Source organism: Sapajus apella, unplaced genomic scaffold, assembly GCF_009761245.1.
Source record: "Sapajus apella isolate SASKATOON/1434 unplaced genomic scaffold, GSC_monkey_1.0 scaffold40, whole genome shotgun sequence".
Taxonomy (NCBI): Eukaryota; Metazoa; Chordata; class Mammalia; order Primates; family Cebidae; genus Sapajus; species Sapajus apella.
This window is the reverse complement of record NW_022436980.1, coordinates 5,882,035-5,954,123: the sequence shown is the minus strand read 5'-3', so window position 1 is coordinate 5,954,123 and position 72,089 is coordinate 5,882,035. Positions and strand designations below refer to the sequence as shown.

Genomic DNA, 72,089 nt, shown 5'->3' with positions numbered 1-72,089 from the left:
TTGATAAAAATCACAACTGAAACTAGGCATGGTGGCATCTACCTATGGTCCCAGCAACTGGGAGGCTGAGGCAGGAGGGAGAATCACTTGAGCCCAAGAGTTCAAGTACAGCCTAGGCAATAAAAGGAGATCTCATCTCAAAAAACAAAAAGGAAACCCAGAACTGAAAATGATTTAGGTACTTGGTTTTTCAGATACGTTCCTAAAAACTAATCGTAACCAAGAATTAACATATATTCTCACTTCTGTTTTACTACACTTTGCTAACAAGATAATACTATGTAGAAAATTTACAGTAAATTTCAAGACACATTTTTTAATATAAAGCAACATTTTATTTATTTCAAAGACATCACTAAAATTATGAAAAAAATAAAATCCCTGTCTGTTAAAATTACCTACCAAAATATATGGAGAAAGTTTCATGACAATAATAAAAGGAACAAATAAGAAATAAACTAAGATCTTCCTTTCCTATCACTGCCAACTGGTAAACACCTTCCTCCTCCTCAAACTTCTGTAAGCTCTTTCAAATTGCAGTTCCTAAAACAAGAAAGCAGCTAAGTTTTAAAGTTTCATTCAAAAATCTCCTCTCCTAACAATCTAAAATGCAAAAAGTGTGTGTGACATTAGAACGTAAGCTCCACAAGGGCAGACAATTTTCTTTCTTGTTCATTATTGTACTCCAAGTGTCTAGAACAATTTGATAAATTTAATCATCCATTTCAGAAAAATATGATTATTTCAGAGACTAAAGCAAAGCCCATCAAGCTCTACTTCCATATTCCAAATGTTTTAAAGATGTCTCTGTTTGCCACTAACTCTCTGAAGGTATTCAGAATAATCGGTAATTATTTTATAAATGACAGATCCTTTACAGTAGCTTATGTATAGCTTTTATTGCTCTTCTAAGATGACCTAATTATTCAGAGTAGCTTTTTGTAGATAGTTCAATTTGTCTGAAAAGTCTTCTGAAGGCTTTCAACAATGAAACAAAAATAATTCACTTAAAATATTTTTTCCCTTAGATTTTCTTTCTATATCAAGTAGTCAAATTCTTAATAGGACAATAAGAGGCGTTAGATATTTGCAGGTCTCAAAAACTTTCTGACCCCACTATATAGGAAACTGGCATCACATCAGCTGGTAGTTCTAAACACCCTCTTCCCCAATTACAGCCCTTACAAGAAAGTTTCTCTTTCCTCTAGTATTCCAGGTAATCTCACATTTTCTTTTAGTGGCTAATCAATGTTAATTCTAATGTCACATATGACCTATATGTGTATTTTCTTGGTATGGTAATAATCTTAAAACATGGGCCCAGATGGGTAAGCATAAAGACTTCTTCCTGGAAATAGATAAAATTTGACAATTGTTAATCTGACACTTTCTTTAGCTTGTTAAAATTAGAACCTCACCATGAAACGGCACATTGCTGTGAAGGCTGGTAGCCAGCAATCTTGTCACCTGATCTTCACAGGCACAAGGCCTGTATTCTACTGATCTATAAGATCTGAAACCATGAAACTAAAAACATCCAATTGCCCAACTCACTGAGCAGCTAATATAGTTCTAGAAATCTCACTTTTCTTCTCACCTGTTTATTTCAACACCATGTGTTGTTCTCAAACCTAAGGCCCTCCAAAATTGAGCTCCATAAAAATCACAACCCTAATCTTGAAAATTAACCCTTGAGCACTTAACAGTTACATCAGCAATTTATCAAAGGCAATTCCAAAAGCTTTCCAGGGAGACTATTGGAAAGATGGCACAGGGACATCACCATGCACTATGTGTGCAACAACTTTGATATATTCTAAGAATCACAAAAAACAAAGGCATGAAAATCAATGTGAATTTTTTTTCTTTCACTAGAAAAAGAGAGATTCTTTGTTTTAAAAGCCAAAAAGCAGAAAGTAACCACATCTTGACTGGGCAAACTTACAGCTGACCCTCAGTATCCACGGAAGATTAGTTCTAGGACCTCCCTAGGAAACCAAAATCCAGATGCTCAAGTCCCTTACATAAAATAGTGTAGTATTTGCATATCAACTAAACACATCCTCCCATATACTTTAAATCATCTCTAGGTTACTTACAATACCTAATATAAGTAAATGCTATGTATTAATAAATCGTTGTTATACTGTATTGTTTAGGGAATTGTGGCAAGAAAAAGGTCTATATATATCTATATATATTCTATTCCATCTATTCCCCCCACACACACCCAAAATATTTTTGATCTGCAGTTGGTTAAATCTACAGATGCAGAACCCAGGGACAGGAAGGCCTGTCTGTATGTGACTGGGGCTGCAAGGGGATCTATATAAATATTTCCATAAGATAGCAAAAGGTACTTGAGATTAGGAGCAGGAACAGAAATGAAAAACCATTACAAATTTAAGGATGACTGGTTATCACTTAAATTTCGTGTCTTCAGCTATATGATTTATAAAATGGTGTGTTTCAAAACTTTCAATGGCAACAAGTTACAACAGTAACTTCAGAATACCGTTCACTTGAAAACACTGGATGAAATGGCCTCTATAATTTTGTTTAGCTGAAATTTATACATGGTCATGCGGTGAGGAAACTTGGCTTTAGTAACATTTTGGTATTTTTAATAGAAAAAATAGTGGAGAAGATTTTCACATGTCTAGAAAGGTAACATGTTCAACTTAACTTGGGACAATGCTGATTCTGAGGACAGAACTACACCCGCAAGCTTCCAAACTACTTCCTGATTCATTCTGATCTTTATTGGAGAGCTGTCATCCTGCTACTGACCTCATTCAACCCGGTTCGGAGTAAAAGATCAGCGGATTACCGCTCTAGGTAGCGTAGCTGTACGCCATATTGTGCCTTTCGCTAATGTTTATAGTTTGTGTGTGCGCCTGGCATATGTTTGTGCAAGTGTGTTTATCAATAGAACTTTTGGAAAATCCCTGCCTCCTGCCTCTTCAGCATCCTTAAAAAGGATAACAGCTGGGGGCGGAGGGGGTGTGTGGGAAGGACCCAAAAGCCACACAGGAATGCATTAAACAACGTACGAGAGAAGGCATTTGTTTTAAACTTTCAAGAGCCTTTCAACCATCTTTATCTCAGGTATCAAAAAGAGTTGACATGCTTTAACGTTTCCAAAGTGACCCAAAGGAGAAGAGAAAGAAGGAAGGTGTGTTTTCCCTTTCCAAGCCCCCTCCTCCCTAGTCGTAGAAGCGAAGCAGGCGAGGGCCGGGAACTCCAGCGTCTGGAAAGGCGTCCAGCGGCTGTGGGGCCGGGACACCTCCGCCCCCCCAGTTCTCTGAAGACGCTCCAGAGACCGCGAAAGCCACGGCAAGCAGGGGAGGGCAAGGAGGGAGGGGGCAGAAGATAAGCGGGCGCCTCTAGCAGATCCTGAGCCCCGACTAGTGCCCCTCAGCTCCTCTTCTTGGAAGCAGCGGCTCCAGGCGCACGGAGTAGAGAGAAGAAGGCAGAAGATACGTTTCCAGCTGCGGGACGTCCGGCCCGCCCCGCCATCCGCCGACCCTCTCGCGCCTCCCTCTAGCCTAGCCGCCGGGTCGGGCGAGGCCGCCGGCGGGCGCGAGGAGGGGCGTCGAGAGAGGGGGCGCGGGCGGGGCGGGGCGCAGGGCGTGCGCGCTCGCCCGGCTCAGGGCCCGCTGGCTCGCCGCTCTGTAACTCGCTCCCTCAACCCCACCCGGCACCTCTCCTTTCCAGTCCCGCCGCCCCCAACTCCAGGCGCCTCGGAGACGCCTCATCCCCCTCGCACGCACACACTCCTCCCTCCTCCCGCCCGCCCCACAACAAATTAGAGTTTTTGGCGTTACCTCCTCGCGCTCTTTAATCTTCTTTCCTCAACTCCTAAACTTCCCCCCGCCCCTACTTCTTCGGCAGAAGGCCCACATTGGGCGCCTCACTCCGCGAACCCTCTACCTCTCCCCACTATAGGATTGCGCTCACGCCACTCTTGGCTTCAGTGAGCCAATGAGAATGGGACGCCCCTCGTGAGGTTGCCGCCCATAAACAAAACACACTCTTCCTTCTCCTCTCCGCCCCCCGTCCCCACCCCCTTCTTCCTCTTCCTTCATCTCTACCACCTTCGATTGGGCTAAAAGAGGCCCAATCCGCTATCTCAAACATCCATTGGGGCGCGGAAGCTTCGCTCAGAGCAGTATTAACAAGCGATTGGTCAACGATCCATCCACTTCACCGCCCACCCCCGCCTCCGCCGCACCTTCACCACTCTGAAGAGGTCAATCGTATCTCGTTGTTCAGTGATCCGAGAGGTGGAAAGCTATTGGTTCAGAGAGCCCGTAAGACCGGCCTGGAGTGAGCTGTGATTGGTCGACACAGACGCAATCAAGTTCGGTTGCTTACTCTTCCGCTCCTCCCTCCTTTTCCTCCACGCCTCCGTCCCGCCCTCGCACTGCTTTTACTTTCTACGCATTTCTATTTCCTCTTTTATTTATTTATTTGTGATAAACTTAAATGACCCGGCGAAGGAGGCGGTACTCTAGGAGAAGGCTGAGGATGACGAAGCGGCGGCCTGGGGCCAATTGTCGAGAGGCCTGCGGGGTGAGGAGCAGCGGCGGTGGCCAGTGAGAGGCAGGTGTCTGGAGCGCGCCGGGCCTATGGAGCTGGGATGCCCCAGCGGAGGTGGCGGTTACTGGTTGTCTGAGGCGGCGAGCCGCGCTGTGGGGAGTAGCGGGAGCGGAGAGGGGGTGTCGCTGTCGTGGACGGCTGAGGCAGCGGGATGGAGGCTGGTTCGCGGGCGGAGGGTGGGAAAGCTGAAGGGAGTATCTGGTTGGCGGCGGGGCGCGCAAGGCCGCACCGGGTCACGGTAGATTCTCTCGGAATGGGACGCAGGTTGCCAGACTGGGTCCCCGGGGCCGCCTGAGCAGTGCTAAGGCTCAAGGAAGAATTTGTTCATGCAGAAGATTTAGAAAAATGCTATGTAGGCCGGGCGCGGTGGCTCCCGCCTGTAATTCCAGCACTTTGGGAGGCCAAGGCTTGCGGATCACGAGGTCAGGAGTTCAAGACCAGACTAGCCAACATGGTGAAACCGGGTCTCTACTAAAAAACACAAAAATTAGCTGGGCAGGGTGGATCGTGCCTGTAATCCTAGCTACTTGGGAGGCTGAGGTAGGAGAATTGCTTTAACTCGGACCCGGGAGGCAGAGGTTGCAGTGAGCAGAGATCGTGCCACTGCACTCCAGGCTATGCTACGGAGTGAGACTCCATCTCAAAAAAGAAAAAGAAAAATATTATGTAAAACAGGTTAGATTAAGCCGCCCTTAATATAAATGAGGTTTATTATGCTACCAGAAAAAGCAGATTCTGCTTCTTATGACTGAACCCCCGAAGTACCAACGACCCAACCGGAGCCCACAGAATTCAATATCCTGGGTGGTAGAAGTAACAAATAAAGCAACACGGAAAGTTAAGTGTGGTTCAAATGCTTCAATAAAACCTTCGTCCTCAACCGTTTGTCACTCAGCATAGCACTCCCCAGAGCCAAATTCTTACCGAATATTGATCAGACATTGGGGGAAAAATGAGGCTCAAGTCCAGTAGGAAGCCCAGGATAGATTCCTAAAAAGGATCACTTACAGTGACCAAAATGGGAGGGTGGGGAAATTCGCCTTTCACTATACAAAGAAGAAAAATAATTAGTGCCAAACTAAGTTGCACTTTTTTAGGGAGCTGATATAGCAATAGTTTGTCACAAAATAAGGGGCTTTATCAAAAATACCGTGCATACAAAAAAATATGCTATACTTGAGATTTGAAAATGACGTTGTTTCTAGGACATGGATTTGATGTATAGTTTCCAATAGACTTAAGTCCTCTAGATTTTAACCCAGGCTTCGTTGGAAGACAGAGCATGCTTTCACCTTAAGATGCCTGGTTAGAGGTTTTTACTGAACCTAAGCAAAATAAATTGGACCTGGTAAAAAAAAAAATGTAAGGACCTTGACCTCATTAAAACCATTAAAGCTATCTTGTGAGGATTATATGTACGAAGCTCTGAGAATCCAGAAAATTATCGTATGGGCATCAAATTTGAAGTCTGGTAACTGCTAGTGAGTTTGGAAACCAAAACACTTTTAAACATACATAAACCTTAGCTAAAAAGTTATATTCGCCAGGTGTGGTGCCTCACATCTGTTATCCCAATACTTTAGGAGGCCGAGACAGGCGGATTGCCTGTGGTCAGGAGTTTTAGACTAGCCTGGTCAACGTCGTGAAACCCTTTCTGTATTAAAAAATACAAAAATTAGCTGGGTGTGGTGGTGCACACCTGAAATCCTACCCACTAGGGAGACTGAGGCTTGAAAAATCACTTGAACCTGAGAGGCAGAGGTTGCAGAGAGCAGAGATCCAGCCACTGCATTCCGGCCTGGAGACAGAGCGAGACCTTGTCTCAAAAAATAAATAAATAAATAAAGTGATTTAGTAACTAATAATTATTCCAGGTAGAACAATCAGCAGCACATGAGAAAAATCAGTATTTTTCAGTTTAATGTTGGTGTTCAAATAGTTGATCCTATAATTTCTCCGAAGAGCAATGACCACTTTTTCCAAGTCATTCTTAAAACTCATTGTTTTCAACAAATTTTTAAAGATATTATTCCATATATTGGCATGAGAGTTAAAATTATGATAGGGCACACTAAAAAGTGCAAAATATTTTAATTCAAATAATAATGATAAGATGAAGCCTTAGGTATTACTGCCCATATTTTAAGATGGTGGTTATTTCCTGTTGTTCTGAGATTAGAAACCGGAATTAGAATCTTCTTTCTCTAAGAAATCCCTCAATTTTCATATTTACATTACACATCTACAATACCTTGACCACACCCGCAGATAAAAACACTCCAAAAGAGGTACCAAGAATTCCATTCTTATGTCAAGGGGCAAGAGAGATGTTTTCTTGGTTAGCAATTAGCAGAATTGAGAAAACAAAATAAGCAAGTTGAAGTAAGAAAGGAAGGGAAGATGATGAGAAAGGGAAGATGATGAAGAAAGGAAGATTGATAGAAAATGAAAATAGAAGTGACTGCTTAGAGAAGAATTTTAACACACTTTTATACTTCTTTTAGTCCCTTAGTGTATTGCCTTCACAGATTCTAAATAGTTAACAGTTCCCAAGACTATAAAAGAGGCCAAACTAGTAGCAAATATGATATACCTATGTTACTAATGAGGACACAGACTTCAAATACTTTATCCAGTGTCACAACTAGCAGAACTTGTTTTCAAACTCATCTGTCTGCCTCTTTCTACTATACTATTTACTTATTCAACAAGTACTAAGTGTGTATCTTCATACCAACTATAATTATTGGACATTTAAGATTGCCAGGAACTTAGAAACTAAGCATAAACAAGAATTGGCATTTTTCTCCAAAGAGTTGACTGTGTCTTGGAAGAGAGGAATAAAGGAATAAATTATGCTGTGTACACATATGGCATATACGACACGGGAATACAAAGCAAAGAATGCCTAACTCCTAAGAACTTGAAAATTACACTGAACTCATCACTAGACTAAATTCAAAACTTATTCAAATCAGATCTTGCTCCCCAGGCGCTTAGATTTTAATAAGGGCACTAATTAGACATGTATATATACACGTACACACTAGCCAAATGGGAAGAATAATAGAATAAATAGTACACCTTAAGGAGTACAAAATCAGGGAAGCAGTAACTTTTGAGATAGTTTCTGGAGTATTTGTTAGAGAATTTACCATCCATACACACATACAACCACATATGAAATACATGTCACTTCATGTTTTTAGCTATTTGTCTAAGATAGGTACTACTTTTCCATACATGAGCTCATTAATAACCTGAGCAGGTAACAGCCAATAAAATTAAAGGAAAAAGTTTTCATAATGAAGTAAAATTCAATTAGACATCAAAATTTGTTAGAAAAATGAGCAAAAAATTAAGATTAGACAATTTACATTCAAAGCAACTTAAAAGAGATTTCTATAAACCCTTGTGTAATACAGTTGTGAGACAAGTTATTCTGCACCTGAAACTTACATAAAATTTGCCTTTAACCCCCAAATCCGCAAAATGGTAGAAATCTGAGGCCCTTACTTCACTGGATATGCAGGGGCTTATGTCTTCCTGGTCTCCTGTTTACCCACATTCTCATTTCCCTTCAGTTTTTTCTTCTATACCAAGCCATGGATTTACATGGGAAATTCACATCAGAACCATAATCAGTTTCAAACAAACCCTCACATAATCAGAATATAATGGAATTGACTGAAGAATTAGATGTTATAGAAAGGAGAATACAAGAAAATGTAAAAGAAAAGATGAAATTTATTAATAGTATGGTATACTGATTAGATGAAGTGAACATGGAAACAGAACAGAACCCAGAAATCGGTTCATGCATAAATGTCAATTTGATTATGTTACAGATTGGCAACAGATTACTGGGAGAAAAGAGACTATTCAATATGTGGTATTGGGGAAATAATGGAACAAAAACTTGGATCTCTGGTTTATACAGTACACACAAATCAATTTTAGGTACTTTAGGAACTAGATTGTGTGTTCAATCTGTAAACAGAAGGGAGGAACTGTAATTGGTAATTCTTTTGGAATTACATAAGTAGATTTGGGGAGAGCAATCCCTGGAAGGAGCACAGGATAAATAAAATAAGTGTTCAGCATAACAAAGGCCCAGGGACTTTCTTCAGTCCCTAGACCCAGTTGTGCCTAAAACCAGCTGTAAGCCCTGTCATTCCTAGTACCACAAGCCAATGACCTTTCTTTCAGTTGGTTAAGATTGTTTGAATTGGGTTTGTATCACTTGGAATTTAACATTTGTAAGTCTTAGTTGATATCCATAAATAATTTTACAGTTTTATTTACATAGATGCACAGTGTTTCAAAATCATGTTTTAAGGTTTTTTTACGCAATTGTAAAAAGGCAAATTTTTTATTACATTTTCTCTTATTGCTCCTGTATAAGAAAACTACTTTTTTTTTACAGAATAACTTTGTATCCAGACATCTCCATGAACTTTTATTACTTATCATTTATTAGTTGATTCTCTTGGTTTTGTTATGTTGACATCCATATTGCCTCCTACTAGCGATAATCTTTTTCTCTCTTTTCAGTATTTATCTATTGTTTCTTTTTCTTATTTTGTTGGTGATATGTTTTGGCTCTCTGTCACCACTCAGATCCCTCTGGTAGCTCCTTTAATTCCCATGTGTTATGAGAGGGACCCCGTGGGAGATGATTGAATCATTGGGGTGGGTCTTTCCCATTCTGTTCTCATTATAGTGAATGGGTCTGATGAGATCTGATGGTTTTTAAAACTGGAATTTCTCTGCACAAGCTCTCTCTTTGCCTGCTGCCATCCGTGTAAGATGTGTCTTACCCCTCCTTGCCTTCCACCATGATTGTGAGGCCTCCCAGTCATGTGGAACTTTAAGTCTCATTAAATCTTTTTCTTTTGTAAACTGCACAGTCTTGGGTATGTCTTTATCAGTAGCATGGAAACAGACTAATACAGTTAGCCAGAACTGCCAGCAAAATATTGACTAATATTTATGGGAGTATGCATCTTTGTCTTATTTCTGAATTTTTGATATCACATCTTTAGTTTTTTTGCGAAAATTTCATTGAGAATTTCTATATATTCACAGCTTGTAAAGCATTGTATTTTAAAAATTGCCAATAAACATTAAATTTTATCAAATACTCTTTCTAAATATATTAAATAAACATAATTATTATTTATTCTGTTAATAAATTGAGTTATAATGATTTACTGATGAACCATCCTTTCATTCCTAGATAAAATTCTTTAGTTTTATCACTATTTTAATGAGTATGTGTTTTAATTTACTAATATTTTTATTTTGGAATTTACTGGCTTTATAAGTGAGATTGGTATTCCTAAGTGGGATGGACTTGTGCAATCTTCATCCAGTTTTGGGATTTGTATTAGGCTAGCTTCATAAAATTAGTCAGGAAAATTTTCTCATGTACAATGCTCTGGAGAGCATTGTATAAAGCTTATCTGCAAAACTACCTTTTTTAGAAAAAGATCTTTGTTTTCTCAATTATATAGTTTTTGGTCACTGTAATTTTCAGTCTCTTTCTGAGTCCTTAATCATTTAACTTTTCTTAGAAAATTATTCATCTTTCTAGATTGTCAAATTTATTTTCATAAAATTACATAGTGTTATTTTTAAATCACTTTTTTAAAAAGTGACCATAATTGGTGTCTATCACAGCGCTATATCTCCTTGTGAGCTGATTATTTTATTTTTGTGTTTGTTTATATAATTGTATTTGCAATGATTTTAGGTTGTTTGGTTTTTAATTTTTTAGCTGTATGCGTCTGAATCCTCTTCCTACATTTGGGGAATTTTCAAATTTTATACCTTATCTATTGCCGGACTCTAAACCACTCCAAAACAAAAGTCATTTTATATGTTCCTGATTATCTAAGTTAGTAGTTTGGGCTAGGTCCATCTGATTGGTCCTTCTAGTCTTTCCACTTATATATTTGAGGCTTTGCTCCAGATCACAGAAGCATCAGACGTTTCACTTCTTCCTCTTTATGCTATTAGAGTCCCTCTATTTATGGCAAGCCTTACCCTCAGTCCATGAACAGACTCAACACATACTCCCCCAGGAAAAAAAGTAGTTGAAAAGTTCAGCTTACCGAGGAAAAGTTCTTTGACTGGTATGTTAGTTCATCAGTTTCTTTGACTTTGACCCTCCTGCTTCCCTTTTATGAAGATCCTTATGATTACATTAGGCCCACCTGGATAATCCAGGATATTTTCCCCATTTCAAGATCCTTAACTTATTCACATCTGCACAGTCCCTTTTACTATGTAACACATTCACAGGTTCCAGGGATTCAACCGTTGACATCTTTTGAGGGAGACGGCAATTATTCAGCCTACCACAGAAGGCCTCTTACCATTATTGTTATTATTATTACACTCTCAGAATCCCAAGGAATACAGGGCCATCATTTTTGAAATTGGACTTAATTTTCTAGACACAAGTCCTTAGGTCTTAACAATCCTTGGGTGTATTTTTCTTACATTGCAATTCTATAACCCAAAAACTAAACCACTGAATTTCTATAACTGAAGGATTTCTGTACTGTTTCTTAATGTGTAGATCTTTGAGGGTTGGTGTGGATAAAGCAGGGATGGCAAATAGTATTTGTACATTACAATATGTTTTTAAGAGAACAGGCCACAATTTTTCAAAGTCATGCAACAAGTTGCAGTGTGGGAAGAGCTCCATTTATCAAAGTTTTATTACGTATTTCTTGCACATGAATGGAAAATGCAATAGCATCTGATCAAATATTTCATCCAGGAAGCTAAGGTTAGAGGAAAAGCAATGAACTCCACCAAGGTCCTTCTTTGTCTCCCTGTAAGCCCTTTCTCTAACAAAGAGCTACTTTAATTATTTATTTATTTATTTATTTTTGTCTGTTGGGAATTGGCAGAAAGGAACAAGAAGACCTTTGCTAACTTGTTTTGTATTTAAGAATGTGGATTTACATTATGACAGAGTACACTAACTTTGCAAGCCATGTCAAAAGCAGATCATGCCTCTAGGTAAAAAAAATACTAAACATTATCACCTAGTAGGGGAAAGCATAAAGGAAATTTGAGAGACTAGTTCCTTTTTGCAAATTGTGTACCCAAGATAATTTGTGCAGAAAATTAATCTGCTCTGTATTAAATCTCTAGAGAAGATTTATTTAAAATCTCTTTTAGTGACTCCAGTGTTTTTTCAACATTTTAGAATTTCAGTGTTTTCAGGTTTGTGAAGTGTACCTGAGTGAATGATACTCTGAATGCCAAGGACGCTGAAAGTTTCAAAACAGGATGCCTTCCTGAGATTCAAATTTAAATAACTATCTTCATAAAAATCTTTGGAAAACACTGAAGCTACATGGGAAAATGATAATAAACTTTTAAGTTTGAGGATTGGACATTTTGAGAAAATATATATGATGGCTATTTATAACACCTTTTACCAACAATAAATTTGTTGGTTTACGAATACACAAGTATATTATGTTTAACTTTGTTTTGTTGGCATATTTAGAGAGATCACAAACCCTCCAAAAATGAAAAACAATCTTCCTCCAGTTTTTAAACAAAGTCACCATAAAAAATGTTTTCCTTGCCTTCCAATTTTACTATTTCCTCCAAGCCTTCATAGGTTATACACTTTGCAAATAATATTCAAAATTGTGAGGCTGCAGCACTCTCATTTTGTATGAAAAATATTCGTTGGATTCAAACACATTCATTATTATGGCCAATACTGATAAAATTATAAGGCAGAAGGTGGATTTTGGAGCCCACAGCTTTAAAAGTGTCCAAGGATTTTACTGAAAAACTAATATTACTCAAAGTTTGTAAGAAATAAGCACTTGCAATGGGTGGTTTTGTTACCAGAAAAGAGTCCTGTTACAGACCCAAGAGAGGGCTATTGGATTTTTGCAAAAAAGAATTCAGGTGAGTTCACAGAATACAGTCAAAGCAAGTTTATTAAGAAAATAAAGGAATAAAAGGCCGGGCGCGGTGGCTCAAGCCTGTAATCCCAGCACTTTGGGAGGCCGAGGCGGGTGGATCACGAGGTCAAGAGATTGAGACCATCCTGGTCAACATGGTGAAACCCCGTCTCTACTAAAAATACAAAAAATTAGCTGGGCATGGTGGCGCGTGCCTGTAATCCCAGCTACTCAGGAGGCTGAGGCAGGAGAATTGCCTGAACCCAGGAGGCGGAGGTTGCGGTGAGCCGAGATCGCGCCATTGCACTCCAGCCTGGGTAACATGAGTGAAACTCCGTCTCAAAAAAAAAAAAAAAAAGAAAATAAAGGAATAAAAGAAGGGCTGCTTCACAGAGCACTCCCAGGGGCTACTGGTGGGTATTTTTAGGTTATTTCTTTATTATGCTGAAAAAGGGGTGGATTATTAATGGTTTCTCAGGAACTGGAACTGAGGGTTATACCATATAGAATAACTTTCAGACATTACCATGACATTTGTAAAGTGTCATGGTCCTGGTGAGAGGGTCTTTTAACATGCTAATACATTATAATTAACATAATGAGCAGTGAGGATGACTGGAGGTTACTTTCATTATCATTTAGGATTTGGCGGGTTTTGGCTGGCTTCTTTACTGCATCCCGTTTTCTTTGTGACCTGTATTGTGTGCCTGCCTCGTAACTCATCCTGTGACTAAGAATGCCTAACCTGCTGGGACTGTAGGCCAGCAGGTCTCAGCCTCATTTTACCCAGCTGCCATTCAAGATGGAGCTGCTTTGGTTCAAAAGCGTCTGACAGTTATATTCTAAGGAAATAGGGATGATTTTGATCTGGGGGACAAGCAAAGGAGTGGCTCCTTACAAAAAACAGATTCAGAAGTGTATATATGTATATGTATATGTGTGTATATATATATATATATATATATATATATATATATAATCAGAGCCCTTCCTGTCTCTTCTACTTCTTCTCAGTCCTCAGACATTTTAGTATCCCCCCATCAGTAGCATAAGACAGGTGATAGGGTTTGGCTGTGTCCCCTCCCAAATCTCATCTTAAATTTTAGTTCCTATAAACCCCACAATGCCATGGGGAGGACCCAGTGGGAGGTCACTGGGCCTGTTACTTCCATGCTGTTCTCCTGTTTGTGAGTTCTCATGAGATCTATTGGTTTTATAAGGGACTCTTCTGCCTTTGCTTGGCACTTCACTCTCCTGCTCCTCTTGAAGAGGTGCCTTCTGCCATTATTCTAAGTTTCCTCAGGCCTCCCCAGCCACACAGAACTGTGTGTCAACCTCTTTCCTTTATAAATTACTCAGTCTCAGATATGTATTTGCAGCATGAGAATGAATTAATACAGTAAATCTGTACCAAGGTAATGGGGCATTGCTATAAAGGTACCTGAAAATGTGGAAGCAACTTGGGAACTGGGTAACAGGCAGAGGTTGGAATAGTCTGGAGGGCTCAAAGGAAGACAAGAAAATGTGGGAACATTTTGAACTTCCTACAGACTTAGAGGGTTTAGAAAACAGGAAGATGTCAGAAAGTTTGGAATTTCCTAGAGACTTGTTAAATGGCTTTGACCAAAATGCTGATAGTGATATGAACAATGAAGTCCAGGCTGAGGTGGTCTCAGATGGAGATGAGGAACGTGTTGGGCACTGGAATAAGGTGACTCTTGCTATACTTTAGCAAAGACACTGGTGGCATTTTGCCTCTGCCCTGGATATCTCTGAAACTTGAAACTTGAGAGAGATGATTTAGGGTATCTGACAGAAGAAATTTCTAAGTGGCAAAGCATTCAAGAGGAAGCAAACCATAAAACTTTGGAAAATTTGCAGCTTGATGATGTGATAGAAAAGAAAAACTCATTTTCTGGTGAGAATTCAAGCTGGCTGCCTCAATTTGTATAAATAATGAGGATCCAAATGTTAATCACCAAAATGATGGGGAAAATATGTCCAGGGCAAGTCAGATACCTTCATAGCAGTCCCTCCCATGACAGGCCTGGAAGCCTAGGAGAGAAATATGGTTTCCTGGGCCAGGCCAGAGTTCCCCTGCTCTGTGCAGCCTCCAGACATGGTGCCTTGCATCCCAGCTGCTTCAGCTGCATCCTTAGCTATAAGGGACCAAGATACACCTCAGGTCATTGCTTCAGAGGGTGCAAGCCCCAAGACTTGGCAGCTCGCAGATGGTGTTAGGCCTGCACAGAAGTCATGAATTGAGGTTGGGGAACCTCCACCAAGATTTCAGTATGGAAGCACCTGGATGTCCAGGCAGAGGTGTGCTGCCGGGATGAAGCCTTCATGGAGAACCTCTGCTAGGGCAGTGTAGAACGGAAATGTAGGGTGGGAACTACCACACAGAGTTCCACTGGAGGACTGCCTGGTGGAACTGTGAGAAGAGGGCCATCATCCTCCAGACCCCAGAATGGTAGATCCACCAACAGATTGCACCATGTGCCTGAAAAAGCCACAGACACTCAATGCCAGCCTGTAAAAACAGCCAGGAGAGGGGCTATAAAGCCATGGGGCAGAGCTGCCCAAGGCCATGGAGCCCACCTCTTGCATCAGCATGATCTGGATTGTGAGATATAGTGTCAAAGGAGATGATTTTAAAACTTTAAGGTTTAATGAGTGCCCTATTGGATTTTGGACTTTGGAATTGCATAGGGCTTGTAGCCCCTTTGTTTTGGCCAATTTCTCCCATTCGCAACAGGTGTATTTGCTCAATGCCTGTACTCTCATTTTATATAGGAAGTAACTAACTTGCTTTCAACTTTCCAGGCTTATAGGCAGAAGGGACTTACCTTGTCTCAGTTGAGACTTTGGACTTCAACTTTTGGGTTAATACTAGAATAAGCTAAGACTTTGGGGAGACTGTTGAAAAGGCACGATTGTATTTTGAAATGTGAGGACATGATATTTGGGAGGGGCCGGCGTGGAATGATATGATTTGGCTGTGTCCCACCCAAATCTCATCTAGAATTGTAGTTGCTTTAATCCCTATGTGTCATAGGAGGGATTCAGTGGGAAATAATTGAATCATGGAGAGGGGAGGTTACCCCTATGCTGTTCTCATGATAGTGAATGAGTTTTCACGAGATATGATCATTTTATAATGGACTCTTCCCCCTTCACTTGGCACTTCTCTCTCCTGCCGCCCTGTAAAGAGGTGCCTTTTCTGTGATAATTCTATTATAGTCTAATAAGTGCCATGATGGAGATATGTTTTAATACCTAACATATATTGAATACTCACTCAGTGCCTAGGTTCTATATATACAATTAATTCTTACAATTAGTTTATGAGTTAGATACAATTATTATCTTCATTAATGCAAATGAGAAACTGAGGCTTAGAGAGATTAAAATCATAGAGAATTTGGGTAATGTCAATTTACTGTAACTGATATTTAGATTATGGTAGAGGTATCCTTTATTGTGGGATGGAATTGACTCATGAGATTAGTTTTCATAGGCTGGTTGAAATATCATCTAATACAGCTATTCTCTGTTTCAGTTTCAGTTTTAACCATCAAACTGTGGCCTGCTTGTCTGACTCCCTTGAATGTGCTGTCCATTTGTCGGGGCCTGAGAGTGGCAGCAGCAGAGGCCAAGGAAGGTATGGAGAGGGTAAGAAAAACTTTACGAAAAAAGGAGCTAAAATTCCTGTAGCAATAATAGATACATGGAAAAAAAAGAAAAGCCTAAGGTAGGATCTTCCCATAAAGAAGGGATCCAAAGAGAGATTTCTTGAAACAATAACTTATGAAGCCACAGGGATGCCAAACCCCTTTGCCATATTGGAAGTTTTAGCCTTTAACAGTGGAACCCAGCAATGCTCTTGGCCTTATCTACGTAATTTTTCTTCATTTCATGGTTTTGGTGAAACAAGGAGCCTCAAGCCTCCTTTGAAGCCTGCAATGTAGTACAAATAATAATCATCCTATAGGAACATATAGAATAGGCATTAACCAGGTATTAAGGGTGACAGAATTTATTTAAACCATTTTCAAACTTTCTCTGTATTTTTTAGCCAATACTATCATTTAAAATAGTGAATTGGTGATTTGGACTGAATAATAAATTTAGTTTTTCTGATCAGTGACTATATTATACTCAATTTAGTTCTCAAAGACTAGATTTTATTTTCAAATTTAGCTCTTGTGGTGATCCCCTTTCACTGAAAAAATAGTCAGATAATCATCTCAGAGCCACTAAATTCTACAAACCTGAAACACTACTGAATTACTCAGGACTTCACATTTGCCAGTAGTGAAACCCAACTCAGATTAATTTAAATAAAAAAGGAAACTGCATTAATTTACAATGAAGAAGGGACCTCAGGTGATGTCACTAGCAATCAATGTATCCTGCTTTCTTTCCCAGTGCTGCTTTTCTTCACTTTGACTTTATTCTCTGGTGAGCTTTTGCCATGTAATGGCAAAGATGTTAATGAAAACTTTAGGCATACATTACATGATCTTCAGAACAAACTGCTTTGAATAATAAATGTATTGGCTCACATAACAGCTAAAAATCCAGATGTAGTGAAGCTTTGGATGTGGTTTGATCAGCTGTGGGATTCTCTTAGCTCTTCTATGTGTCACCTAGAGCTGCAATGGTTCTAGTCCTCACAGATGCACACCACATCAGTCAGAGCAAGAGAATAAATCTTTCCCCTCAGTTATTGACAGAAGCTCTGTATTCCATTCTGTGAGGACCAGTTTAGGTCATTGCCCATCCTGGACTCAATATCTAGGGAAAGAGGGAAAAGAACTCTCTTGATTGATTGGCTTCTACTAAACAGGATAAGCCACCTCTGAATTTGGGGGTTGTGTCAGTTCTACTAAAGCCAAATGGCTGCTATATAATGAATCACAAGTGAGATGGATACTGGAAAATGTGATACTCATGATCCCAGAAAGACAGAATGCATGTTTCTCTATTGTTCCAGCAACATTCTGGAAATGCTTCCCATTGGGGAAGTTCCCACTGGTTGATTCAAGCTCAAGCTCATCTAGGTCCAATTGAACTCAAAGTAGAGTGAGTGAGTCTCCATAGGCAAAGAGTAGTTTTGGGAGCAAGCCAGACAATATTTGTGTGTGATAATATGGTTTTAGACCACATCTCCACTTGCCCTATTTTATGTCCTTGATGAAAATTAGTCTTGTCTACTGCCATGGACACAGAGACTAGAAAAATTACATTTCAGAATTCTTGAACAGTAACAGCTGAATTTTTATTTAGAGTATGAAATGATTAGATGATATTTTCTAATGGAAGTGACAATTGGAGATTTCTAGAAATAGCATTTCTTACAGAGAATGAAACAATATCTGTTTTTCTGACAATGAAAGATACAAGAGAATAAATCATGTTTTGAAGGAAATTGGTAGAAAAAGTTTCTCTCAATTGTTTCATAAGATGTAAGATTAAGCATGGCTTTCAAAGGACAGAAATGCAGGGGTGACTAGTGTATGGACTTCAGTCTGATATGAAAGGACATGCAGGAGAGTCTCTGAGATTAGGAAGAATAATTAGGCAAATTTTTTAATAGAAAAAAATAGCAAGATTTTGATCCTGATACATTTTTAAAACATATTGTTGCCTTTCTTTTTGTATTGAATATTTTTAAGTTAAAGTTGAATTTTTAAAAGTTTGTACATGTTTCAGATGCAAGTATAGCTTTCCAGAGAAGGATCAAAGTTGTAAGATGTAATTTAAGAATATTGTTAAATAAAATACTTCCAAGGTAACCTGCCTTTGATTTATCTTTTCTATTAAAGATTAATAGTTTGAAATGTCAAAATAGCACAGAGCCTAGTAGAGTTACTCTGTATACTTACCTATAGCGAACCTCTAGCATGCTGGCAGAATGTGGTGTGCAGATGAAGGTTCAGAGATAATATCCCCCGCTTCTTCAGCTTCAGCTTCCCAGAGTGGGTGTGGCTAGTGGAGAGGAGTTCATACATTTGACAGTATGCTTGCCCAGTATTTTCTGACTCACCCTTATTTCTCACAGTGACTCTGTAGGGCTTTGTTGTTGTTAGTTTCACCTCCAGGTATGATTTTTATTTTTGCAAAGAACTGAGGGATGAAAAGTTTTCCCAGCAGTCATTTGATGTGAACACATAGTAGTGATCTAAAGAAGTTACTGGCCTAGTCTCTGTCTCTAGTGGAGGTAAGCCAAATGCTGGAGAAAATAATAAATTAGATAAACTATTCTGTTCTTTCTGCTGTCCAGGAAGCCATCTTGTAGGACATCACACACTTGAAAGAAAGCATTCAGCTATAATTTTTGAAAATAGCACATAACAAATACATTTTGGTATAATTTTAAAATTGATTTTAGAGAGAATATTGGGATTGCTGTCAATCCAATTTATGTTCTTTCTGAGAATCTCAATGCATTAGAAGTCTGGGTTACCTTCCTGGAGAAGTTACATAGTATCTCTGCCATTAAGGAGCTAATAGTCTCACTAAATAGGAAGACAGGCATACAACAAAAGACACAATAGAGCATGTAATAAATGGCTGTTTTTTTAGTTATTTTAATTTCCAGTTATGGACTTACTGGGGGTTTTTATTAGAATTCACTTAATGATACAAGAGATGGGATATCGTGGAGCTCCAGGGTAAAGGCTCATGCCACACATGAATAGGAAGATAGGAGCTGGAGGCTTGTTCTGGATTTAAGGGAGCTGGAAAGATCCCTGCACCAGTGGTCTGCCACTGACATACTGTGATTACTCTCTGGGGTTATTTTTCTCTCTGTCTTCCTCCCTATTCCCTACCCCCATTCTAGATTTCAATTCAAATTTCTGAGACTAAATCTGTTTGACATAGCTAATTATTCAAACCTCATTTAGGCTGATATTTCTCACCTAGCCATTGGCTAATGGGTAGATTAACTGGTGTTGTGTCAAGTGACTATTCCTGACTTATTTATCTGTGTGCAGGGGGTTTCTCAGAGTTGGATTTGGGGAAGTGTGATCTCTGATGAAGGGCACAACTCCCTTGGGATGCCCCTTCCACAGTATTGTGTTAGTGTGTGTGGCAGGGGCATCATAACAAACACAAAAATTTTAGTAAGCATATAGCTAGTAAATTCCTGAGTGATCAATAATAATTGAGTTTAAAAGAGTAGGGAGGAGAAAATCTAATGTAAAAGTATTGGCCTGCATAATAACTACAAGCAGCCCTTACTTGTCTTTACCCATTTTTTAAAATATCTTTTAAAAATTTGAATGGGAGCCCAAAAACACTCACAGTATTTAATTAGTCTGATTAGGACTAATTTTCTGGTTCTGGAGGTGAGGCCAGGAGCAGTTTTTTCTCACCACTGAGTGGGTCTTTACACAAAGATGTGTCTCAGAGTAGAGATCAATGTAAGCTGACTTTTGGCCACTTCCTGCCTCACAGAAATTAGACAGGAAGATCCCTAGCAAAGAGACAGAGTTAGAAAGTATAGTTTCTTACCACTCCAGGAAAGGTACATATCAATTTCCTTTGCTTTTCCACCTACTGATAGAAACCATATTCACTAGCAGCTTTGCACTTGCATAGTATGGTTATTCTAAGAACCTAGGTGGAACCCAAGTTCTCTTATTGAACAGAACTCTTGTGTTGGGCTACCTCGTAAGTTGATAGCCACAGTAGATGGTTGTTCTTGGCTCAGATGAAGGGAGTGTGATCCTATGGTTCACAGCAAGGAAAAGCTGTGGCAGTGTGGTAATTTGCATTAATGCCCTCAGTTCTTTATTCATTCTGTATCTGTGCCATTTGCCATGGGACTTTGCATTCCTCTTGCTGAAGAGGCAGAATATGTTATCTCATTATTTGATTACATTTTGTGCTTGGTCATGTGACTTACTTTGGCCAAAAGAATGATACGAAGTGGCAACATGCCAGTATAGAGTCTCAGTGAAAAGAACTTGTATGTTTCTTATCTTTGTGCATTTCTGCCATTGCCAAGGGAAAAACAAGCCTGTACCAGCTTTTTAAATCCAGGAAAAGAATGAGAGACATGAAGGGTATACATAAGTATTTCAGCTGGATCACCCACCCTAGATCAGCTAACCCCTAGTGAGCCAACTGATATATGACCTCAATAAATACCACTGAGATTTGGGGGTTCTTTGTCACAAACAAGAGTTAACTGACACAGGCAGATTTCCTCAAAATGAGTCTGTAGATTTGTTAGCTTTAACCAGAATGGGGATGTGGCCATAACAAGCACTCAAACTGCCACAGAATTCACTCCAGCAAAGAGGTGTTTCCTTTAAAGCCCAAGGCAGACTGTAAACAACCCACAAGACTCATCAAACCGAAACCTCTGATGAAGAAGATGGTATCTTCTTATGTAAATACATATACAAAAATTTCAGTCCCTATTGCTCTAGGCTCTGAATACAGCTAATAAATTCAGTGAAATAGAAAGCCAGGAGTTAAAACCACGAGGAAAGGAACCCAGGCATCTAGTAGAAAGACAAGTCTATTTGTTGGTAGCTGAGACCTTCTAATGTGTTTCCATAATGCCAGGCAGCACTCATGGAAAGCTCTGGAAAATGTAGGGCAGCATATCTATTTCACAGAATCAGGAAATAGACACAGAGTATAAGGTTTGCCCTCGGTCAAAACCCAGAATCCAAGATTAGGACTCCTTTTGGGGAAGAATCTTGGCCATATGAGATTGGTTGGAAATGTCAGTGTAGCTGTTACAGTTTCCTGAAGTACGTTTAAACTACACAGAGACTTTCATTCTTTCACAGGAGATGCATGGCCACCATGAATATGCTTAGGACATTTGTAAGGATGATAGGCACTTTTGTGATTTGCCTATCACAAGCTGTTCAATAATTTTGGCTTAATTTTACATAAATAGCACTTTCTTTTGGCACTCTATTGGTCACATGTTTGCCAGTAAAAGGGGAGTACACATAAAACTTTTTGAGATACAGAATGAGATTTTCCCAGGCACAAAGTATAGCTCAAACCTATAAAAGTGTATGATACCTAGAGGTATAAAGAACAGTGTACAACATTTTTTCTGTCTTCCATGTGTTTACCCTGTGGTTGAAGAGACAAATTATTATATAAAAACAAATATAAGTATGGGAAAATATAAGCTGACTGAGGAACTTTACAGCAAATTCTTATCCTATTAAGAATTTTAATATAATATTTAGCGTAATGTAAATAAGGTTCTTACAACAGGGCTTATTTTTTTCCTCTTTCTACATTGGTAAATAAATATATCAGGCAGAGTAAGCAATGTTATAGTCCAGGACAAGCTATACTATTAATTCTTTAAAAAAACTTTTGCTTTATGAGAAGTTTATGGCAATCTTATCAAATAAATGGAGATTCATGTAGGTATGACTCAAATAACCAAACATAATTATTCTTAATCTACTATACTTTATTACCATTAATGTAGTTTTATTTCAAAATATTAAGCTTGTGATAGTACAGGAAGGACTTCATCCTTAAGATGTTGGAGCTAAAAATTTTAGGCCTTAAGGGCTAATCCAGATATTTATGAAATGGATAGATTTTCTTGGTTTTTATGCTGATAATATATGCGGTATGATATACTACTTCAGAAGTGCCTCTACTTTAGACATATAAATAACAACAAATACTACTATAGTAACCACCTTGAAATGCGTTTTTAATTGCTTTGATGACTATAGTAGCAATTCCCAAAATATGCTAGCTCTGTTTACTTTCAATTTTATTCAGCATATGGGCGTAGGAAAGCATTAGCATTTTCCAATTCCAAGGATGAATGTGTTTAATGTTAAAATAACTCAGAACAGTTTTATGTTTTTCATCATGAAGTTCAAGTAAGAAATATAAATACAGAAACTTGGGTCTGCTTCTATTCTGCCTATAAATTTGGTCAGTCTGGTGAGGATGTGACCATAGAGAGCTTATGGATCAACTATTTCGGCTTCCTTTCACTACCAACTCAAACACATGATGCAAGATTATTTCCATCAATAGGACAACTATTTGAAAACATTCATACTGTGTAGACATGTTTTTACCTCAAATTTATCTATCAATTCTGAATATATTTTTCATGGGTGCTGGAGGTTGTAGTGATTGGTGTCATACCTAATAGTGGGGTATCAGAAAGTGACAGGAATTTGGGCTTGATACAGTCAATACAGTCAGCTTTCAAGAAATATAACTATTATCACATTTCTTAATTTTCATTATGAGACCCATTCTGCTGACTGGTAGAAACTCAGTCATTTTGGAGTTACAGTTGTGTTCTCCCAGTGCAGGTCCAGTGACCGACCATAAGACTTGTAAAATGCCAAGATATGGGGGTGGAGGAAGAATTTGGCATAGGTTGTCATGTGTCAGCTCTGGCATCTTCAGAGACAGTTTTTGTCTCATCTGATCTTTAGTTGTCTATCTGCACAAAACACTTCTGAATTTCTATTTTTCCTGACAATTAGATTCTTTCAAGTTTTCTCCATAAACTTATTCCAGTGCCCATCTCAGGTATTGTTTTATTTGTTATTCTTGCATCAGGCACTTTCAGGAAACTTGCCAACTTTAGTTGAACTCTTCATTTTCTTGCTTTGCCTAGGCTTGTATTAGTTCATTTTCACACTTCTGTAAAGTTACTATCCAAGACTCGGTAATTTATAAAGAAAAGAGGTTTAATTGACTCACAATTCCACATGGCTGGGGAGGCCTCAGGAAACTTAAAATCATGGTGGAAGGTGAAGGGGAAGCAGGCTTTCTTTGTATGGTGGCAGGAAAGACAGAGCCAACAAGAGCAGGGAAAACTGCTTTATAAAACCAGCAGATCTCGTGAGAACTCACCCACTATCACTAGAACAGCATGGGGGAAACCATTCCGTGATCCAATCACCTCCCACCTGATTCCTCCTCCAACACATGGGGATTATGAATATTACAATTCAAGATGAGATTTGTGTGGGAACCCAAAGCCTAACTATAGCAGGCATCTTAGAATTAACCTACTGCTCCTATACAATGCTGTTAAGACTTAAGGGATAATTCTGAAAAAGCCTCAGGCCAATCTCTCTTGACATACCATGTGACCATTCTAACCCCAGGTTTTATTTGCATCCCCATCCTCATCCAGTCTAAGCAGGTCTCTTTAACAAACATTGGCAAATACCTGATAGTATGGAATTACACTTCAGTGTGTGATACGAGCCCTAAGAACCCTGAGAAACAGCACCTTTTAGCGTTTAAAGCTTGGACTAAGTCTTAAGGGAGGAGATTTCCTAAGTGAAAGTGACTTTATGGGTAGGGATAACAGGGACAAAGGAATGGAGGCTGAAGCAATGAGACATGGACATGGCAGTTGGTTTAAAAACAGTGAGAACACTGATTTTATTACAAAGTTTGATTCATGTTAGGAAATAGTGGAAAGTAAGATATGAGCCACTTTACAGTGAATTTCTAGAGCCAGAGCTGTGTTTCTTTTATACTGATGAGTTTTTTTCTCTTTCTTTTGACTGAGAACAATTTCAAGGAGGTGGAGAACAAAGAAGGTCCATCCTAAAATAAATGATTATGGACAGAAATTTTTATTTTAGTATACTCAATATTGCTTCTTTTCCACCTTTCCTTCATAATACATTTTACTGAAGATGGTTGGTTTTCAGCTCTATGTTGAACTTGTGGTTCTTGTGAGATAACCTTTCATGGGTCTCTGGAATAAAAGTCTGTAAGGAGAATGCCACAGCCAGCTCATCAATAATCTCCAGCCTGAATCATCCAGACCAGGTGTGCAAGAACCAGTTGTTGTAAACTGTTTTCAAAGCAAAGCAGAGTGGACACTTATAAAGCTTCCCTCTTCTCTCCTCAGTCTTCAGGAAATTTCCTGGAGCAAAGTCTGCTGTAGCCATGGAAGCATATTTGTGGCTTCTTTTTTTTTTTTTTTGGTTTATATTTTTTGAGACGAAGTCTTGGTCTGTCGCCCAGGCTGGAGTGCAGTGGCATGATCTTGGTTCACTGCAACCTCCACCTCCCAGGTTCAAGTTATTCTCCTGCCTCAGCCTCCCTAGTAGCTGGGACTACAGGCATGCACCACCATGCCCTGCAATTTTTTTTTTTTTTTTTTTTTTTTGTATTTTGAATAGATAAGGGGTTTCTCCATGTTGGCCAGGCTGATCTCTTAACTCCTGATCTCAAGTGATCTGCCCACCTTAGCCTCCCAAAGTACTAGGATTACAGACATGAGCCACTGTGTCTGGCCTGTAGCTTCTAATAGAAGTTAAATCATCCCTTTTCCTGTGCTGTTTTGCCTCAACCCAGCAACCATGGTTTAACTCAAGTGGTGCTGTGTACAGAGAGAAGCTGCCACAAAGCTGGAGAGCTGCTTCTTGACCATGCTTTGGAGTGCCACAGTCTAGTGCAGTTTTGCTCCTAGAATAGGGCTTTTACTCTACACTTTTAAAGAGATGCATACAAATGTTTCTGCAAAGTACCTTAACACCTTAGGGAATACAGCGTTTGGCTCTGAGGCCATGTGCCTTGCAACTTTATTTGTGTATGTGTGAATGTAGGGATCGAGGGTAATGAAATAGGGTGAACAGGTAAATATTGAATTGAATATTCTTTAATTGAATATGCTGATATGAATTTTATTAATGTGAAGAGGTTTTTTTAAGAATGTAGAATGACTATCTTTGCCTATTATCATCAACTTGTGTTCTAGAAATAAATATTAAATCAAAGAAAAATATTTCTTAAAAATTAGAAGAAATCACAAAAGTTTATATAGTGCTGTTTGAGACAAAATAAATCTAAAGGGTTCCATCTGCTGGCAGAAATAAAAAATGAATACAAATTAAAATATGAATTGTAAAAATTATCTGGTAAATGAGAAGTGATAGTCACAGAAGTTTAAACTGAAAGATCATCTACTTCCTTTAATTTAAAAACTATCATGGGACGTGAAAATAAATATATAGTTGTTTTAAAATAGATTATAGAAAGCAAACAGTAAACATTTTTTTTTTAACTATAAGCTTTCTGAAGTTAGGGGCCATGTCTATCTTGTTCATTAATATATGCTCAACTCTAGGCAAAGTGCTATGAAAATATATGTAAATAATCTTGTCATATGATTTAGAGTCACATGAAACCTAAAAAGATATAACAGAAAGTTCATATCTTTAACTCAAGGAACCATAAAGTTATGTTATGAAATTATAGAAAATGCACTTATAATAATAATTTTACTTCTTAAATGAAAGTTCTTGATTAACATCAATATGTAATGATACATTTTATTTCTCAGGAAGATAAGTCTATCAGTCAGGGTAGACTATGTTATACTGGGGTAAGAAATGATTCCCAGATCTCAATCTCAGTGACTTACGGCAACAAAGGTTATTTTCTTGTTCACATCCATCGTAAGTTACCTGCACTCTGGTTCTTACATTCTTCATTCTGGCACCCAGGCTGTTGAAACAGCTCCTATCTGGAACATAAGTCATTGTCCTGACACAGAGAAGAGAAGTGTGGCAAACCATACATAGATGTTTTCCTTTTTAAAAATGGTTTTATTGAAGTTTAATTTCCATGCATTTAGTCATTCTTAGTGTACAATTCAATGTTTGTTAGTAAATTTACAGAATTGTGCAACTGACCACCACAGTCCACTTTTAGAACATGTCCATTGCCCCCAAAACATCTCCTGTGCCCATTTGCAGTGAATCTTCATTGCTACACCCAGCCCTAGACAATAAGTCATCTGCTTTTTGTCTAAAAATATGCCTTTTATAGATATTCCATATGAATGAAAACATATAATATGTAATCTTTTATGTCTGACTTCTTTCACTTAGCATGTTTTTGAGGTTCATCTGTGCTGTAGCATGTCAGTAGTTTTTATGACTTTTAAAGAAACTGTTAAACATTGCAAAGTGACAAATCATTTTATATTCCTACTGGCAGCATATGTGGGTTACAGTTTCTCCATATCTTCACCAACACTTACTTTTGTTTGTCTTTTTTATTATAGCCATTTTAGTATGTATGAAGTGATTTCTCATTACAGTTTTAATTTGCATTTTCTAATTCAAATAACTTAATATGATTGAGCCTCTTTTCATGTACTTATCAACCGTGTCTTTGGCAAAATGTCTATTTAAATTCTTTTGTATGTTATCTTCTCCCTAAATTAAAAGAGTTCATATGTTCTGGATTACATTTTCATCAAGTCTGTGATTGGCAGATATGTTCTCCCAGTCTGTGGCTTGTTTTTTCATTTTTCATAAGTGTCTTTTGATGCACAAGAATTTTTAAAATTTTTATGAAATCCAGTTTATCTTTTTTTTCTTTTATGGATGATGCCTTTGATGTTATATCTAAGAACTCTTTGCCTAATCCAACAAATTCCAGGGCCATGAAGATTTTCTATTATGTGCTTCTCTAGAAGTTTTATAGTTTTCATTCTTACCTTTGAATTTATGATCCATTTTGAGTTAATTTTTGTGTTGAATATAAGGAAAGCTGTCACATTCTTCATTTTTTCCCGTTAAATGTATGACTAGTCTGCTAATCTGTTGTTTGCTCTAAGCATCATTACAACCTAAGGTGTCATCCCTCCCCAATTATTTGTCACCAAGATCACTTGTTTTTGACAGTGCCCTGGTCATGGGGACTTCCAACTCTACTCCAAATCAAGGCAGTCCATTTTGGCAATAAAGACGATGGTTTTCCTAGTCCATCCTGTCTTAAGGGTAGTGTGGGCTAAAATGCCATTAAATAATATCATTCTTACCCAAGGTTCAATAGCTTTCTTAAATACAAGTTTTTAAATTATTTGTATGCCTCTGGTTGATTTTGACATTTGGGAGGTTTTTTTGTTTGTTTGTTTCAAGTGCATTATTTTATTTTTGCTTTTTGGGGAGAAGATTTGCCAATCTGTTCACCATTCTAGAAATCTCAACCTTTCTGAGGTAATTTTTATAATATAAGCTTTTGAATGCCTTAAAACATAATAAAATGTGTTATTTTTGTCCAGAGTTCATGAGCTTAAAGCAAGTCACATAGTCATTCCTTTGTTCAACAGATAGAAATACAGAATCCTCCCATAGGAAGGAACATCACAGGGATAATGTGGTAGGCAGTTTATGACATAGCTTCCAATGTCACACCTCTGTGTCATCCCTTTCCCTTGAGTTGGTATGGACTTAATCACCCTCTTCCAGAACAGATAGAATTCAGTAAAAGTGATGGGCTGTCAATTTGGTAATTAAGTTAGGAAAGACTATTACTTGAGTCTTACTAGCTTTTTCTTTCTTGTGGGTACTCTCTCATTGTATTTTGACTTTTTGGGTTCCTCACATCGATGAAGCAAGCTACCGTTTTGAAGAAACTCATATGGCTAGGAACTGAAGGTGGACCCCAACCAATTCCCAGCAAGGAACTGAGCCTCTCCTATTGAGTTCAATAGCCCATGAGGAGCCGAAGCCTGCAAACAACCACAGTGAGCTTGGAAGCAGATTTTTCCTCATTGAAGCATGAAATGACAATAACTCTGGTTGACACCGTGATTGTGGCCTTGTGAGAGATCCTGAAGCTGAGGACCCGCTTAAGCCATGTCCATATTCCTGACCCATGGAAACTGTGAGATAATTAACGCTTAATGCCTTAACCAGTAAATTGTGGGGGTGAATTCTTATGCAGCAATATTTAACAAATACAGAGAGTAACTAAAATATTTAGCGAGGAGTGAAATAATCCACCAGAATAGGTAGAGTTGGACAGGATATTTCTTACCATACACCAACACTTCTAAAGGAATCATATTTTAATCAGGGCGGCTTTCTTTAATCATAACCTGGCATTTGCTCTGAAAGTCTATTATTATTTTATGAAATTTGAAAGTATTAGGGCCCCAAATTTATTATTTCTAAAAATTAATTATAGTAATACTGCTAAGCCACAACAAAGCAAGTATTTTTTTAAAAGCCAGATTGAAAAAACATATTTTCTTGTGCATTACTAATGATAGTACTCTAATTTTTCATTGATATTTTGTAATTGGCAACTGTTTGTTTACTCTTTATAGTTTAGTGTTAATATGTAAATACTAAACTCAATAAGCTTCACTTATATAGAAATATTCAGTTAAAAATGTAAGAGAAAACTCTTCCAAAAGCTAGAGGGTTAGAAAAAGAGACCAAAAAATGTAACTTGACAGTGGAGAAACCTGACAAATATCACCTTAAGCCAGGTGATTGAGGTTAACATCAATAGTGATGAACCACATTTGGTAGTATGTAGCCTTGATGTGATGTGGTAATACCATATTTATTCTGTGGTCTTCCTTCCAAAAAATATTACCCCCGTCTAATTGTTAAAAAAAAAAAAAAGAAAAAATATCTGTCAAGAAAAATTGTGCAAAATACCTGATCAATAATCTTCAAAACTGCCAAGGTCATCAAAACCAAGGACAGTTTGAGAAACCATCACAACCAAGCGAAGCCTAAGGAGACATGGCTACTGAATATAATGTGGTATCCTGGATGTGATCTTGGGACAGAAAAAAAGACAGGTAGAAACTAAGGAAATCTGAATAAAGTATTGACTTCAGTCAATGATAATATATTAGTATTGGTTCATTAATTGTGACAAATGTACCATAATATTTTTTTGTTGTTTGTTTTCTGTTTTTGATACAGGGTCTTGCTCTGTCTCCTAGGCTGGAGTGCAATGGCGCAATCTCAGCTAACTGCAACCTCCGTCTCTTGGGTTCAAGCGATTCTCCTGCCTCAGCCTCCCAAGTAGCTGGGATTAGAAGCATGCACCACCATGCCCAGCTATTTTTTTTTGTATATTTTGGTAGAAGTGAGGTTTCACTATGTTGACCAGTCTGGTCGCACTCTCCTGTCCTCAGGTGATCTGCCCACCTCTGCCTCCCAAAGAGCTGGGATTACAGGTGTGAGCCACCGCACCTGGCCCACTTTTCTTTATTATTAATATCTTAACATCATTATGGTACATGTAGTCAGGTGTGGTGACTCACGCCTGTAATTTCAGCACTTTGGGAGGCTAAGGTGGGTGGATTGAGTCCAGGAGTTTAAGACCATCCATGGGCAACATGGGGTAACCCCATCTCTACTAAAAATAACAAAAATTAGCCCATCATGGTGGTGCACTCTTGTAGTCCCAGCTGCTTAGGAGGCTAGACAGGAGAATTGCTTGAACCCCAGGAGGTGACGGTGGAGGCTACAGTGAGCCAATATCGTGTCATTGAATTCCAACCTAGGTGACAGATCAAGACTTCGTGGCACCTTTGTTTATACCAAGAGGAGAAAAACCATCTTCTACTGATCCCACTAAAAGGCCATAGTGGGTTGAGAGGAAAAGCAGCATACCTTTATTTCTGGCCCCACTTGTCTCTCGGCTCCAGTCCTGAATTTCCAAGTGCATGATGGTTATTTCTTAACCTATTAGATATATTTCTTTTAAAAAATTTTAGGGATAACCCCAGGGTTTATGATCTACATATACAACTAATCTAAGTCCACTTTTCATCACACTATATAATTTCACACATAGTGTGTATACTTTGTGATAACAAAATAATCCTAATTCTTCTCTTTAATCCCTTGTATCATTGTATCATTCATTTCACTTATATGTAAGCATGCATAATTACACACCTGAATACATTATTGATATTCTTATTTTGAACAAACCGTTATATAAGATCAATTAAGAATAAAAAATATTATACTTTCATTTATTCCTTTTCTTTTCTGAGGGGGGCAGGTGGGGGATGAGGCCCTGCAAGTAAGTGTCGGGAGTCAGCAAAATCGTCGGCATAGAAATACAAACTGATGCCAGAACCTATGAACTGACTGTATTTAACAGGTGTTGGTGGGGGAGTAAAAGAGAAGTGAAGGGAGACCAGAAAACTTAGGCAAGTCAAGTGAGAGAAAATTCTTTAAGTGTGAACTTCTGTATATGACATTTATGATTTGGGCCCAGTTTATATCAAGAAATTAAGAATGATAATTGGAAAAATGAATAGGTCTTTATATATTTTAGGACTTATGATGATGATTATGATATAGGATGAAAAAGTATAGACAGCAGGTATTCTAACAATTATAATTAAAGAAATGTGTGAATAAATAAGCTTTTATATTTTCCTACGATTCCTAATTTTTTCCTTTATCATACAAGTTATTTTCTTAATACTTGTCAATATTGTAATACCATAAAGGTTTTTCTCTAAAAATAACAAAAATAGTGTTTTAAAAGTATATTTTATAATGCTGAGAGGCAAATGTGATGTAAAAGAGTCAGAACAGACTTATCCAGCAAATATAATTTCATCTGTGAAATGGGGATAATAATATTTCTTATCAGCTTATCTCAGAGAAGTGTTACGTGAGTTAATTGAAGGAATTATGCAGCTCTTGTGAATGTAAAATCTATAGTAATGTATAATATAATTGATATTTTAAAACTTTTTGTGCTTCTGGTCTTATGCTGGTAAAATTGTTATTACCTTAAATAAGCAACAAATACCTAAATTTTGCTCTATGTTCAGGAAGCACATTTTCTCATCTTTAAAACTTACAAATTTACTGTAATTTTTCTTTCTGTGAGATGTTGGCATTTATCTTGTTTTGATCAATTCCTGCTCTGGCAAGTACATGCAAAATAAAATGTTAGGACCAACAAACAAACATTTTTGTTGAGTGTATCCTCACTGTCTAAATATGTTTTATTTTTTATTTTTTAGCCAGGACTGTATGTTTCAAAAGCTTTCATGAAACATGCATTTATTTCTGGACCATCTTAATAGCTCACATATTCCTGTCTACATTTCCTTAGATCACCTTCTATTCAGTACTTCTTTCTTAAGAGTTCTTCTGTTGGCCAGAGTTTTTTTCTGAGGTTTCAGTAGTTGCCTGGTAGGAATGCTTGTGAAAACATTTGTGGATAGCCCAAACATTTTTTAATAACATTTGCTTGGAAAAATTTTACTGGCAGTCAGGACACATTATTTAAACATATTTCAAAATATTTATGCATCTTTGCAATACTTTGGCAGTGTCTTGTACGGTAAGGCTGAATCAATTATTTTTCTAGTTACCTCTTTTGTTTGTTTTTAGCCATTCGTAATAGTTGATTGATGAGTGTTTGATAGAATTTCCACAGTGTTGATAAACTCAATAGTAAGGTGGCTATAACAACCAGAGGTTTTTGAACTTTCTTCCTTCTCACAGACTTGAACTGAAACAAAGTAGATTAACTTTTACTGTAATCTTGTCAGATGCTTGATTTTCAGTTGCTATTTTGCTTCTTTTTTTTGGTATTCACTTTTTCAAAAAACTTTGAACTTTTATCTTAGATACAGGGGATATATGTGCAGATTCATTATATAGTAATATTGTGTGATGCTGTGGTTTGCATTACAGATCCTGTCACCCTGGTAGTGAGCACGGTACCTGATAGGTACTTTTTAATCTCCCTGCCCACCCTCTAGTGGCACACAGTATCTCTTGTTCCCATATTGTGTCCCATTTATAAGTGAGACCATGTGGTATTTGGTTTTCTCTTCCTGCATCTATTTGCTTAGAATGATGGCCTCCAGCCCTATCCATGTTGCTACAGAAGACATAATTTAGTTGTTTTTTATGACTGCATGGTATTTTATGGCATATATGCACCATATTTTCTTTATCCAATCTATCATTGATGGGCACCTGGATTGATTCCATGCTTTTGCTATTGTGAATAGCACAGCAATGAACAGATGAATGCATGTGTCTTTTTGGTAGAATTATTTACTTTCTTTTGTGTGTATACCCGCTAATAGGTCTAAGATAGCTCTGAAAAATCTCCAGACTGCTTTCCAAGCAACTCATACCAGTTAAAATGGCTATGGTTAAAAAGTCAAAAAACAACACATGCTGATGAAACTGAAGAGAAAATGAAACACTTAACGCTATTGGTGGAAATGTAAGTTAAATTAGCTGCTATCTCAGTTTTTCCCTTCTTTCCTTCCCAATGGCAATTCAGAAATGAATAGATTTGTTAGCATCAATTTGGCATTAGTATTTAGTGATAGATACAGTTTCAGTGAGACCTGTGGTTCTCTATATAGGGCTTACACCTTTTTTAAAGTTATTTTTCATATTCCATGACTATGTCTAAATAAAAAAGAAAATAGATAAATTATTAGTGCATGTATGTTGACTAGTCAAATCAAACTTTCTGAGTTTTTTTTGGGGGGGCTGGGTGAGTAATTTATTAGTAGGGCTCCTTTTTTTTTAGTATTTTTTCCAGAATAAAGAGGGAAATTTAGGTCTGTGATTATAGTTGAGTCTTGATTTTGGTTTATCTGAGCTGCAGAGGAAGAGCAAGAAATATTACCTTAACTTTCACTTCTGGGGGTGATAGTGCCACATAACTAAAAATCCTTAGTATGTATATCTTTAAAAACCATATTTTAAAGATCTTAATTTATGAAAGGTATCTTCTCTCAAGTTCTTTATCCCCAAGTTGCAAGTCTTTCTGCACATCTTTTCTTGCATCTCTCTCTTTGGTATTTTTTCTTTATGTATTTGTGCTGTATTTTTAAAATGTGGCTTTCTCACTCTATAAAAATGGGTATACGTATCTGACTATGTGTCATTTCCTGTATGCTTGTATGTGTGCTTTTTCATCTGTGCTCAATCTATTTTTATTTTGGTATATCTGTTTATTTTGATCTCTGTCTGTGCCTTTATCAGTGAATATTTCTCTGTGTCTTTATGTCTGCTTCTCTCTCTTCCTGTGTAGATGTATATGTGTTTTGTGTTCTCGATTTCTATGTCCATTTTGATGTATTCCTCTGCTTATGTGACCTTTTTCTTCCCTCTCTCACTGTCTTTCACCTATCTCTGTCTCATTATATATATATATGTATTTTTCAATTTTCTTTTATTTCAGTTATCTATATATGTCTTCCTTACTTTGTGTTTATAACATTGAAGTTTTGCTGTAGTGTTATATTTACTAATTAAAATTTAAAGTTTCCTGTTTTATGTATCAAAACATTATGTTGTACATCATAAATATATACAATTTCTACTTGTCAATTAAAAAATAAATAAGAAATAAGTGTGCTTTGAAAAAAATGTTAAAGCAGTGTCCAGTTTTATTTCATTAGAAAGAGTTAAAGATCATAAAAGGAAATTCATAAAAAAATTACAAGTAGAATAATAAATATTTAAAAAACAGATATGCTGTTACTAGAAATTAAACACATGTGAGTAAAATAATGACGTTACATTTGTTGGCTATTAGACTGATAAAAGTACATATTGTGGGGAAATAGTGAGTTATACATTGTAATGGCGTTGAACAACATTTCAAGAGGACAACATGAATCAAAATTTTAAATATATATTAGCTTTGACTCAGCAATTCTTCTTTAGGAATTTCCCCCCAAAATAACCAGATAATTGTACAACTGTTTATTTTAGAATTGCCTTAGTAGTATAAAATGAAAAGTAAATGTTTACTAGCAGAGGATTGGTTAAGTGAATTATGGTACATCCATAGAATAGAATATTACAGTCTATTGTTATGGAAAAATTATATAGTCTATTGATAAAGGAAATAAATCAGATTACAAAAAGCTATACAATGCACATATTGTATATGCCATTTATTCATTCAAATAATATGTATTTTCCACATGTACTATGTGGTAAGCACTCTAGAGCCACTATAGAGATATCCATATTGTTTTATATGGGGATAATGAAAGAACTTCCATCTTCTCTCTATTATGGAGTTAATAAGCAAATATTATGAAAAATAATATAGTTGCATCAATTTTTGAAAGTTTTGTGTTCTTAAATTTTAAAGGAGATGTATTTTTTATTTTGAAATATTATATTAAATTGAACACTTTTCATAGTTTTCCTTTACCCTCCCCCTTCCCCATATGTGAGGTATCTGTGATGCTCTATAAAAATTAATTCCTCATCCTGACTAAGGCAATTTTCTTAGGTGTTCTGGAAATGTTATGCCTTGGTACATATTGCGTTAATGAGTTGTCAAGAAACAATATTTGTTTAAAGCCTTTGGAAAAGTAGAAAAAAATTAAGCCATGTACTTGTCAAAATGTCATTCCCATGTGAAGCTCAGAGAGTCTGAACAAATACAATGTGAAACAATAAAGGTGAACGCTTTGCTCAGTCGTTGGAAATTGACGCTATTGTCAGTGGAAAACTAAACTTGAAATATAATGTTTAATACAGTGATTCTATAACTTTAGGGTGCATAAGGCTTACCTAAGGAACTGTTTTTAAATGCAGATTCCTGGACCTCACCCCCTGAGGGTGAATTTGGTAGGTCTGAAATGGGCATAGAATCTGTATGTTAATAAGCTTCTAAGGTGATTCTAATATAAGGAGTTTAAGGACCACTTTCAAGAAATGATGTAATGGGTGATTATAATAGCTAATCTACTTTAAAAATTTGACAGATTTCCCTTAAAGCATATCTACTAGACATATTTCTATGAGGATTCTTTAGACAAGCTTATTTAAGTAATCATGGAAGTTATGTAGGGGTACTGTGAGTTCATAGGCAGGTCTGCATTCCATTTCAAGACCTATTGATTTTCTGGACTACGATTCTGAGCCAAAATTTTAATGAGCTGCCAATGTTTACTTTCATCAAATAAAAATTGGCACTCCTTTTCCTCAAACAATGGCATTAATATTTATAGATTTTTTCTCATTCTTATTATTTTATAATAATGGGTAGATAGTGTGAATTCCCAAGAACCTGATCATAAAAGTGAGGAAGAGAATATGAAAAAGAGAGTGCTACAAATTTAGAATTCTGATCAGTGAAAGCAACTGTATAGTACAAATAAAAGACGACTTTAGAGAAATTTGACATAATCAGACTCCCAAAAATATGAATCTTAAACGACTAAATGAATTACAATAAATCTGTCAGTCATCAGAGTAGGTTTCCTTCAAAAGCAACTCTGAACTTCCTTGAAAGAAAGGTCATCAGATGTGCAAGCAGTCTGTACGTTGCTATAGTTTATTATTATAACCAAGGCATACACTAAGTAAACAATTTAACACTTTGTGATCATTTGATGCAAAACTGCTTATAATTCTGATTTAAATAAAGTTAATGGGAAGAATCCAAACAGGCTTCCATAATGTAGCTGATTAACTCAGGCATGAAAATACCTCCCCAGTTCAGACAATCAGAGTGTTTTATGGCTGGAAAACCATTTAGTTATGAATTTTTCAAGCCTTGTTTTTAAATTTATTTATTTTTGAGACAGGTCTTACTCTTTTTGTCACTCAGGCTGGAGTGCAGTAACAGGATCTTGTTGCATTGCAACCTCCACCTCCTGGGCCTAAGCATCCCTCTTGCCTCAGTCTCCTGAGTAGGTGGGACCAAAGGTATGAACCACCATGCCTGCCTAATATTTTAATTCTTTTGTAGAGACTGGGTCTTGCCATGTTGCCCAGGCTGGCTTTGAACTCCAGGGCTCAATTGAGCCTCCTGCCTCAGTTTGCCAAAGTGCTGGGATTACAGGTGTGATCCACTGCACCTGGCCATGTTTCTCAAACTATAATGTGCATGTAAATCACTTGGGGATCTTGTTGAAATGAAAATTCTGACTGATGGTCCAGAGTGTACAATCTGAGATTCTGCATTCCAAACAAGCTGTTGGTCCACTGAAGAACCACATGTTGAGTAGCAAGGATTTATTTCTACTCCTTTGCTTAATAGATGAAGGAAAGACAGTGCTTCACCTGGTTTTTTGGGGCATCACCATGACTTGGACAGACTTGAAGTCTTTGGAGCTGAATATTATTAATGTCAGTTTCTCAAACTCTTGCCACTAAAGTCCCTGGTGAGGCCTTGGTTGCTCAAGGCCTATCCTGAGTTGAGGTTTTTAACTTTTTCTTTCATTCAGTGCGAGAACTGAAAGATTACTTTTAATAAATGTCCTTTTTATTTTTTTCTCTTTCTTTTTGGCTGTTGCTTGCAATCAAAATAATATAATCTATACAGGATGTGTTTTGAGACTTAAATGCAAAGAAATATACCATATATGTATCACAAGGGAATGAATTCTCTCTTCAGAACATAACAAATAAATATATTTCCTTAAAAGCTTACATAAATCCACTGGTAAGTCACAAATGTCTTTCTCCATCATGATCTTCTTCCTCATCTTCCTGGCTCTATCCAACTTCCAATTTGATACCTCCATTAGAATGTCTAATAGGCATCTCAAACTTAACGTATCTCAGATCCAAAATTGAACCTTCCAAACTTGATGTTTCTATAACAAATGACACTCTTTTTACGCAGTTACTCAAGTAAAAACCTAAGAATCATCCTTGATTTCTCTTTTCCCCTCCCTAAGTTCAATCCATTAGCATGTTCTATCAGTTCTGCCTTAACCGTCTAGCAAAACTCAGCCACTTGCCATTTCAACTGCCTTGTCCTAAACAATTGTCATGTCTACCATAGACAACTACAAAAGCCTTCTAGCTCTACTTTTTGCTCCCACTCTAGTCTTTCACATGGCAGCCTTAGAAATTCATTTAAAATGTAAACAAGATCATGTTACTTTTATGCTCAAAGCTGTTGACTAGCTTCCTATCCCACTGAAAATAAAATCCAGACTCCCTACTGTGATTTGCACAGCCTATGTAATCATTGCTTTACTAAACTCCTTTACTTCTTGTAAAGAAATATGCCATCTTGTTCTGCTTTCCTCCTGGCACACCCTGCTCCAGCTATGCTGGTTTCCCTGATACCTCTTCACCTGGAATGAAAGTCCTAAGGGCAGAGATTTTTCTCTGTTTTACTTGCTGTTGTATTCCTACTACCTAGAATAATATCTGTCACAAAGTAGATGTCAATTAATAGTTCTTAAATGATTGAATGAAGAATGTACAATCAATTAGGCATAGTAAATATGACATACCCAGTCACTGGGACTCTGGTAGGAAGTAGGGATTGGTCACAGGAGACAAGACCTAGGTTTTCACTACTAACTACTTATACTACTAACCATTTACACCACTAATCATTCATATGTGATATTACTTTTAATTTTGAATTTCAAGGCTCTTCCCCATAAACTTAGAGAAAGAATAGCAGTAAGGTAGATTGGGTAGAATGGCTGTCATTTAAGCTTCTTATTTTTCCCAACCTTCATTTCCATTCATGAAGGCATGTAAGTGGCCCTCAAATGACCCTAGCTGAGAGTAGTAGAGAGATGCTAAGGCAGGCAGCAAGCAGGTGATGTGTCGCTTTTACTGTAGACAGTTGCTATGGATAGTGTAGCTTTAGGAAGAAAATAAAGTAGATATCTTGCAATATATCAGTCAACCAAATAAACTGCTTATTATTCATTCTTAACCCTCTTCTCTCAGAAAGAGAATGGCACAAAATATTCACAAAACCTTTATATAAGATGATTGTGACTTGGAAATCTTATGACTAAAAATAATGATGTGAGTGTGCTCACAAGGACAAAGGAATAAAAATGAGATTTAAAAAAATAATAACATTCTTGTCTCCTGGGGAAGATGGCTGAATAAGAAGAGCTACGGTGTGCAGCTCCCAGTGAGATTGATGCAGAAGGCAGATGATTTCCACATTTCCAATTGAGGTACCCGGCTCACCTCATTGGCACCGGTTGGATAGTGGGTACAGCCCAAGGAGGGTGAGCCAAAGCAGGACGGGATATCACCTTACTCAGGAAGTGCAAGAGGCTGGGGAACTCCCTCTGCTAGCCAAGGGAAGTCATTTGAGACTGTTTCCTACATGCTGGCCCAGATACTGCACTTTTTGCACGGTCTTCACAATCTGTAGACCAGGAGATTACCTCTGGTACCTACACAACCACCAGGGCCCTGGGTTTCCAGCACAAAGCTGGGCAGCCGTTTGGGCAGAAACTGAGCTAGCCACAGCTGTTTGTTTTTTTTTGTTTGTTTGTTTGTTTTTTCATACCCCAGTGGCACCTGGGATGCCACTGAGACAAGAACTGTTCACTCCCCTGGAAAGGGGACTGAAGCCGGGGAGCCAAGGGTCTGACTTGGCAGGTTCCACCCCAATGGAGATTAACAAGCTAAGATCCACTGGCTTGAAATTCTCAAAGCCAGCACAGCAGTCTGAGCTCAACCTGGGTCATTCGAGTTCAGTGAGGGGAGGGGCATTTGCCATTTCTGAGGTTTGAGTAGGCAGTTTTAACCCCACAGAATAAGCAGAGCTGCCCAGAAATCCAAACTGAGCAGAGCCCAACACAACTCAGCAGCTGCAGGCACTGCCTTCCTGGACAGGGCATCTCTGATAAAAGGCAGCAGCCCATCAAGGAATTATAAGTAAAGCCCCACCTTCTGGGAACAGAACACCTGGGAAAAGGGGCGGTAGTGGGTACAGCTTCAGCAGACCTAAATGTCCCTGCCTGGCAGCTCTGAAGACAGCAGTGGATTTCCGAACAAAGCATTCAAGCTCTGGTAAGGGACAAACTGCCTCCTTAAGTGGCTCCTTCACCCCTATGTATCCTGACTGGGAGACACCTCCCATTTGGGGCCAACAGACACCTCATACAAGAGAGCCCTGGCTGGTATCTGGTGGGTACCCCTCTAGGATGAAGCTACCAGAGGAAGGAACAGGCAGCAATCTTTGCTGTTCTGCAGTCTCCGCTGGTGATTCCCAGGCAAGCAGGGTCTGGAGTGGCCCTCCAGCAAACTCCAACAGACCTGCAGCAGAGGAGCCTGACTGTTGGAAGGAGAACTAACAAACAGAAAGGAATACTATCAACATCAACAAAAAGGATGTCCACTCAGAGACCCCATCCAAAGGTCACCAACCTCAAAGACCAAAGGAAGATAAAATCCACGAAGACGGGAAGAAACCAGCACAAAAAGGCTGAAAACTCCAAAAACCAGAATGCCTCTTCTCCTTTAAGAGATCACAGCTCCTTACCAGCAAGAGATAGGAAACAGACAGAAAATAAGTTTGGTGAATTGACAGAAGCAGCCTTCAGAAGGTGGGTAGTAACAAACTTCTCTGAGCTAAAGGAGCATGTTCTAACCCAATGCAAGGAAGCTAAAACCCTTGAAAAAAGGTTAGATGAAATGCTAACTAGAATAACCAGTTTAGAGGAGAACATAAACAATGTGATGGAGATGAAAAACACAGCATGAAAACTCCTTGAAAAATACACAAGTTTCAATAGCCAAATAGATCAAGCAGAAGAAAAGATATCAGAGATTGAAGATCAACTCAATGAAATAAGGCAGGAAGACAAGATTAGAGACAAAAGAGTAAAAAGAAATGAAAAAAGCCTCCAAGAAACATGGAATTACATGAAAAGACAAAATCTACGTTGGATCAATATACTTGAAAGTGAAGAGGAGAATGAAACCAAGTTGGAAAACACTCTTCAGGATATTATCCAGGAGAACTTCACCAACCTAGCAAGGCAGGCCAACATTCAAATTCAGGAAATACAGAGAAGACGACAAAGTTACTCCTCAAGAAGTGCAACCCCAAGACACATAATCATCAGATTCAGCAAGGTTGAAATGAAGGAAAAAATGCCAAGGCAGCCAGAGAGAAAGGTTGGGTTACCCAGAAAGGGAAGCCTATCAGACTAACAGCAGATAACTTGGTAGACACCTTACAAGCCAGAAGAGGCGGGGGACAATATTCAACTTTCTTAAAGAAAAGAATTTTCAACCCATAATTTCATACCCAGCCAAACTAAGCTTCATAAGTGAAGGAGAAGTAAAATCCTTTATAGACAAGCAAATGCTGAGAGATTTTGTCACTACCAGGCCTGTCCTATAAGAGCTCCTGAAGGAAGCATGATACCTGAAAAGGAACAACTGGTACCAGCCACTGAAAAATGTATCAAATTGTAAAGACCATTGATGCTAGGAAGAAACTGCATCAACTAACGGGCAAAATAACCAGTTAGCATCTTAATGGCTAATTCAAATTTACACATAACAATACTAACCTTAAACGTAAATGGGCTAAATGCCCAATTAAAAGACACAGACTGGCGAATTGGATAAAGAGTTAAGACCCATTGATGTGTTGTGTGAGACCGATCTTATGTGCAAAGACACACATGGGTTCAAAATAAAGGGGTGAAGGAATATTTACCAAGCAAATGGAAAGCAAAAAAAAAATCAGGGGTTGCAATCCTAGTCTCTGATAAAACAGACTTTAAACCATCAAAGATCAAAAGAGACAAGGGCATTACATAATGGTAAAGGGATCAATGCAACTAGAAGAGCTAACTATCCTAAATATATATGCACCCAATGCAGGAGCACCCGGATTCATAAAGCAAGTTCTTAGAGACCTACAAAGAGACTTAGACTCCCACACAATAATGGTGGGACACTTTAACACCTCACTGTCAATATTAGACAGATCAACGAAACGGAAAATTAACAAGGATATCTAGGACTTAAACTCAGCTCTGGAATAAGCGGACCTAATAGACATCTACAGAACCCTCCATGCCAAATCAATAGAATATACATTCTTCTCATCACCACATCACACCCATTCTAAAATTGACCACATAATTGAAGTAAGACGCTCCTCAGCAAATGCAAAAGAATGGGAATCATAAAAAACAGTCTCTCAGACCACAGTGTAATCAAATTAGAACTCAGGATTAAGAAACTCACTCAAAACTGCACAACTACATGGAAACTGAACAACCTGCTCCTAAATAACAACTGGATAATTAATAAAATGAAGGCAGAGATAAAGATGTTCTTTGAAACCAATGAGAACAAAGACACAACATACCAGAATCTCCAGGACACATTTAAAGCAGTGTGTAGAGGGAAATTTATAGCGCTAAATGCCCAAAAGAGAAAGCAGGAAAGATCGAAAATAGACACCCTAAAGTCAAAAGTAAAATAACTAGAGAAGCAAGAACAAACAATTTCCAAAGCCAGCAGAAGACAAGGAATAACTAAGATCAGAGCAGAACTGAAGGACATAGAAACACAATAAAACCTACCAAAACCTGGCAGAGACACAACCAAAAAGGAATATTTCAGGCCAATACCCCTGATGAACATTGATGTGAAAATCCTCAATAAGATACAGGCAAACTGAATTGACAGCACAACAAAAAGCTTATCCATCACAATCAAGTCGTCTTCATCCCTGGGATGCAAGGCTGGTTCAACATATGCAAATCAATAAACATAATCCATCACATAAACAGAACCAAAGACAAAAAACACATGATTATCTCAATACTTGCAGAGAAGGCCTTCGACAAAATTCAGCAGCCCTTTATGCGAAAAACTCTCAATAAACTAGGTATCGACAGATCAGACCTCAAAATATTAAGAGCTATTTATGACAAACCCACAGCCAATATCATACTGAATGGGCAAAAACTGGAAGCATTTGCTTTGAAAACCAGCACAAGACAGAGATGCCCTCTCACTACTCCTATTCAACATAGCATTGGAAGTTCTGGCCAGGGCAATCAGGCAAGGGAAAGAAATAAAGGATATTCATATAGGTAAAGAGGAAGTCAAATTGTCTCTCTTTGGAGACGACATGGTTATATATTTAGAAGACCCCATTGTCTCAACCTAAAATCTCCTTAAGCTGATAAGCAACTTCAGCAAAGTCTCAAGATACAAAGTCATTGTGCAAAAATCACAAGCATTTCTATACCCCAGTAACAGACAAACAGAGAGCCAAATCATGAGTGAACCTCCATTCACAATTCCTACAAAGAGAATTAAACACCTTGGAATACAACTTACAAGGGATGTGAAGGACCTCCTCGAGGAGAACTACAAACCACTGCTCAAGGAAATAAGGGTGGACACAAACAAATGGAAAAACATTCCATGCTCATGGTTAGGAAGAATCAATATTGTGAAAATGGGCATACTGCCCAAAGTAATCTATATATTGAGTGCTATCCCTACCAAGCTATCATTCACTTTCTTCACAGAATTGGAAAAAAAACACCTTAAATTTCATATGGAACCAAGAAAGAGCCCACATAGCCAAGACAATTCTAAGCAAGCAAACAAACAAACAAAAACAAAGCTGGAGGTATCACGCTGACTTCAAACTGTCCTACAAGGCTACAGTAACAAAAACAGCATGGTACTGGTACCAAAACAAATGTATAGACCAATGGAACAGAAACAGAGTCCTCAGAAATAACACCGCACACCTACAATCATCTGATCTTTGACAAACCTGACAAAAACAAGCAATGGGGAAAAAATTCTCTATTTAATAAATGGTGTTGGGAGCTTGCTAGCCATATGCAGGAAGCTGAAACTGGATCCTTTCTTTACACCTTATACAAAAATTAACTCAAGATATATTAAAGATTTAAATATAAGACCTAAAACCATAAAAACCCTAGAAGAAAACCCAGACAATACCATTCAGGACATAGGCGTGTGCAAAAATGTTCATGACTAAAATACCAAAAGCAATGGCAACAAAAGCCAAAATAGACAAATGGGATCTAATTAAATTAAAGAGCTTCCATGCAGCAAAAGCAACTATCAGCAGAGTAACAGGCAGCTTACAGAATGGAAGAAAAATTTTGCAGTCTTCCCGTCTGACAAAGGGCTAGTATCCAAAATCTACAAAGAACTTAAACAAATTTACAGGAAGAAAACAACCCGTCAAAAAGTGGGTGAAGAATATGAACAGACACTTCTCAAAAGGAGACATTTATGCAGACAACAAACATGAAAAAAAGCTCATCACTGGTCATTAGAGAAATACAAATTAAAACCGCATTGAGATACCATCCCACACCAGTTAGAATGGCAGTCATTAAAAAGTCAGGAGACAACAGATGCTGGAGACGATGTGGAGGAATAGGAATGCTTTTGCACTTTTGGTGGGAGTGTAAATTAGTTCAACCATTCTGGAACACAGTGTGGCGATTCCTCAAGGCTCTGGAACTAGAAATACCATTTTACCCAGTAATCCTATTACTGGGTATATACCCAAAGAATTATAAATCGTTCTCTTATAAAGACACATGCACATGTATGTTTATTGCAGCACTGTTCACAATAGCAAAGACTTGGAACCAACCCAGATGCCCATCACTGATAGCCTGGATAAAGAAAATGTGGCACATATACACCATGGAATACTATGCAGCCTTAAAAAATGAGTTCATGTCCTTTGCAAGGACATGGATGAAGCTGGAAATCATCATTCTCAGCAAACTAACACAAGAACAGAGAACCAAATACCACATGTTCTCACTCATAAGTGGGAATTGAACAATGAAAACACATGGTCACAGGGAGGGGAACATCACACACTGGGGACTGTCAGGGGATGAAGGGCTAGGGGAGAGATAGCATTAAGAGAAATACCTAATGTAGATGATAGGGTGATGGATACAGCCAACCACCATGGCACATGTGTACCTATGTAACAAACCTGCATGTTCTGTACCCTGTGCCCCAGAACTTAAAGTACAATTAAAAAAAAAAAAAAATCGCCCAACACACCTCTGCCACAGAAAGAATGTATTCCACTTTAATGGAACAGAATCTATGATTACTCCTATTCTAAAGCCATTAAAGTGTCTCTTAGTTCCTTAACCCTCATTTTTCTTATGGATATATATTACTTAGTTCTTGCTTTTTGTCAGTCTTCTCCAAACATCAACGCCAACAACCTTTCTCTTATAGGTTAAATTTTGCAACTCCCTGAATGAGGAGAAACCAAATTTGTGAGTACTTTACCTGTTCAAATTTATAAGTGAATAGTCTGGAAATGGTCTGTGGCCTCAAGGCTGAGTTTTAGTGTCCTGGGCAAATCCTTTTGCCACCTGCTTCTGCATTAAGGGGCAATCTGCCCAGTAATGTTCAACATATGTAACTAGTCCATGTGCATGGTTTCTGCTTCCTGTCTGGTGTGCAGTCTAGCTTCTGGGACTGTAATCTTGGTTTAGCCTCCTCATCATTGACCCAGTACTCTAATCCTCTTTCTTTTTTTCTGTAAATCTGCTTTTCCTGGGGACTGAACTTTCTTTTAGGCCACTTTCAAACTGGACTAACCTAATTACAGACAAAATTATGCCCAACAACAAGTATAGCTACTATCTAGAGACTCTCCTATAGTGCTCTGTCTTCTTACGTAGAATCCTCTGAATATCAGCATAAGTCTGAACTAGGTTCAAATTTATACTTCTCCTTGAAGACCAGCCCTACTGCCAAGTTAATTCCCTTAGCCCCAATTTTGCTGGTTCTGGTTAACTCTTCCATTCCTTTTTTCTACTGTTGACAGCGTAACATATCTGAGTACAGAGTCCACATGTGTTGGGACACATTCCTGGAGGTCTGAGAGCAGGAAATAATGAGAATAGTTGTGAATGCCTCTGTGTCATGGGGTTTAACTTGTTGCATAATTCTCTGTCCTAGGAAGAAGGTAGAACATGGCTCTGCTGAGGAGTCTTGAGTCCAAGATATTAGCTGTTGGTTTACTACAACTAGGACAGCCACAATAGAGTTGGATCTCCATTCTTAAATGTGCAGAATAGTAATGCTGATTTATGGAAGGACTACAAATTCCGTAGTTGAAATAAAACCATTTTTTTGGAGTTAAAAACTCTGCTTTTCATAGAGGGAAGATTACTATTAATATCCAGTTTAGAATTAATAAAAACTTTGAATCTAGTAAATTCTTTATGTCCTGTACTTAAGGCTTTTCTTGCTTGGAGATGATAGGAATGGAATCCTGTTCCAGTGAATCCAGCCTGACTAATTTTTTTTTTTTTGAAACAGCCAGTTGAATTCCTACATAGACAATTCCAGGATGCTTATGAGACATGAATTAGGACATCAGCAACAGGTAAGTTTAATAACACAAATGAAAACAATTGGCTGATAAGACCCTACAATATTCCTCAGGGGAGTTACTTAGTAAAACAGAATGAGTTTTTCCAATATTGATAGAACAATTATAATGTTTTCCATAGAGGAAAATGATCTTTTAATACTGGATTTCAAGAAATCACTGTCATCAGTAAGAGCAGTTTTGAAGGTTATGTATACTCTTTGGAGTAAAAACAAGTGGGAGATGAGGAAAGGGAATCATATATTAGATATGATAGATCTTTTTTCCACAATAGTTCTCACAAATCTGATCAGGTGACTATGACCAACACTTTATTACAAGATAGAAAAGATGGAAATATATAATCTGGTTACTACTGACCAGAAGAGTCAATATCCCTTGAATATTATATTTATATAGACTGGATACATTTTATGGGATTTAGGTCAAAAGGTACACTGTACTATGACTAAGATTTTCTCCTTCCATTATCAGAAAGTAGATATGAGAACAAAAAGAATACTATTCTATCAAGCTACATGACCTTTGATGGTCAAAAAATGTTTTAAGAAATGTGTTCTTCCATTCATGTATTTATTCATTCAATAAGTAGAGTACCTAATACTAGAAATTGGGTAAGGCCCTGTATACAGAGGAAAACAAAATAACCATGGTTCCTGACAGTTTACTGATTATAATCTAGTGGTGCATTTAACACACAATAAAAGATTAATAATTATACTAAAACTGTGAATAATGCTGTAAGGGTCAAAACAATAGGGTCTATTTGAAAAGCAATGTGATGCTCTTAACTTGATTTTACGGGTAGAGGGAGCCAATGAAAACCTCTTTGAAGAAAAGATAGGTATTTAAGCTAAGACTGAGGGATACAGTTGTTAACAGGACAAAGAGAAGGCAGCATAAGAAAATCAGGCAGAAATATCAGCAGAGATGAAGAGAGAGGTGTAGAGAGAGCAGTTAGGGTGTTTGGGGAACAGAACATTCATATAGTTAGGACAGAGAGTTAGGGTGATAATGGCTCTAAATACAGCTGCAGAGGTAGGCAGGGACCCTATCCTTGCAGAGCCTTAAGCATAGCTGAAGGCTAAAAAAAGAAAGTCTGATATGTGGATGGGATGAGGAATCATATAGAAATTATCTTTCTACCACAGTTGGTACCAAAAATAAAAAGCAGATTAATTTAAAATGGGGTGAATTTACTGAACTGTAGACTAAAGAACTACATAGACCAGTGCTCTGTATTGTATCCTGCCTTTTCATGGCTTCCTTCTAGGAGACTTACTATTTTTGGCTACATAGTATTTTCCAAATATACATATTTGTAATTCATATGTATATAGACACACACACATCAAATATGTTTCACACACACACACATTTTCCCCAATTAACATTTGGCTCAGCTGAGAGCTCTGTGAAAGGTTACACTGGTGAAAATCTTTAGTCGTTAAGGCTGGATTGACAATTGAGCAATCCATCATTAGTTGGTGAATTTGTTTCAGATATGTCGAATTTGAAGCCATTACAGAACAACTATATTGAATTGTTCTAGGTTGTTGTGGATGAAAACACATGTTCAGGATTTAAATGAAACTGTTGTTCATAAGGCTGGCATTGTAGCAAGGAAGGAATGGGGTATTCACAGCCAAATCTGGGGACTATCATATCCTGGTGTCTTAGAACATCACACTTACATGTTGTTGTTTTTTTTTAAATATACAAAAGTGTATGTTAAAACTTCTTTGAGCAGTGCTTCATGGCCAGAGGCAGGAAAGGCCTTGTGACCCATATTTAGGTGGGAAATAGGAAAACAATTGACAACTCAACAGGGAAGGGGAAAAAGACTTTGTTATGAGTGAGCAAAGTTCAAAAGCCTTTTTGAAAAGACTTTTAGCAAACATTCAAAAGTGGTCACATATAAATAATATTTTGTTTATAAAATAGGTTGCAGTAGTTTCCTAGGAGAGTAAAATATTAAAGATATTTTTTAGCTGTGATTTAAATTTTTAGAACATGTGACACAAAGATCTACTGACCATAGAAGGACTGATTTCCTCATCAGTAGCCATTTTGGAAATTTGAGCCTGGAATGAAGCAAGAAAGATTAGAGATAAAGATGCAGACTGAAGAATTATTATTACAAAGATGATGATTAAATGCTTGTGTATCAATTAATAAACTGATTCAGGAAAAGAATAATGATCAATGGTTCTGTTTAGGCTGCCGTTAGAATCACCTGGAAAGTTTTTGAAAACCACTGAGGCAGCCCCACCTAAAAGATTCTGCTTTAGTTGATCTTGAGTACGAGGCATCCATTTTTTAAATTGCTCTCCAGGTAATCATAATATGCAGTCAAGGTTGAAAACCTTAGTACAGATAGAGATGGGCTAACAGTGGAGTCCAAGGAAGAGTTGCAGTGATACAGAATGTTAGGCAAAATGTTGGCCTTCATGGTCTTCACCTCCTGGGATTACTCCTTTGAATATGTTATATTACATGGCAAAAAGGTCTTTGAAGATGTATTTTAAGTTGCTAATCAGTTGATTTTAAAACAGGGAGCTTCTCCTGTATTTTCTAGGTGGACCTAATGTAGTCATATAAGCCCTGGAAAACAGAGCTCATTTTCTGCCTGATAGTAAAAGAGGAGTCAGATATCTGAAGCCTAAGGATTAGAAATGTCCCCTTTGACGTAGAGACTAAGGGGATCATATGTCAAAGAAACAGGAAAACGAGTTCCTACAATCACAAGGAACTGAATTCTATCAACACTGTAATGGGTTTGGAAGCAGAAACTTCCCCAGAGCCTCAGCCTGATTCCTGCCTTGTGAGGCCCTTAGCAGAGAATCCAGCTGAGCCATTCTGTTACCAGACTTCTGACCCACTCACTGTGAGATACTAAATGGGTGTTTAACCTGCCGAATTTGTGATTCTTTGTTATGGCAGCAATAGAAAACTAACACACAGAAATGAAACTGGAAGAGTCTAATATCACAAAAGCCAAGGCCGAAAGAAAAGATGTACTTTGTACTTTTTATTTAAGAAGTCATTGACTTTTTTTTTTTTTTAAATGAGACAGGGAATCATTCTGTCACCCAGACTGTAGAGCAGTGGCATGATCATGCCTCACTGCTGCCTCCACGTCCTTGTGGTTCAGCTTGCATTTGAAGTACAATACTCAGCAAACTTAGCCTGACATTGCTCATTTCTTACATATAGCATTTATCTTTTCTAATACATTTAAGTAATTTCAGTTGAGTACTGAGTCTTTTCTCAATCAAAAGTAGCACTATCATTTCCAATAAGAGGAATTTTAGATGGGATTTTGCTATGTAGGTAAGGTCCAAAGGTAGGAGTAGGAACTGAATCTGGTAATAGAGGGCAGGAAGACATAGATAAGCGTAGAGGCAAATCTTCTGTGGGAGTCAGGATGGGAAGCAAATGAAGACTATGCAAGTGGGAGCAGAGCCCTGTGGCAGAAAGGAGTATGCAAAGGCCTGCATGTGCTAGAAGGCAGGGAATCCACCCACCTTTTACCCAGATGAGTCTAGTAGGTGTGTTCTGGGGTCTCATGCTATCTTGGCATCCTAAATGGAGGGACGAACAGCAATGTCTATTTTTTTTTTATTTTTTATTTTATTTTATTTATTTTTATTTATTTTTTTTTTTTGAGACGGAGTTTCACTCTTGTTACGCAGGCTGGAGTGCAATGGCGCGATCTCGGCTCACCGCAACCTCTGCTTCCCGGGTTCAGGCAATTCTCCTGCCTCAGCCTCCCAAGCAGCTGGGACTACAGGCACGTGCCACCATGCCCAGCTAATTTTTTGTATTTTTAGTAGAGACGGGGTTTCACCATGTTGACCAGGATGGTCTCGATCTCTTGACCTCGTGATCCACCCGCCTCGGCCTCCCAAAGTGCTGGGATTACAGGCTTGAGCCACCGCGCCCGGCCTAGCAATGTCTAAAAGCGATTAGAAGTGTTGACTTCTGAGAAAGTAACTGGGATGCCAGTGAAGGGAGGAATGTAACCGCAAGCTAATACTGAGGAAGAGAGGTAAGCAGCCAGTAACATGAGGGGCCAGGACATGAAACTGCATGGCCCATATCCACAATGGTAAATTTAATTATTTTAGTTGTTCAGAAGCTACTTTTGAGCCCCTCTCGGGGAGAATTGAAAAGAACCTCTTCCATGGGATGATATTAATAAAGGCCTGATATAGAAAACAGTTTTTGGTTGCTGCCATGACCTTAAGTTTTTAAAAAATATCTTTTCAGATCAATGGAGCCTGGGGCAGCAACTGTTATGTAGTAATACTTTTTTCTAAATCCATCTCCACATTGTTCATTGTTTGATGGTTAATTCAAGTACCATAGTTAGTGCTTAAGTAGGCCTTCACCTTCTTTGCATATTTAGGACAAAGCTTTTCTTGGTTTAGACTGCAGAAAAAAAAAAAATGGCAGCTTCTTTCCGTCCCTCCATTTAGGATGCCAAGATAGCATGTGATATTTCTAGCTCTTTTATGTTAAAATTCTAGTTCATTTTATGTATTTTTCTGCCATTATCACCCTCTTGCTCAAAACGGATCATCATATTATAGACGTAAGTTAAAATATATGAACCGCTGTTAATTTGGTTTCTGTAGAATAAGCATGGAAACAATCTTCTTTCTTTATTTGAAGGTTTCTTTGTGGAGTACTTCATTTGGAATATTGGTTGGTACTCTGACAGCTTGCTTAAATACATATTCCTTAGTCTCACCGCCGTCTTTATTCTGATGGCCACTGATTTACTTCAAGTCTTCATTATTTTTTGATGGGGCTAGTAAAATACTTTACCCATCTCTGGGCCCAACCACACTCATAACTCATACTCTACACCATAGGTAAGAATGGCTATTTACACACGGAAATCCAATTATGTCATCTTTGTTCACTTCAGTGGCTTAACATTACTTATAAGATAATGTTCAAATGCCTCTAGGATAGAGAAACAGACCTTTAGTGAACTCTATCTAAATCTATCCATCCTCATCTTCGTGCCTTGTCTAAATAAATTCTGCACTTAAGCAATACTAAACTGCTTACCTGCCTCTATGCTGTTTCTTTTTTCTTTTCCCCCATTTCTGGCTCACCCTGGCTCTGTGCTCCAAAGCACCATAATGATACTTCTACTGTAGTGCTTAGTCATGTGGACAGCTACAATGTAATGTGTCTTCATATAGATGGTAACCTTCTGGAGGTTTGGAATTGTATTTAGTTATCTTTTTTTAATTAAATGAACAATTGAATCTCTAAAATTAATGATAATTTGATATATGTCTCATGCTATTCATGTTTCTTTTCCCTTTTAAAATGTGCATGTTTACTGTGATACAAAAAGTGTGTCATCATCCAGATATGGGCATTACCTGGGTATGGGTATCACCTAACAGCCTCTTACAAATGCAGAATTCTCAGGCTTTTAGACCTAGTAAATGAGAATCTGCATTTAAAAAAATCCCAAGGTGATTCATATTTATAATACAGATTGAGAACCATGGGTCTAGGAACTATTTCATCTAATAGTTCTAATTGCATTCAGGATATTCAGAAACCCCTTACCGGTGTCTCACATGTGTACTTTGGTGGAGTATACAGCTTTAGGAGTTCATAAGCTTTTCCCAGCAGCCCCAAAATCCTTGCTCTACATGACAAAGTTAATTTCTCTGAAAACAATCTTTATCATTTGTTAAAGCAACTTCTGCACCTGAATTAGATAGTATTCATATGCTGGATTATCCAAAGTAAGCTTAAAACAACCACTCTCAGACTGTGAATTAGGCCAGCTCATCCCACTCCTGATTTTTCCTGTGGACAGTTCTAACATTTGCATTGGCCTTTCAGCCTTTCCCAGATGAAGATAACTGCATTTTTGTTACCTATTCTTCTCTACAAGGATACTTATCTTGGGCTGCTTCTCTTTGTTACTTTCATTGTCTTTGAAAGCTAACTCTAATTTCCCATTTTCTTCTCTGTCTCATATTTCTTCTTTGCAATTATATTCATCCATCACCTGTCTTTAACATAGTCTAATCTTAGTTCTACTCAGCTCTTGTCTCAATATTAATAAATAAGAAAGGCTGCATATCAACAGTTTTATAGTCTTTTGTTTCTTTAGTACTAATCATCCCAGAGTCTTGAAAAGTGCATAGAATCTCTGTATATCTTCCAACACCTTTTATGTATGTCTTTTCATATATGCATTATTACTAAATATTTAAGTATAGGCATCAATATATTTTCTGGAGCTGTGCCCATCTATCTCTAACAGTGTCCCTCCTTGCTTTGAAGTCTTAATTATTCTCTAAAGGGAGATTTATGCTTAAGGTCTAATCTATTGTTCTGACTAGACCTTTTTCTGCTTAAGCTATTCCAGATTTTTCTTGAATAGCATCATCTCCAGTTCCTTTTTTAATAGCAATTGCTTTCTATTGTTCTACTCTGCGTCTGCAAATGTAATAGCTGACATCCTTCCTTCTAAAATATCCTCTCCATGCTGCACCTTTCAACATAGGCCAACCTATTTTTATTTGCTCTTATTCCCTTAATTTTCATTCAGTGTGTCAGAGGATGTGTCTTGTTAGCAGAGCTAATAGGTCACAAAGGACTTAACGATCTCCTTAGAGTCCTTTTTTAAAAAAAAAGCTTCGTGGTCCCACAACACAATGTGGTAAAGCAAGGTAAAAGGAAGGCAAGGAACAAAACAGGAAATTATACTATTACAGGAAATTGTTGTAATAAAGTGAAAAGCCAAGGAAGCAAGTGTCCAGCAAGTCATAAAATTCTAATCATGCAGCAGGGATAAACTGAACCTTTACTCACCAGCTGGCAGAGTTTTGTATTCTTCTTTTCATCTTTATTTACATCTAAGTGCATACTTTGTGACTTGAAGGCCACATGGTCATTTTACAGTTGCGGTAACGAAGACACAAAACGATTTAGTGATGTTCTTAAGTTTTCACCATAGTGATTGGCCGAATCAGGCCAAAAATGTGAAACTACTGACTCAGAGAGCAGGACATTTTCTCTGAGAATTTAAATTTCTTAAAGATCAACAGTTGCCAGGCCCCATCTTCATCAAATTTTAATGTGGTAAATCTTCTTCACAAGACCTTACAAGGCCATTTTACAGGTAAGGAATCCGGGGCTGAGAGAGGCAGAGATAAAGTTCATCATTGTGAAAGTGTTCTCTTTTATCCAAGAAGTTAGGTTCACATGCATGAAATCACTTTCCCAAGTGAGCATTAATGTATTAGGGACCCGAAAGGGGCAGAAAGAGGAACATACTCCTTTTCAAGGAGAATAGGTGCCCTGTGGTTGCTATAGCAACTGGGAACTGATGTAAGGCATTCCTGATAGAGAATTTTCACATATTGAAGATGTCTTCCTGGCTGACCAGAAGCTGAAAGAGTTTGGTTAGCTTCACTAATTAAAGCAGAGGTATCTAAAACGGGAAGCATGCACCCCAGGAAATATACAATTCAGTTTTCTAGGTTGCCTGTTCTTTGTCCCCTACACTGAAAGAAATATTGTGTATTTTTTTTTTTTTTTTTAAACAAAGCCTTGCTCTGTGACACAGGCTGGAGTGCAGTGGCATGATGTCGTCTCACTGCAATCAGTGCCTCCTGGGTTCAAGTGATTCTTGTGCCTCAGCCTCTCAAGTAGGTGGGACTACAGGCACGTGCCATCATGCCTGGCTGATTTTTCTATTTTTAGTAGAGGCGAGGTTTCACCATGTTGGCCAGATTGGTCTCAGACTGGTCTTGGACACTTGACCTCAGGTGATCTGCCCACCTTGGCCTCCCAAAGTACTAGGATTACAGGTGTGAGGCACCATGTCTGGCCCACATTTTCAAATTAAGTACAATATATACAGACAAGTGCACATAAGTGTATAGCTTAGTAAGTTTTCACAACTGTACATGCCTGTGCAGTCAACATCAAGATCAAGAAATAAAACTCAAGTAACATTATAGAAGTCATGCTGTTCTTTTTTCTAATCAATATTCCCAAAGTTAATCACTGTCCTGACTCTAACTCTGCACAGGCATACCTTATTTATCACACTTCACTTTATCACACATCATAGATAATGCATTCTTTACAAATTGAAGGTTTGTGTCAACCCTATGTATAGCAAGTCTGTTGGCACCATTTTTTTCTAACAAGATGTGTTCACTTTGTGTCTGTATGTCACATTTTGGTAATCCTGGCAATATTTCAAACTTTTCCATTATTATATATTTTATGGTGATCTGTGATCAGTGATCTTTGATATTATTAGGTTGGAGCAGAAGTAATTATGGTTTCATCATAACTTTTAATGGCAAAGACCACAATTACTTTTGCACTAAGATAATACTATGGTAATTGTTTTGAGACACCACAGATTATGCCCATATGGAATGTCAAGCTTAACGAATAAATGTTGTGCGTGTTCTGACTGCTCCACCAACAGGTCATTCCTGTCTCTGTCCCTCTCTTCAAGCCTTCCTATTCCCTGACACACAACAATGTTGAAATTAGATCAGTAATAACCCTACAATGTCTATAATGCCTCTAGGTATCCAACCAAAAAAAAAAGGAAGCTCTGCACAACTCTGATTTTAAATCAAATGCTAGAAATGATTAGCCTTGGTGAGGAAGTCATGTCAAAAGCTGAGATAGGCCCAAACCTAAGCCCCTTGAGCCAAACAGTTAAGAAAGATGTGCATGCAAAGAAAATTATTTGAAGGAATTAAAAGTGCTACACCAGTGAACACACAAATGATTTAAAAAAAAAAAAAAAGAAGAAGAAGTGAAAGAGCCTGGCTTCAAAGCTTCAAAGAACAGGCTGACTCCTTGGTTAGAGTCTAATGCAACTCATGACTTTAAGTTGAAGTCAGTTCATTTATTGTTCTGTAAACCCTAAGACCCTTAATAATTATATCAAATCTACTCTGCCCTACAAACAACAAAACCGGAATGATGGCACATCTGTTTATCACACGGTTTGTTGAGTATTTTAAGCATACAATTAAAACCTACTGCTCAGGAAAAAAAACTTCTTTTAAAATATTACTGCTTACTGACAGTGTGCCTAACTCAGACCCAAGAACCCTGATGGAGGGGCACAAAAAGGTAAAGGTTCTTTTAATGCTGACTAAAGCAGCATGCTTTCTGCAGCCCATGGATAAAGTAGTAATTTTGACTTTCAAGCCTTATTATCTGAGAAATGCAGTTGTTTTTTTTTTTTTTTTTTTTTTGAGACGGAGTTTTGCTCTTGTTACCCAGGCTGGAGTGCAATGGCGCGATCTCGGCTCACCACAACCTCCGCCTCCCGGGTTCAGGCAATTCTCCTGCCTTAGCCTCCTGAGTCGCTGGGATTACAGGCATGCGCCACCATGCCCAGCTAATTTTTTGTATTTTTTTAGTAGAGACGGGGTTTCACCATGTTGACCAGGATGGTCTCGATCTCTTGACCTCGTGATCCACCCGCCTCGGCCTCCCAAAGTGCTGGGATTACAGGCTTGAGCCACCGTGCCCGGCCGAAATGCAGTTTTAAAGATGTCACTACCACAGATAGTGAATCCATTGATGGATCTGGGCGAACTACATTAAAAACCTTCTGGAGAGGAGTTACCATTCTAGATGTCATTGAGAACATTCATGATTCATGGGAAGAGGTCAAAATACCAGCATTAAGAAGAGTTTGGAAGAAGTTGATTCCTGTCCTCATAGATGACTTGGAGGAGTTCAAGACTTCAGTGAAGGAAGTAGCTGCAGACGTGGCAGAAATAGCAAGAGAAATAGAATTTAAAGTAGAACCTGAAGATACTGCAGACGGATTTGCTGCATCTTGTGATCAAACTTGAATGTATAAGCAGTTGATTTTATGGATGAGCAACAAAGTGGTTTCTTGAGATAAAATCTCCTCCTGATGACGATGCTGTGAACATTGTTGAAATGACAGCAGAAGAAAGAATATTACATCAACTTAATCAAGAAGTCATAGGGCTTGAAAGAATTCACTCCAATTTTCAAAGAATTTCTACTCTGTGTAAAATGCTATTAAACATTATCTCATGCTGCAGAGAAATCTTTTGTGAAAAGAAGAGTTAATAAATGTGGCAAATGTCACTGTTGTCTTACTTTAAGAAATTACCACAGCCACCCCAACCCTCAGCAACCACCACCCTGATCAGTCAGTAGCCATTAGCATCAGGACAAGACCCCACACCAGCAAAATGATTACAACTCAGATGACACTAGCATTTTTTAGCTACAGTATGAAGGTTGTTTTTTAGATGTAATTCCATTAAAAACTTAATAGGCTATGGTATAGTGTCAACTAAACTTTTTTTGGGGGAGGATGGAGTCTCATTCTGTTACCCAAGCTGGAGTGTGATGGCATGATCTTGGCTTACTGCAACCTCTGCCTTCTAGGCTCATGCCATCCTCCCACCTCAGCCTCCTGAGTATTCGGGACTACATGCACACACCACCATGCCCAGCTAATTTTTGTATTTTTTGTAGAGATGGGGTTTTGTTATGTTGCTCAGGCTGGTCTTGATCTGGGCTCAAGCAATCTGCTCACCCTGGCCTCCCAAAGTGCTGGAATATAGGTGTGAGCCACTGTGCCTGGCAGTATAAACAACTTTTATATGCACTGGGAAACAAAAAAATTAATGTGAGTGCTTTATTGTGAAATTCATCTTATTGCAATATTTTCTTTATTATGGTGGTCTGGAATTGAACCCACAATATTTCTGAGATATGCCTGTACATTAGTTTTGATGGTTTTTGAGTTTTATATCAATGGAATCATACAGTATGCTCTCTTTTGTGCCTGGTTTCTTTCACTTAGTGTTACGTCTTTACATAGTGTGACTAAGTTTTTCTCCTCTTGTTTAATTTTTATGTTTTAACTTATAAAACAGTTCAGTAATAGATGCATATAATTTGTAAATAAGCCAGATATGTGTGCATAAAAGTTTGTACTTCCTGGGTTAAAGTATGGCACCATTTGTGTGAATGTCAGCTTTAAACCCAGATAGACTCATTCGTTTTATAAAGAGTGAACTATTCACAACTACAAACTATGATGACCTCATCTAGATATTTGTATTTAATATACATTTATTTATGAGAACTCACTATTCACAAGTCTTTGTAGGTACTGTGGCAGTTTACACAGGCAAAATAAAAAAATGTAGTTCAGTCTTTCAAGGAGTCTGTCACTAGTGGGAGAAACAGTGCAGTAAACTCAAATGATCTTTTCCAGGCAGACCTGAGAATATACAAAAGAGGCACAACTAAAACAGTATAGAAGCCTGGATGAAGGATGGCCAATCTTCCAAGAAGCTAGAAAAGCCTCCTTGAGACTTTTACTAGATAAACTTTAAGCCCTTTTATACCTTCCAGTTTCCAATATTTAATCAGATTTCTCATTACAGAAATAGGATCTTTATTCTCACTGTGCATTGCATTATGTTTCAGGTTTATGGATACACGGCATATATTGCGCTCAGTCAAAAGGGGGCAGCATTCACCCTTTTTCTGAAAATCAGAGACCACTTTGGCCACATCTCGTTCTTTCTAGGAAAAGAATACTTTTATCAGATAGCGTTTTAGAACATGGATATAAATTTTAAGCCTCCTGTTTTAGTTGATTGTTTATAGAGATAGTAGCTGATTTGCACCTTCATGTCACTGAGACCAACATATTACAAAGGTATACATGAAGTCAGGCTGTCTCTGTTTCCAGAGTTCCCCTTATTTCTGCCTTTGTCCCTTGATTGGGCGTGGCAGTCTTGCTCAGACTCAGATTGCTAAAGGGCGGTGGCTGAAATGAACAAAAGGAATCAGACCTTTACTCTTTAGCCTGAGAAAAAGATTGCCAGGGAAAAAGCGCAATGCTGGGTGCTTGCATCATTGTTTTGATTACCTAATGCTTTTCTTCTCTTCTGATTTTTTACCCTTTTTAAACTTCTGTTTATAATCATAACAATTAGAATGAAAGGTAAATAAGTTACATGCAGTACAGGGATGTGACTGTGCTCTATTTTGGGGGCATTCATCTCTTTATTAGCCAAGTAACCTTTACAGTTTGAGTACTACATAGTTGCTGCAGTCCTCTTCTTGCTGACGCAGTAGTAGAGGGAGTGGTGGTGAAAACTGAGAAAGGTTTAATGCTGAAGGTCTCAGACTGTGTATCTCTATATCTATGACCTCTAACCACCAGAGCAGTAGACAACTGATTTCATTTTGATAGTGAAACACTGATTTTAATTGCTGACTTATACAGCCTCCATGTTATACTTGATTGATTTTGAGAAAATCAATGTTGATGGCCAAAATTCCAAATTAACTATTTCTTTCTAGATGTAATCATACGGTACACAGCCCTAAATTGCCCTCTAAGCCACTTAAAAAAAAAAGAGTAGAGCTTTACCAAATGTCTCTGAATGATAAAGGGAAATTGGCCCACCCTATAAATCGCTTTTGTAAATATCAAGTCATAGGTCAGAGCAAAGGTCACCTGATTTCTTTCTTTTGTGATGAGAACAAGGGGTTTTAGTCACTATGACTGATTTCAGAATAGTAGCTGAAGATGAAGTCATTGCTTTCTTTCTAAGCAGAAAGTGTAAAATGAAATTTGGAATAATCACAAAAATGATATTAACATGAATATCAAATAAGTAATAATTTGTGTAGCATTTACAGATACTGTAACCCTTGGTTTTAGACAATGTACATTGTTTTGCCCTGTCAGGTACATGATACCGAGAGATCAGCTCTCAAGAAAACCTCTGATGACATGTCTTTGTCCTCTGAGGCCCATCACAGCTCCCCTGCCACACATTGGGCTCCAAACATGCAGTGGGGCATAGCCAAAAAGTTCACAAAGAAAAGAAATGTCGGTTGGGTGCAGTGGCTCATGCCTGTAATCCCAACACTTTGGGAGGTGGAGGTGGGTAGATCACGAGGTCAAGAGAATGAGACTATCCTGGCCAACTTGTCTCTACTGAAAAATACAAAAATTAGCTGAGTGTGTTGATGCACACAGGTAGTCCCAGCTACTTGGGAGGCTGAGGCAGGAGAATCGCTTAAACCTGGAGGGCAGAGGTTGCAGTGAGCTGAGATCACCCCACTGCACTCCAGCCTGGCGATGGAGCCAGACTCAGTCTCAAAAAAAGAAAGAAAGAAAGAGAGAAAGAGAGAGAAAGAAAGAAAGGAAGGAAAGAGGGAGGAAGGGAGGGAGGGAGGAAAGGAAGGAAGGAGAAAGAAAGAAAGAAATGTCCACTTTCTACCCTTTTAGCATTCATTTGCCTGAATTAACCAACATTGCAGAGTATATAAAGTCTAAAGCTCATCTGAGAAATGAGACAGAATTATTTGCATTTCTGCTGAAATTAAGCATGATGAAGTTGAAACTTACTACTTTTGAAACCAAAAAATGTATCTAAATATGTGTATATCAATCAAATGATGAGTTAGGACTTCCTCATGGACTGGAGAAAAAAACCGGATGACCAACTATCCTGGGTTGCTAGGAAATGAGAGGGTCTCCAGGGTGTGACACTTTTAGTTTTAAAATCGGCTATCTTAGGCAAACTGGAACAAGTTGGCCACCCTAGCTGGAAGAGATCTTTTTGGCTGGGTTGTCCAATAATCTTATTTTGCAGCTGAGGAAAATAAATATTATGGAAATTGTAAGATCCCAGTAAGATTATTTTTCTCCCTAATTCTTGTCAATGTATTAAACTTTTCTTAGTTTCTCAGGTCATATATTAAACTTTAGACCACAGGATCATGCAATAGAGACAAATGGCCCTTATTAAGTGGGCCCAGGGGATAAGCATGGGTTGAGTGGCTCTCCTTAGATATGAAGGTCACTTGGCTGATTGTGAGAATGCCTGGCTACTTTTCCAGGAGAGCAGAGAATGCCCCATCAATAGTTTGAACACTGGTCTGCAACTTTCTGAGTGACACTGCAAAGTACCAAAGATAGAGAAAAAAGGCACAGAGGGGGAATATGGATGTCTAAGTCTGCACTGGCAGCTATAACAAAATACCATATATTGGGTGGCTTATAAATAACGGAAATTTATTCCTCACAGTTCTGAGGCTGAGAAGTTCAGATCAAGGCATCTGTTGACTCAGTTGAGGGATCCCCATGCTGTTTCATGGATGGTACCTTCTACATGTCTCGAATGGTGGAATAAACTTGCTAGCTCTCTGGGACCTCTTTTATAAGGGCACTAATCCTATTCACTGAGGGCTCTGCCCTCATGTCCTAATCACCTCTCAACGGCCCTACCTCCTAATATCATCACCTTAGGAGTTAGATTTTAACTTATGAATTTTGGGGGGACACAAATGTGCAGATCATAGCAACTGGGTTCTAAGACTTGAGCAATGTCAGGGATTCACAGTGTTTTCAAATGTTTGGGCAGGTTGCTGACACCTGTTCTTCTGGGCTATAAGGAGAACAGGAATGTGATTAAATAATTCAGCCTGATTTAGGGGCTTTATTTATAATGACTCGTAGAAGGATTTGCCTTTCCAAATAAGGACCATGGAAAGTAATAAGTACTTAAATGAATGAAGAGGCTGAGTGAGAGGTATGTTATAGCTGTGTGTGTTGGGTTGGGGAGATAGTGAAGGGAGAGTTAGATGGTGAAGTACTACATAGGCTGCTTTCAGTGTTTTCCTCAAATTATTCCACAGAGATGGCTGCTTATACCAAAAAGAAAATGAGAACTACTACTAATATTTAATTTTCATTCATCAAAGAGAATAATTACAGAACTGAAGAAGAGAGAGCAAACATGGTAAAAACATAGTATAAACAAGATAAAACATGCTCAAAACAGAACAGATGGAGGCAGGGGTAATCAAAACTACTAAGAACCTAGGTATGTGGTTGTTCTTCACTAAAAAAATAGACCCATCTCTTTTATTCTTATTTTATATACTGAATATATCTCAATCCACTGTATTCTCCTTTACTCATCTTTTATTCTTAACCTGAATGCTGCTCCCTCAAGAAAGTCTTTTCTAACCTTCTGATTCTATTTTAGGTACCCCTATTAAATATCTTTAAAACACTGTATACTTTATCATAATTTGATACAAAAATGAAGCTTGGCATTAATTAAACTGAATTACACATATAATAATTTAAGTCTATATCCCTGCCAGTCTATACATTTATTATAGTTAGAAACTATGCCTTTTTTGGTCATTGTTGAAGCTCTTGGCATATAGTAAGCACTTGAAAGTGTTGTTTGCTGAGCTAATGAACTAACCATTTGAAATGAGTTCAAGTTTTCAGATTTTGTGCAAGATTCCTGTTGTATAGCTCTATAATATATGAAAAAATCAATAAAATGTTTTATACCCAAAAACATTTCCAATGTGTGTTTACAGTATTGCTGTTAGGAGAACCAGTTCGATAAAAAGACTACTGAATCTTGGCTCTTCTACTACCTCTGAAAAGTTACCTGTAAGCCTCAGTTTTGCCATTTACAAAATGGTAATATTGTGTCAGCTTCAAAAGTTTCCTCTGAAATTCAATGAAATAGTATAGGGTAGACATTAAGCATGATATCTCGAACATGATAGATTTTCCACAATTATTAGGTTAATTTGAATAATTAAAAATTTAGAAATAGTTAAATGCGCCAAACTTCTCAAGATGGTGAAAAATCTATATGACTATAGAATAGGATATAGTCTTAGTTGTTCTATTGAGTCATTATATGACATTAGGCAAATTACATTACAAGTACCTCTGAGAATAACTTCCTTTATTTACAAAATGAAATAGACTGTCCTCTTACCATCCAACATGAGTTCAAGAAGGGTGTTGTGGATGCCCCAAATTTATATAAAATTAAATGTTTATATGGTAATTTTTTTCTAGCCGTATCTTCTATTAGGTTCTTAAAAGGGATTAAGTTGCAAGTTAGGTTACTGGGAAGCAGTAATGTCTGAGATGGACATTAATGTGCAGGAAGTATACACTACACAGAATAAAACTCTCAGGATTAACATCTATTGGAGAAGGAAAAGAAACAGGATTGGGCAAAGAGAGAAGTTGGTTGTAAGCAATCAGCCACCCTTTCTATGTTGAATATTTTGCTAGATTGTTTTTAGGATAAACATGACTAGCATGACAGCTGTAATGATTTCAATATGTTTGTAATTTAAAAGAGAGTATGGTGGAAAACTATGGTACTGTCTTCCCAGTATCCCTCTCCTGTGAACTGCTCCTTCCTTCTTTCTGATGGTGCCATTTATGGAGTAGGTACTGTGTTCTTATAGACTTTGCTATTGGCAAAAACTGCAATTATGTTGCACCAACCTAATACCTTGTCACAATATTGCTCCAGGGTTGAGTAAAAACATAAATGGTCAGTTTGAATTTGTTTTTCAATTTCCCTAGGAAAGACAGTCAATCCGGTGATAGAAACCAAAATGTGAAAGGCAGGATTTGGCATTGCTCATAATCTCTGTAAGTGAGGAGGTCTTGATGGAACTGAGAACCTACCCATGCACATTACAAACTGAAAAAAGAATTTAATGACTAAGAAGTCATAACAATTCCAAATATATATATGCCTAAAAATAGGATTTCAAATTACATGAAGCAAAATTGATAGAACTAGAAGTAGAAATATATAAATCCACAATTGTAGCCAGATAACTCAATACTCTCTCAGTAATTGAGAGAACAAAGAGATATACAATTAGTAAAGATATAGAAGACATGAACAACACTATCAACCACGTTAAATGAATTGACATTTATAGAACACTCCACCCAATTTATATACTGTTTAAATACACACGGGACATTCATAAAGGTATACCATATTCTTGGCTATACAAAATTTAAAGATATTTAGAAGATTTGAAATCATACAGAGTATATTCTCTGACCATAATGGAATTAAGCAAAAAAAGAAAACCTATAACAGAAAGTTACGTAGAAAATAAATACGTATTTTGGAAGGTAAACAGCACGCTTCTAAATAATGCATAGGTTAAAGAGAAAGTCACAGAGGCAATTAGAGAAATAAATATGTATGTACGTAGATATACTTTTTTAAAAAAAAGAAATGGTATCTGCCGCTGTTGCCCAGGCTGGTCTTGAACTCCTTGGCTCAAGTGAGCCTCCTACCTCATCCTACTGAGTAGCTGGGACTAGAGGCATGTGACACTGTGCTCAGCTTAAGAAATATTTTAAGTTGAGTGAAAACAAGAACCCAACATACCAAACATGTGGGATGCATCTAAAGAAGTACTGTATTTTCAATTTATAGAATTAAACACTTAAATTAGCTAAGAAGAAAGACTTGAAATCTGTAATCTAGATATTAAGAATCTAGTAAAAGAGAATTAAATTAACTCCAAAAGCAAAAAATAATAATAGAGATAAAAGTGAAAATTGAAGAAATTTAAAAACTGGAGAAAAATAGATAATGTCAATGAAACCAAAAATGAGTTTCTTTCTAAAGATCAATAAAATTGATAAACCTGTTCCTAGACTGAGCAAGGGCCAAAAAAAGAAAACACAAAATTATGAATATCAGAAATGAAAGAAGGAACATCACTATTAATTCTACAGAAAATAAAAGGATAAGGGATTGTTACAAACAACTGTATATATGCCCACATATTCAATAATTTAGATAATAGGGGTAAGCTCCTTAAACGACAAAAACTACTGAAGTTAACACGAAAATAAATAGACAGCCTTAATAGTCCTGTGCCTATTAGAGAAACATAATTTATAGTTTAAAACCTTTCTATTAAGCATTTAGGGAAGAAATAGCAAGTCTACACAAACTCTTCCAGAAAATAGAGAACATTTAACTCGTTTTACCTTGATAGCAACACCAGGCAGACATATGACAGATAAAGAAAATGAAAAGTCAGTATCAATCATTAACAGATATTCAAATCATCAAGGAAATATTAGAAAGTAGAATCCAATAATATGTAAAAAGGATAATATGTTATGACCAAGTGGGGTTTATCCTGGAGATACAAAACTGTTTCAACATTGAAAAATCAATCAATACAATTCATTGAATCAGCAGACTTTTTCACAATGGATTTTTAAAAAGCATTTTACAAAATTCAATTTTCATTCATGGTTTAAAACAACAGCAACGTTACCAAAAATTCTCAGTGAATTATGAATACAAGACTTCATCAACCTGATAAAGGTCATTTATGAAAAACATAACAGGTAATATTGTACTTAATGATGAATAATGAATACTTTTCTTCTGGGATCAGGACAAAAGCAATGATGTCCACTCACATCACTCACATTCAGCATAATACAAGAGATCCCGATTAGAGGAGTAAGGCAAGAACAATGAATTCTGGATGCATGGAATAAAGTGAATAAATCTCAAATGTATTATGCTCAGTGACAGAAGTCAGACTCAATCGGATACATCTTGTATGACTGCATATGACATTCTGAAAAAGATAAAACTAAGGGGACAGAAAGCAGATTAGTGGTTGCCAGGGCGTGGAGCTGCAGGTAGAGTTTTGTTCTAAAGGGGCATAAGAGAATTTTGAAGGGCGATAGAATTATTTCGTATCTTGTTTATGATGGTTGTTACATGACTGTATGTGTTTGCCATAACTAATAGATGTATTTTCATGTAATACATGAGGAAGGATGTATTTTCCTATATGTAAATTACACCTTGATATGCCTCAGAAAGAAAAGGAAATCCCACTCAAGGAGAGAAACCAATGTGTGTTTGTTTGTCTTTGAAATAAAATTCTGGTGGTGTTTTTGCCTGTGGTTGTGATTTTTTTCCCAGAAATCCGGGTTTCTTTCTGCTCGTTTGTAGTTTAGTTATTTTAAAAGATGATTGATTTTATCTGCTTTTGATAAACCATGGAAGGGCGACTACCTGGATGTATGCTATGAATTACTTGAGTGATTCAGGATCTTTTAAATTTAATCTGTATGTTTTTTCCCATGCAAGTTCAAATAATGTTTCTATCCCCTGGGACAGACAGTCCTGAGTAATGCATGGAAATAGACACTTGCACAAGTAACCATGTATACAAGGATGTGTGAGAAGTGCTGTAAAAGCAGTAAAAATGGTGCAGATGCAGACAGGCAAATGTGAGTAAGTCTGACTGGTATCTAGGTAGTAATTGAGTTGGCCTCAAAGACTTTCTGCACTTAGAGTCTGGGGAAGCATATCCCAATTTGAGAAAACAGTAGGAGTACATGCAGAGGACAGGAATTAGTGGATGCATGGATGACAGTATGTTATGCTTTCAGGGATAACAGGTGCAGTGGACCTAAAGTGTAGAGACCATCAAATAAGGGAAATGGTGGAAGATGAACTTAGAAAGGTAGACTTTTACCAGACAGCAGAGAGACCTTTCTGTGCTCAAGGTTTGAACTTTATTTTATAGAGAATTTTATAAATAGTAGAGGAGTGTCATACTCAGATAAGAATTTCTGCAAGATAATTTCAGTGTAATCTGAGGAATTATCAGAGAGGCTTCTTGAAATAGGTCAGTTGGGAATCTGTTGCTCTAGATTAGAAGGCCTGCGGAAGACTATGCCCTACAGATAGAAAGGGTGTAATGATATATTGATGTTGTTATGATTATAGCAGTTACCACTTTCCATACTCCCTGTGAACCAGGCATTGTACTAAAGTACTTCAAATACATTATCTTATTTAATCCGGAAAATCATGTAAAGTAGGTATTATTATATCAGTGTAGTAGCCAATGATTTCCCACTTAGTCCATGTGGATGGACTGACTCTATTATCTTTCCCGCCCTACAGAGGTGGTGATATTAGGGATAAGCATGTGTTCTGGGCCATCTAGCATGCATATTCTTTTTTTCCCTTGGCTAGCAAATGGTGAGGGACAGGTATATAGCTCATTGTGTACATTTGGATTTAGTCCCATGTCTTTGGTGGGAATTATCAATAAGAGAAGATCAATTGCATCTGCTTTTGACAGAGCACATGCAAGAGAGCTGACTGGAATCATTTGTTAATTAATATTGATTCTACAGCCTTGAATTTTCCAATGAATTTTCCTTGAATGTTCATCCTGATAAATACTCTGTGAAAAAGTATTATGTTTTAAACCTTAACTGGGAAAACATTGTATACTATATTACTCTCAGAACTTAGTAAAGGGTCTAGAAATCCTTCAGTCAAGAAATCTATTTAAGTTTATTTAATCCAGCTTTCTCAAATGTATGTAAAGAAGTTACCCTTTTTACACATGTATTGACTAGTATCCACAACATTTTGGGAAATACAGTTGTAGGCATTTACCTGCCTAACTGTAGTTAAATCTTTCAAGATTTTAATAGCAGGATAAAAGGCACTGTTCACCTTATCTCTGATATCTCTTGCAGTTGCATTTCTTAGCAACTTTTCTCTGGAACATTTAAAAAGATGCAGATCATGATGTGAAAACAAAAGAAAATGTTAAGAGCCAGGGGCACGTTTTGGTCAATTTGGATTCACTTGTTTCCATATAACACTATTTTGCTGCCTTCCAGAGACACTAGAATCCATCACCTGACAGCTTTGGAGAGCACAGTTTGTTATTTGGCTTACCACTGTTCTTGAAACTCCCCTCAAAAGAGACCCAAACAGATTACCTAAGGAAATGAGGGGCCCCTGAGTGATAATGTGAAGTAGAAACATTCACATTCTCATCTGCACAGTCACCCAGCGGTCTCATTTTTGAATCTGGAATGTGAAACAGGCTTTGGAAATAATGGAAAAAATGCCCAGCATGCTGGTACAATACTGGGTGTGGTAAACTGCAGTCAAAAGTCTGACCACTATTGTGTCATCACTGTTTTCATAGAGCTTTCCTATTGTAGCTTCAAGTAATGTCTCTAAGACACCTTTTTTTAAAGTTATAATTTACCTCAAATTTCTTTCCTTATAATATTTAGTCAAATGACACATAAAATGCAAGGAAAGTAAGTAAAAAAAGAGCAACAAGATTTCTAAAAGAGAAAAGTATTTTATGAGACATAAAAGCAGATTCATAGGGAAGCTCATCAATGGTGGCACTGGTGACTAACATAGATGAAATAATACCAATGATAATTAAAAACATTTCTTTCTGAGACCTTTCAAGTGCTGAGGAACTCTTCTCTCCTTAGGAAACTTAACAGTGTTTTTTTTTTGATGACAAACTGGTATAATAAAAATAAAGACACACTGAATTGGAATTTTTACAACTATTATTTTCAAACACTTAATATTGTGGAAAAAGTACAGTACATGTTTACATACCCAAGCTACCTTATCTTAGCACTGTTTTGCAAACCATTGAAAAGGCTTAACAATCAATCCATGTTAAAATTAGCTCAAAACATACATGTTCAGAATGAATTACGTTGAAAATACTTTGGAACTCTAAAATGATTTTAGTTTTCTTAATTTTTCATTTAGAAAAACCCGCAACTGGTATTCCTCATTACCTGGTTTAGCAGCTTTTTACCTATAGAAGGGTTGAAAATTATAATAGAGACTTATAGAATATATATATCTTAGAGATGATGGTGCCTTTGAAGCTAAAACAATGCATAGGACAGAAAAGACAACAAGCAATATATCAGGAGCAGATATAAGCTCTGCTCTGAAAGAGTTTACTCATTATTGGGGAAGGTGAAGGGTGAAGAGGATAGACTATATATAACTGAATACAATCAAGGGCATCGTGGAAGGAGAATGAAAATCATCTACATGGCTTATGCCTATTTTACTACTGATATGGTTTGATTCTGTGTCCCCACCCAAATCCTATCTCGAATTGTAATACCCACAGGTCAGAGGAGGGGGAGGAAATGGAATCATGGGGGTGGGTTTTCCTCTTGCTGTTATCATGATAGTGAGTGAGTTCTCACAACATCTGATGGTTTTAAAGTGTAGCACTTCCTTTCTTCGTGCTCTCTTTCGTTCTCATACTCCGCCATAGTAAGATGTGCTTGTTAACTCTTCATCTTCTGACATGAGATTATAAATTTCCCGAGGCTTCCAGGCCATGCTTCCTGTTAAGCCTGTGGAACTGTGAGTTGATTAAACCTCTTTTCTTCTAAATTACCCAGTCTCAGGTAGTTCTTTATAGCAGCATGAAAATGAACTAATACAACTATTCACTGCTGTCATCAATATAACATTACCATTCCAGGATGCTATTGCCTTAGAAGATAAAAGTTACAAATAAGTTTATTGTTCATTTTTGAAACTTTCTGGAAGACCCACTGTATTAGGTTGTTTTTGTGTTGCTATAAAGAAATACCTGAGGCTGGGTAATTTACAAAGAAAATAATTGGCTCAGGGTTCTGCAGTCTGTACAAGCATGGCTGCACAAGCATCTGCTTCCAGTGAGTGCCTCAGGAAGCTTACAATCATAGCAGAAGGTGAAGCGGGGAGCAGGTGTCACTGGAGAGTGGAAGGAGGAAGAGGAAATGCCACACTTCTTTAAACAATTAGATCTTGCAAGAACTTACTATCATGAGGACCACACCAAGCCATTCCTGTGGGATCTGACCCCATGACCCAAACAGTCCCCACCAGGCCCCATCTCCAATACTGGGGATTAATTTCAACGTGAGATTTGGAGGAGGCTAGCATCCAAACTATATCATGTGGCAAGTCTATAATGGAAAGTGTTAAAGACAATTTGTACCCCAACACCCTCAGAACTACTCACTTCAAAATACCTGTTTTGCTGTGGTTACCAATCCTAAATGATCATATGAAGCCTCTCTCTCAATGCTAACCAAGTCCTCTAATTGAAAGATCCACTTTAAACCAGACTTTAAAATCTCAATAGATATCCCAACTTTTTCCCTTACCTTCTGAGATGCTACTAGGCCTGTCAAGAGACAGTGTCTTCCTTTATCACAGTGAGTTTTCTTATCAACAGATTGTTTTGGTAGTATTTTGGATATTTTTTAGAGCCAGCATTCAACGATCTTGGACCCCAATGAGGTCCAATCAAAATGGGGACCCTTAATACTAAGTTTTGACTTGAACACAGCCATTCACTTGTGGCCCTTAAAGCATCCCTCTGAGTGCTCTATGACCTAATTGTGGGCTAACTCATGTATTGAGTTGAACTTCGGTTTCTTTTCATTGTGCTCTCCTAATGCTGAGTTTATTTTTCTTTTTCCTTCTAGGAGTAAGAAACGCTTTTTAGGATTATCTGATCATATTTGAAAAAACTGATATCCTTGGTGGAAGTTTGTCTTAATATGAACAATACTAGTATTTGTCTATCTCTTTGATTCAAGTTTTGTTCTTTCCTCTTTCTTAAGATATTTGGAAATAATTATGACCAGCCTCTTTACTGCATAGGCTCAGACTGCTAGTGTTAGTGTCTGCAGAGAAAATGGCACAGAGCAAAAGACTGCTGGCACAAGGAGTTGATGAAAATAAAATAAATAGGGAATGACCAGCTTCATCATTCATTCATCTGTCCTTCTCCCTCCCAGGGGAGATGGTTTCCTTCCCATGCTCTCCTAAGGGTAGAAAGGTAAAAACTTGAATGACATTCCTAAGAGAATGACAGCAAATGGGGAGCAGTGGTTGCTGGGGGTAGTACAGGGGAATATCTGTGTCTTAGTCTACTCAGGCTTCCATAACAGAATATCATACTGGGTGGTTTAAACAACAGTACCTTATTTCACATGGCTCTGGAAGCAAGCTTAGAAGTCCAAGGTCACATTGTCAGCATGCTTGGGTTCCAGTGATGGCTGTTTTCATGGCTTGCAGATGACAACCGTCTTGCTAGATTCTCAGATGGTGGGCTGGGAGAGGGAAGGAAGATCTCTGGCGTCTTATTACAGGGCAGTAATCCAATCACAAGGACCCCACCCTCATGGCTTTATGTAAGTGGAGAAAGGGAGACTGAAGAATAAGATGTAGAACTTGAATAAGTTTCAGTGATTCAGAACTAAAATAAGTGATTTTAGATAACAAATGGTTTGCTTAAAATTTATTTAAGATTTTAGGCACTTAGAAATAAGGAAGTACTTCTAAAATTGATTGCACACTTTGCTGCCTTCTTAATTAGAGAGAGCCAAACATTATCTAACCTTTTTTTGATGACTCAAGGTCATCATTATGCACATTATGATTATTTTGTAAAGCAATGATGCACTCGAGAGTCATCAGGGCATACAAGGCTGCTTACTTCTACATAATTCTTCCTGTACTGCTATGATTTTTGTCTTTGTATTCACTCTTAATTGCCTTTCATATTGCAGGCATTCCATACATAACTTTTTTCACTTTTATACTATCAGTGTACAGTACATTGATTTAAGTAGGTCTTCTCCTTAATAAAATTGTGTTGCTTATAGTCTGCTGTGGTCTTGGAAACCATAAAGACAAGCTGTTGGAAGTGTACATAAAGTGAGAGTGATTAAGTTCTGATTGGGTAATGTATTGGTCAGGGTTCTCTAGATGGACAGAACTAATAGGATATATAGAGAGAGATATAGATCTATCTATATAGATAAATATAGGACATATATGTCTCCCCTGGGAGAACTAACAGGATATATGCATATATATCCTATTATGTATATAAATAGGAGTTTATATATGTATATAATAGGATATATATGGAGAGAGAAGAGTTTATATATATATAAAATTAGATACATATAGAGAGGGGAGTGTATGTATATATATATATATATATATATATATATATATATATGGGAGTTTATATATACATAGACATATAAAGAGAAGTTAAAATATTAACTTACATGATCATCAGGGCCCATAACAGGTTGTCTGCAAACTTAAGAAACAAGGAAAGCCAGTCCAGGTCTCAAAACTGAAGTTAGAGTCCAATGTTCCAGGGCAGGAAGCGTCCAGCATGGGAGAAAGATGCAGGCTGGGAGGCTAGGCCAGTCTCAACTTTTCATATTTTTCTGTCCGCTTTATATTCACTGGCAGCTGATTAGATGGTGCCCATCCATTTAAGGGTGGGTCTGCCTTTCCCAGTACACTGACTCAAATGTTAATCTCCTTTGGCAACACCCTCACAGACACACCCAGGATCAATACTTTGTGTTCTTCAATACAATCAAGTTGACACTCAGTATGAACCATCACAAGTAGGTAGATAAATGAGCGCCCTAGCTCACAGGATTTAGTGACTTTTGACTTTGGCTACTCTTCTTATCCCTGTGCATACCAACCTTGTTTTAGTAGGTGAAAATTAGCTGATATTATGCTCCTGATAAGTGAGGTACTATTGAAATAGGAAGAAACAAATTACACTGTGATTATCAGTTTATTAGTAACATCATAGCCATCCTGTAAAGGTAAACACCTGCCTGCTGCTCTGTGCAGAGTTTCATATACCAACTTGGAAATGAGCCTAGTATCCCTTTCCTTGGACCATTTGCCCAAGTTTTCATTTTAGTCTGTGATTTTTTTTCTTATTTTAAAGATAAAAATGATGGTAGGAAATGCATTAATTTGACACCATTATCAACAACTACCCCAATAACAATTTCTCCCTTTTTGAGTCATTTTATAGTCTCCAGATTATTTTCCTAGGTATGTTTTTCTTTTTTTTTTTTTTTTTTTTTTTTTTTTTTTTTTTTTTTTTTTTTTTGAGACTGAGTTTTGCTCTTGTTACCCAGGCTGGAGTGCAATGATGCGATCTCGGCTCACCGCAACCTCCGCCTCCTGGGTTCAGGCAATTCTCCTGCCTCAGCCTCCTGAGTAGCTGGGATTACAAGCACGCGCCACCAGGCCCAGCTGATTTTTTGTATTTTTAGTAAAGATGGGGTTTCACCATGTTGACCAGGATGGTCTCGATCTCTTGACTTCGTGATCCACCCGCCTTGACCTCCCAAAGTGCTAGGATTACAGGCATGAGACACCGCCCCCGGCCAGGTATGTTTTTCTTGATTCACACCACCACCTTCTATGGCAGAATTGCCCACAACCCACATTCACTCAAGGTCGTTTATTTTCCTAGAGGCTGTACAGGTTCTCTCTTAAGCACAGTGTTTCTGAGATCTTTCTTTCTTTTATTTTTTTAAAGATCTTTCATGTCAATGAAGCAGCCATAACAAGCAGCTGTAGCAATTGTCCTACTCAAATGTAACAGATATTCTAATTAAAAAACTGCTGAGGAAAAGGCACACATTTTGAAAACCTCCATCAAAAATAAATAGTGAAAAAAATAAAACAAAACTTGCTGCACATGCTTGTTTAGAAGCCTCTGGGAAATTCTCAATAAATGAATGTCTATCTCATAGAAGCCTAGTTACATTCTTCAGTAATATTTTAAAGAGGCTTAGCCTAAGTGTCCTTTCACAAAATAAACATTTGTAAGAAGGAAAGTCATTTTTACTTTGGTTTGTTTTTCAGTTAAAACTCTGAGCCTTCACTTCTGTAATGCAGTGCATCTGTTTAGTGTTATGTCTGCTCTCTCTTTTGTGAAGGACTGCTTCTTTTTCGCTTTTTAAAATCAGTA

At 37.7% G+C, this 72,089-nt stretch overlaps 1 protein-coding gene and 1 long non-coding RNA gene across 4 annotated transcripts in view; both read right to left on the bottom strand.

Annotated features, from left to right (window-relative positions):
* The window catches only part of ZBTB20 (zinc finger and BTB domain containing 20), a 796,445-nt gene extending 792,396 nt beyond the window's left edge, over window positions 1-4,049 (bottom strand). For all 3 annotated transcript variants that reach the window (XM_032299329.1, XM_032299328.1, XM_032299331.1), the window contains exon 1: window positions 3,828-4,049. The gene's annotated coding sequence lies outside the window, so the exon portion shown is untranslated. The remainder of the gene's footprint in view (window positions 1-3,827) is intronic.
* A 42,652-nt stretch (window positions 4,050-46,701) lies between these two features.
* Window positions 46,702-69,374, bottom strand: LOC116565443. The gene is made up of 3 exons (XR_004275447.1): window positions 69,364-69,374; window positions 62,414-62,424; window positions 46,702-46,780 (listed from the first exon to the last, which is right to left on the bottom strand). It is a non-coding gene; the product is annotated as an uncharacterized LOC116565443 (long non-coding RNA).
* Window positions 69,375-72,089: the final 2,715 nt, after the last annotated feature.